This window comes from Electrona antarctica, assembly GCF_951216825.1.
Source record: "Electrona antarctica genome assembly, chromosome: 8".
Taxonomy (NCBI): Eukaryota; Metazoa; Chordata; class Actinopteri; order Myctophiformes; family Myctophidae; genus Electrona; species Electrona antarctica.
In genome coordinates, this window is record NC_136789.1 from 47,835,903 (window position 1) to 47,907,991 (window position 72,089).

The 72,089-nt window shown below is 42.9% G+C and overlaps 3 protein-coding genes across 5 annotated transcripts; 1 reads left to right on the top strand and 2 right to left on the bottom strand.

The window, feature by feature from the left end:
* Positions 1 to 2,432: 2,432 nt before the first annotated feature.
* nop16 (NOP16 nucleolar protein homolog (yeast)) lies at positions 2,433 to 26,220 on the bottom strand. Its single transcript, XM_079507752.1, has 5 exons — positions 25,956 to 26,220; positions 22,600 to 22,711; positions 13,999 to 14,041; positions 13,301 to 13,407; positions 2,433 to 3,364 (listed from the first exon to the last, which is right to left on the bottom strand). Exons 1-5 carry the CDS (start codon positions 26,060 to 26,062, stop codon positions 3,236 to 3,238), a joined length of 498 nt encoding a protein of 165 aa, XP_079363878.1. The 5' UTR covers positions 26,063 to 26,220; the 3' UTR covers positions 2,433 to 3,235.
* LOC306928043 (non-lysosomal glucosylceramidase-like) lies at positions 16,790 to 19,372 on the bottom strand (the record flags this gene model as incomplete). The annotated part of the gene is made up of 1 exon (XM_079507963.1): positions 16,790 to 19,372. The coding sequence occupies one exon, from the start codon at positions 19,370 to 19,372 to the stop codon at positions 16,790 to 16,792; it is 2,583 nt and encodes an 860-aa protein (XP_079364089.1).
* Positions 26,221 to 30,038: 3,818 nt separating the features above from the next.
* LOC306928146 (microfibrillar-associated protein 3-like) lies at positions 30,039 to 55,109 on the top strand. Of its 3 annotated transcripts, none has more exons than XM_079508072.1 (7): positions 30,039 to 30,176; positions 33,225 to 33,369; positions 36,201 to 36,385; positions 37,680 to 37,833; positions 41,572 to 41,836; positions 47,299 to 47,603; positions 54,562 to 55,109. In XM_079508072.1, exons 2-7 carry the CDS (start codon positions 33,269 to 33,271, stop codon positions 54,566 to 54,568), a joined length of 1,017 nt encoding a protein of 338 aa, XP_079364198.1. In that variant the 5' UTR covers positions 30,039 to 30,176; positions 33,225 to 33,268; the 3' UTR covers positions 54,569 to 55,109. The 3 variants fall into 3 exon arrangements, with proteins under 3 accessions (XP_079364198.1, XP_079364200.1, XP_079364199.1); XM_079508074.1 differs by lacking the exon at positions 54,562 to 55,109 and adding an exon at positions 51,714 to 52,471; XM_079508073.1 differs by lacking the exon at positions 54,562 to 55,109 and having other exon boundaries at positions 47,299 to 49,439.
* The last annotated feature ends 16,980 nt before the right edge of the window (positions 55,110 to 72,089 follow it).

The following is a 72,089-nucleotide window of genomic DNA, read 5'->3' on the forward strand; positions in this document are numbered from 1 at the left end:
GAGTGCTCCGTTTCAAACAAAATGCTGCAAATCATGAACACATCGTGTGATTTCCGTGAAATTTTGCACGCACATTCCCAGTAGGCCGAGGAAGAAATGCCACTTGAATATTTTCAACTCAGCCTCATGGTGGCGCTATAACTGGCCGATTTGTGTTTTTACCTATAACTGCACCGATCTGTGTAAAACCATGTATGCACACTCCCTAGAGGTCAAGGAAAAACCTTTGCCTGGAATTTTTCACATCTGCTCTTTATAGCGCCACCAGGAGGCCGACATATGTAAAACACATTTTCTAATATTACTCCTTCAGATTTTATCCAAATTTCACGCAAATCGGTACACATGCTGATTGGCTACGATTGGCTTCCAAAGTTTTCAGGAGTAGCCCGTTTTGTACAAATCGCCACAACTCCTCAACGCAGCATCCGATTGCGGTGAAACTGTGCATGCCTATTCCCACTACTAGGCTGAGGAAGAAATGCCACTTGATAGTTTTCAAATCAGCCTCATGGTGGCGCTACAACAGGCCAAGTCGCGACACACACACACACACACACTCCTATCCTCCTGGTGGAGACCTGTGCCCAGAAGGGCACTTTTTCTAGTTTTATATATTTCTCATATTTTATTTTAGTTCTACAGTTCAAAAGTTCCAGCCCGTCATGCCTACGATCTACCCTGTCATTTCGTTGTCATTTGTGTGTTTTCTAACTTTTCTTGCAAATAAGTTAGCTCTGCTTTTTGTATAATTCCTTTATAAACCAATGAGGGCTAAATAGTATTGATTGAAAGTTTGACAAAATATTAGTTTTTCTAGATTTTATTTAGAAAACAAAGTGCCACTCTCGCATATTTTATATAGAAACAAATTGTTTAACATCATTTCATTATTATCTAAATGCTTTTCCTATTAACTCAAATATATTATTGAGAACGGGACACAATAGCTTTCTGAAAATGTACATTTTATAATCACGATGTAATTACAATGTACTTAGTCTACTTTGAATTTGTCCCTGACAGGGTGGACATATTTTCCTGTTTGCACATGTCTGCTTGCAGTAAATTCATAAAAAGTATGGGAGCTCGTCTTTGCCCAGAGCATGGCAGATGGTGTTTATATGAACATTGGTGTAGTTTTTGCCAGTGCCAAAAGCGACCCAGATGTCTGCAGCTGGATACTTGGTGAACAGGGCATGGAACTTACCGATGAGGATAACAAAAACATCCGTATCCACAGTGCGTATCAAGCAGGTAGAACAGCCATGTACCAGGGCATCAAGCAGGTGAATCACTATCCTGGTGTCTGCCTCTTCATGGTTACATGGCAGCATGTAGTGGCTAATGTCTGTGCCAACCACTGTGATGCCAGATGTAATGAAGACCAAAAACTACACCAAAGACAAGTCCACAGCACTTCCGGTCTTCCACTGTTACACAGGCTGTGACACAACATCAGCATTCTGTGGGAAAGGGAAGAAGTCAGCATGGGTGGCTTGGAATTCCTACCCTGAGGTCACCCAGGCCTTCACCTACATGACAGAAAATCCATACACTAATGTGACCATAGATGCCCAACACTTTCAGCTTCTTGAGCGCTTTACAGTCATCATGTATGACAAAACAAGTGATTTGGAATCTGTCAATGAAGCACGGCGAGAATGGTTCTGCCAGAAGAACAAAACGATGGAACACATTCCACCAACGCAAGATTCACTGCTGCAGCACGTGAAGCTAGTTGTATACCAGTCTGGGATCTGGGCCACGTATGAACTGTCCCAGCAGCCAAAACCCAGTCCAGAAGGATGGGGATGGACATTGGATGTCGACAACCAGGTCTGGCTTCCTGTGTGGAGCACTCTACCTATGGCGTCAAAAGCCTGCAATGAACTGGTAAAGTGCGGTTGTAAAAAGGGTTGTGGTGCAAGATGCTCATGTCAGAAGGCACACTGGAATTGCACAGCTCTTTGCAGTTGTAACTGTGACAGATAATTTGAAGTTGAAGATTATGTAGATTATTTGATATTGGCACAAATAAACATCTAGTGATATTCTCAATGAACTTATTGCATTCCTTGACCCAGATAATGTATATTTTGACACCAAGATTGACCTTCTAAGTGGCTTAGAAGCCGAGATAGCGGCACTTATAGATATTACATGGCGGCCATCTTTGAACGCCAAGATGGCCGCCTTCTGACATCTTGATGACGTGGCCCCCCTTCCAAAATGAAACGTATGGTTATGGAGAGCATGTGGAAAAAATTTGGCGCTTTTGTCCGCCGCGTCCACATAATTTCGCTAAGCTACCGGACTATAACTGTATCCCCTATTCTGGGTTCAACATTCGCTGAAAATAGAAGATCTACAAGCTCGAAACACGTCGTGGGCTTGTAGATCGGAGGGAGGGGAAAAAAGAACAAACCAAGTACCGGACCAAACATCAAGTTTAATATGTACTGCAGGTTTAAGAGATTAAATGTCTGAAAATACACATGAACATGTTAATGAGAAAAGATTATGGGTAAACAAACAAACGTGAATTTACACAACAGGGTGTACCTGCTTCATCTCTCTCTCAGCTAAGAGGTCCTTGGCCTGAAAAACATTGAAGACCCCTGTTGTACAGGGCAAAATAAACAGAGAGGATCTAGTATAGATACCTGGGGGAACTCCGGGTCGAGAGCAAACTCTCCGCCGGGGGGAGGGGGCCCACGTTTCCACTCCAAGCTGAAAGGACATTGGTTCTTATCTGTGTTTCATTGAGCAGCCAGAGACTGCATGAAGGCTTCTTATCAGGGCTCACCGCCATGTTGGCTTGTGGTTGACATTTTTGGTCAACATTCCATTTTTGCCACGGACATACAAAATGAGAGGACAACGATATTACCAGAGAATGTGAATGGTTGAATGACCATAACAGCTCTGTAACTCTGAGAGTTTTCGAATGGAACCATTTGGTTCCATTCAAACACTCTCAGAGTTAAGGGGGTCTTTGCAAATAAAACATTTGAGAACCACTAGTACTAGACTCCTAATGTGCCAATAGTGTCATAGTAAATACAACCTGGAGACTTGACATTCTGTATTAAAGTGGGTGTTATGATCAAAATAAGATTATAATGGTTTGTAAAACAAAATAATACAAAAGAAATGCCACGGGCATGACCAAGTGTTTGCCATTTGTCCGTGTACGGACATGTTGGCTACCCCTGGTTCTTATATCGGTGTTTCATTGAGCAGCCAGAGACTTCTTGAAGGCAGCGTAGTGCTCCGGGTGGAAGCGCATGTACTTGTCGACCTTCTTCTTGATCTGCTTGGGCGTGTCCTGGTAGTAGTTCTTCTCGTCTCGGGCCATGGCCTGTGGGAACACAGACGGGACGCGTTTCGTTACACAAAACAACAACCTAACGCACCACTATATGGCAAGGGTTCTTAACGGATGTTAATAGTTAATCGCCGTTAAGACATTCTTCAACAATTAATCGAAAATGCTGCAGTTCCATCATTGGGGCGGTTTTCTGTGAATGTAACGCTGTCTGTGCGCACACGTGGCCGAGGAACACCACAAGTGGGTCGGTTACAAAAAGCCCCCCCCCCCCCCCCCACACACACACACACGTGACACACCCCTTGGTAGCCACAGAAATGTCTCTGCTTTTGCATGGGATGTGACAAGACAAGACTGCACTTTCCATTGCCTGGATCTCAAATGGTCAAATAAATATTTGATTAAGGAAAATAATATGCCTTTTATATCCTTTCTGTATACAAGCAATAAGCAAGTGTATATTTTTATGCTAGACATTTAGGGAAAGTACGATTCTCAGATAAATAAATAAAAACGCTGCTTATCAACTAAGAGGTTAATAGATCAATAAGGTTAACTCGTATACAAAGTGGAAAATAGCATATCTACAAGCTCACAACGCCTCACACTGCAAGGCGTTGTGAGCTTGCAGATCGGCTATTTTCACAATGTTTTCCTCCATCTTACGTACTATTTGGCCAATTTGGTATAAACAGTTTAGAATAGACTTGACTTTTCAGATATCTTCTGGTGCGGCATTATATCAATCAACAATGTAAATTTAACCTATTCAGCGCGGGGACCCCTTTTGGTGTTTTAGACATTATGTTATACTTTAGCTATTGAAAAATAGAAGATCTACAAGCTCATAGCGAGACATTATGTTATACTTTAGCTATTGAAAAATAGAAGATCTACAAGCTCATAGCGCGGCACCGAGTGCTGCGCTACGAGCTTGTAGATCTATTTTTTAAAAATCGTGAAAATGTGGAGCAAATCTTTCAATATATATTCTTTCAGAGCGAAAGTTTTTAACTCAAATCTTTGCTTCTGGGGGGTCCCTGGAACAACATTTTCAGATGGGGGTTGGCGGCCATATAATTTCTGGGGTCCTTGACATGAAAGGTTTTTCAGAAAACGGTCATGATTTAGAAGACATTTGTAGAATCGTCCTCAGGTCTAAATGGCTTAAAACTAAAAATACCTCTGAATTTCACAACCTTGTACCTGGGCCATGTTGAATGTCTGAACCAGACGAGAGACACAAAGCTACTGCAGGTGCATACTAGAAGATGGCTAAACCCAATCCCACCCACAATGGACGATTGGCACGGTATAGTCCTGGATATTCTCAAAATGGAAAATATTAACATTCATCCTAAGAACTAGAATAGAAAAGTTCTACCAAATTTGGATCAACTGGATAGTACATGTTGCCGCACTGAGAGTAGACTTTGTGTTATCTCGCTGGTCCTAATGCCTGCTTTATGATCTTAGTAATAATTGTTTAAGACACCCTTACAGTGTTGTTGTTCTCCTCAGCAATATTGTAAATACTTTATTGTTTTGCCTTTTTTCTTTTTCTCCTTTGAAGTGTTCCTTCTGAAGTAATGATATCAGTCGAGCATGCCCCTGTTATGTGTAACAGCGTAATGCATCTGAAGAAAGTGAGAGCTATACAGAGACTTAGGAGATGGAGTCACTTGGAGAAAGGATGACATGGGGAGGAGGGGGGAGGGAGGGAAAAGGGGGGGACATGGGAAAGACACTAAAGACTTTTCTGTTTAAGAAATGTGCAATTTAAAATAGTCTACTGCTCTTTCCAAATAAAATGAACAATACAAAAAGTGGTCTTAAAGGTCAATAAACTGTAACTTTAGAAATGTGAAAGATACCCTGCCTGTATACACTTTGTTTACTGTTGAGTGAGGAAAATAAACCTGTTTTTAGTGGCAGGGTAAAGAAAACACATTCCTCAAAAACAGTCTACTCTTGCAGATAACTGGCCTGTTGAAACAGCCTGGATGATACTGCCATCTACAGGCTGCAGCAGGGATTTCACAGTCCCATCCAAACATCACATGGAATCCAAACTTCACATTAGCCTAAAACAAACCATCAATCACACATGAAAGAAAAAAGGGTGTCAAGAAATGAAAACCGGTTTCCCTTAATTATTTACAGAACAGTTACAATTTACGCTCGCAGAAATGGTTGCACTGCAAAGTCTAATTTATGCTGTGTCTCGTGCCTGACAATAGCAAACCATGTAAGCTTGTAGGATCGGCATAACTTAGACTTAAGATACCTACGACTCTACGTGTCAAGTGCCACGCTACAAGCTCGTAGTGCGGCACTCGGTGCTGCGCTATGAGCTTGTAGATCTGCTATTTTTCAATAGCTAAAGTATAACATAATGCTTAAAACACCAAAAGGGGTTCCTGTACATAATGGGTTCAAGCATTGTATTTGTCTTAAACTGTACTTTTTATTACAAACTGTTATAAAGTATTCAATTAAAAAAAAAACTTCTCAAACTTCTCAGTGAGTGCAAATGGACACACTGTCATTTACATATGCAACAGATACTAGCCATGTGGATACTAGCAACCAAGCATATAAGTGGCAAATAAACCACACGCATCAATGTGACCGGCATGACGACACGCATCGCAGACTAAATGGTAAAAAAGAAAAAAAGATAAATGGTGCATTTATATAGCACCTTTATCCAAGGCGCTTTACATAGATTGTGCATTACATTCACCCATTCATGGGAAGCCATGCAAGGTACCAACCAGCACATCGGGAGCAATTTGGGGTTCAGTGTCTTGCCCAAGGACACTTCGACATGTAGACAGGAGGAGCCGGAGACCGCGGGGACCCCCCTTATCCGCGGACAGTGTCCCGCGCCCCCCCGCGGAGGACGCTGCGGGGGGCCACGACAGTCTGCGTGGGTCCGTTTTTTACACGGACTGAGACAACAAGTGCCCACACTGGTTACATTGCTTATCTGTCATGCAAACTCTATCTGTACAGCCTACAATGTTCAACGTCAGATTATTAACTCCCCCTTGTGCCATTATCATCTGCCAGTAAACACAACAGAGATAGCACATGGCTAACTTGTTAGCCGTGTCAGCCAGGGAGGAGGAGAGGCATGACAACTGTTTGAAAGTATTGTACAGTCACTACAGTGACAACTATTGAAACTTTATTGGAAACAACACTGCGTGGTCCACCCAGCTCAAGCCCTCTGCCCCCATTCACTTGACATCTCGGCCCCTTTCCCACAGGTTGGGTCCCAATGGGAACCGGTTCAGTTCTTGGTTCTTACTCCATGAGCCAGAGCTCCAAAATTGGAACGTTAATTAGGAAATGAGTGGGCAAAACCATACCTATTAGATCGGTAACACCATGACACTTCCCCAATTGAGTACTTACACGGAGACAATGATTTATTGGATTACATTTTCAAATATGCAAATTAAGCATTATGTAGGAACATATGCAAAATAATCACAAATATGAAAAAGCTACTACTGTGGAAGGGTTATCATGTATTAATTTACCTGTATTGATCCTATAAACAATGTAATATAGGTCTAGTTTTAACACAATAGTTCCGCCTTAGAGAACTTTGGTTCCTACCTAAACTACTGCGCTGAAACTGACAGAGGCAGTTATAGCGGACCCCCGCAGATAATAATAATCAGCGGGTAATTAATTGATTTAATCAATTCTTGTTTATAATGTGGTTATTGTTGGATTTGCATATATGTTAGTATTCAGTTGAGATAAAGACCAACACAGTCGGAGGCCTGCTCAAGAGACTGAAGGAGAGTCTGAGCGTATTCCAATGATTGAATGATAAGCGTAATGTCATCAGCGAAGTCAGTGTCGGTTAAGTGTTTAGCCGGATGACGAGAGCTTCTCCTAGGGTTTAGTTGGTAGCCCTTATACGAAGAACATAATCAACAACAATAATAACTAGAACTGCACTCTGTCCAGTGCCTACTTGTTGCACAATGCGCAAGCAGAGCGCGCAAGTACTGTCGACCGCTACAAACTGTCAAATCTCAGCTTCTCTGTGAAAGAACGTTTGAAATATTGAATTATTAGGTTTAGCTATTTGCTACGTACCTAGTTTTTGGAGGTAAAAAAGTAGTATTGTTAAGTATGGTAAGTGTGAAGTCAACTTGGAGAAAAGGAGAGCAAAGGGTTAAAGTCTGGACTGACACTCATTGCCACTGACACTCAGCTGATTGTCACTCAATCACTCCCCAATTGCCTGACTAATCAGCGTCAGTGCATTCACTGCACCTGAGAGTAGGGCGTTGGCCAAACACAGGAAGAGAGGAAGAAAGTGGAATCCTACACAAACCTCCATGAGGAACAACAGTGTGCATCCAAACAGGAGCAACACACACTGAAACATCAGAGCAGAACGGTGCAGCCATATAAAAGTTGGAGAGACAGCCGGTGAGACAGAACTGTTTATTTGTTTACAGATCATGCCGGTTGCATGCCGCATGACACTTGTTATCATTTGTTGTTGTCTGTGATGACTTGAAGTTAAAGGAAACATGGCCAATTGGACATGAACAATGAACATGATTATTTGATTTAAAATACATTTGAATTGATTATTGATTGATAAAAACGGTTCAATTATACTAATTAATTCAGTTTATTTAATTTACATTTCATGAGGTTATGTTTAAAAACAGTTTAAAAATGAATTGAGTAAAAATGAATTGATTTAAAATGAATTGATAAAGAGACACTATTAAGTAAGAGATATTTACAGGTGTTTAAAACATGCAAAGTATGTGTATTGATTGAATGTGCATTATACTTACATTAGTTATTTTTTATTTTCCCTTTAAGGTTTTTCACCTGACTTACACCTGACTAGTACAACTGTACTCAACTACAAAAACTAAGTAAAGAAGAGTAAAAAGAAGGAAACCGTGTGGTCATTGTATGAGTGAAACCCAGTTAAAATCTCCTTATGGTCTACTCTGTACCATCCCTTTCAAGCAGGGGAACTGCAAAATATACTAAATAGCTTGACAGTAAGTAGAGATGTTCCGATACCGATACTGGTATCGGGTACTGGGCTGATACTAGCCTAAAGTACTCGTACTCGGTATGGGAACTGGGGCCCGATACTTTGAGACGAGTACTACAACATTCAATTGACACTAGGCTGAACGCTCAATGCAACGGGAGCAAGTCTGACCCAACACGGCAGCAAAATGAGCAAAGCGCCCAAAACGGCTGATCTACAAGAATAAATTAGTTGTAGAACGGAGATCCATCGGCATCTATGTTTATATTCGGCGGGCGACACGATCAGATGAATAAATTATCATTTTGATAGTTATAGTTGTCCTTTCTACACATTAAAAGTATTTATTTCATATCAGACCACCAGGTCAAAAAAAAAGTCCATGAAGTGTAGATTTGTGTCTGTGTATATTCAGCGGGCAGCATTATTAGATTAATAAATGAGCATTAATTAACCTACGTTGTGACTCTCCATTCGTCTTGACGCAGCCCCCGGTCATTAAAAGTTATTTCCAGACGACGAGTTCCAACAAAGTAATCCATGACTGTATCTAGGCTACAGAGAGGGAATCTTATTGTAGTTATAAGCACAACGTCCTTAAAATCCTTATAAAAGCCTAAGTTTATTTCTCCATCAAAACAACTTGCATGTGTTTTTTTCTTCGCGACAATACCCCCACCCCTCCCCCCGCACAACTGCAGGGACCGTGTGATTTTTGCCTCGAGCATAATGAAAGAAAGGCATGGTCAACGATGATAATACTAGGGTGTGTTTGAATAGAACAACATTTTGTATTGCTAATAAGAAAAATAAATAACATTTTGGAATTTTATATTTTTTCTAAATCATTTCAGGCTAGTATTATACAGAAGCCGTGTGTGTGTCACACCAAAAGTGGTGACCTATAGAATCCTGTACACGCAATCCTCACCCCTACACAGCAGTCATTAATTAATGGTCTTGATTTGCCTGTGTGTTCATCTCTCTCTCTCTCTCTCTCTCTCTCTCTCTGATTAGCGGTATACTGTGGTTACTTTGCATATGCATATGTTTGAAAAATTCCAAGTAGGTCTCTCCATTCATTGCTACGGTCGACACGTTGTGTTAATCTCGTTTCGCTGTCACTCGCTTTAAGTTTTGACTAACGCAAAGCAAAGCACACCGTTGTGCAGAGCCGTTGGAAGTATGACAGATTTGCGACATTGAGGGGACAGTTCATGCAGCCTGGAGTGTGACAAGCTGGAGTTTGAAATATATGGTTTTCAACGAGGGTGGCGCAACACGACCACTGCGATGATTATTATGATTGCATAATCGTCATAATAATGTATGCGTTGAAAAATTTGTGCATTAACAATTATAAAAAAGAAAGCTGAAATGACATCTGCAAGCTTACGACGCCTCATGAAGTGACACGTAAGTATTGTAAGACTTCGATTTCGTCGACTAATACCATTACAAAAAATGTTCGTTGACTACCTTTTTTCCACTGACAAAAACGACATAAAAACGAAATAAAAACTAAGCCATGATGACTAAAACTAAATATACTGTCAATTTTGTCAACAATTAAAAACTAGACTAAAATGTTAGGGAGGGACTAGTGGACAAGAGATCCAGTATAAGTCATTTTACACTTGGTTGCATACATCTACAAGTACACAATGTGTCGCGACAAGTTGTGAGCTTGTAGATTTGTCATTACAACAGCGTCAAGGCCCGCCAAAATACATTTTAGTCGACTAAATCACCAGTAGATTTAGTTGACTAAAATCTTATGATATTTAGTAACTAGACTGACACTAATACATTCCGGGTGACTAAAATATGACAAACTAACTGAAGTTTAATTCCAAAGCTTATGACTAAAATAGAATTTTGCTGCCAAAAAAACCCACTGGTGTTATTTTTACACATATAATTATATCAAGTTTGTATATTCAAGTTTTGTCATATCTGACAAAGCCAAACAATAATAATAACAAAAGGCAAACAATTTACATTTTAATTCATGTTCCAATGTTCAATGCCAAACAAATTGTTAACACTTTGATTGCTGGAAGATCTCAACAGGCCTATTTGGATGTTGCTGCCATTTAACATTGCACAAAGGCCTTGTTCGGGGGCCCACAGTAAAATGTTCTCTTATAGCGAGAATCACACGCCTACATCAAAAGAAAGCTGAACTTGTCCACTTCAATTAAAAAAATACATTTTGATTTTACCATGTTCCATTCTGGAGATATTGACCTTTTTGCAACACCTGCATTTGCCTGGAAGTGGTTATCTTGAACAGCGAGCAGAGTTATGGATGGTTTAAAGTCAGAGACATTGACAGGCAGATATAAAATTGAACCCAATAAATATCCTATACATCCTATACACCGAATGAAAGCCCTGAATGTGTACTTTTACGAGGAAAACAGTAAACATTGATCCCATCTACAGTTAGACAGTAATTGGTTATTGAATGCAGCTTGTGCCCACCAGATAACTTCAGAGAAGACATGGACGTGAACTCCTCAATATTCACAAAATAAGGCCTATAGCGACATATAAATACTATATACCGTATGAAACAGAAGACTCTCTGCTTTCATAAGAAAAAAACTTCTACTGTAGTAATAATAAAAATCACACCCCTGTGAAGTGAGCGGTGCAACTCTGTCCCATATTGCACCACTCACTTCACATGGGTGTGATTTTTATTATTACTACAGTAGAAGTTTTTTTCTTATGAAAGCAGAGAGTCTTCTGTTTCATACGGTATATAGTATTTATATGTCGCTATAGGCCTTATTTTGTGAATATTGAGTTCAGGTCCATGTCTTCTCTGCAGTTATATCTGGTGGGCGCAATGTGCATCCACCCAGTATCCAATTTATGACAAACTGTACATGGGATCAATGTTTTCTCTTTTCCTCGTAAAAGTACACATTCAGGGCTTTCATTCGATGTATAGGATGTATAGCATATTTATTGTGTTTATTGTTATATCTGCCTGTCAATGTCTGACTATAAACCTTCATAACTATGCTTTCTTTTTGATGATGATTGTCGCCTCGCCTAATCTATCTCACTGCTTTCATTGTTTTGATCGCAGTAACATTGGGGGGGGGGGGTCATGGGCACATTGGGCAGCAAAAGTCTTGATCCGTACGGCTATAAAAAGTCCCATTTCACCGTTCGGTTCAGAACTATAGTATAACGGTGAGACGCTTTGTCATCATCAGCTGATTTTGTTTTTCAAGCTAGTGAAGTATATTTACTAACAAGAGAACATGCCTGGGCATGCAGGTTGGAGGCGATGGAGGAAAAAAAAAGATTCCCCCGGCTGTGATGTCAACGACAACGGATCACAACACCACGGTTTAGGACGCGGAAAAGTTCGTTATACATTACACCCGGGTCGATTACGTCCCCGATGCGTTCATTGCGGTCTTATCACTACAATTATAATGAATAAAAAAGCGTTACAATCACACGTCCGAGCGATCTCCGATTATGACGGTTCTGCATGGCGATACGTGATCCACCAACGGCACACTGTCTTTTTTCCGAGAGACAGAGCCAGCCAGGACAGAGCCCCCATCTCGCAGGCTCCTCCTGCAGGAGAAACAGGAGGGGAGGGGGGAATCGAGTAGTATAGTGTTGTGTGAAAGCCAATAGCTGGAGGAAAGCCTGGTGAGGCGAGGTTAGGTTAAATTTGATTCTTTTCATACACCGACTGGATCATTCCATGGGCGCGTCCATTTTAGACTGGCTTAGTGGCTTCTACACGTAAAGCGGCCCGCCCTCCTGTTTTCAGGATGGGAGGGGGGTTTTTTTTTTTTGGTTTTTTTTCTGATCACGTGAGCGGGACTAAGCAACAATGATAGGGCGATGGTTCTTCATTGTCCGGGTGGGTAAAAAGATGAATGAAAGTATGCTATAAAAAAGTGATTGAAACGTATTGATACGTGATCCGCACCCGACGTTTGATTAATTGATAACGTATTGATACGCGATCCGCGTTGGGAGTGTTAATTGCAATTATTTGACAGCAAATTTTGATTTCAGTGAAATGTCTTAGTCATAGTGAAATGATTGATCGTTAGTCTAATTTTACTCGACAAAATATCCTAAGATTTTAGTTGACTAAATCTACAGATTTAGTCGACTATAATGCATTTTGGAGGGCCTTGATGGCGTCGTAATGCCTGATTTCACACTTGGTTGCATGCTGGAAATAGCCGATCTACAAGCTCACAGGCTTGTGAGCTTGTAGATTTGCTATTTTCAGCATGCAACCAATCATAAAATGACTTGTCTTTTAGTTCTACCGGATCTCTTCCCCACTTCCCTAACATTGTAGTCTAGTTTTAATTTGTTGATGAAATTGTCCGTTTTAGTCATAGCTTGGTTTTTATTTAGTTTTCCCTCAGTGAAAAAAGGTAGTCGACGAACATTGTGCGTCATAGTTTTAGTCGACAAACTAGAAATGCCCACTGTCGAGATGCCAACTTCTATTAACTAATGTCTATTACAACTGCTGTTCTAAATCCTTTAGACCCTTTATTGACCTTGAAACGTACCTTAGGTACAGTACGTCACCATCAAAAGCCAATAAGGGACCACCATTCTTACCCCGACATACCCAGCCGATCACCAAACGTACCTTAGTTAAGTCATCAAGAATGGTGGTCCCCGATTAGTTAAGTCATCAAGAATGGTGGTCCCCGATTGGCCGATGGACAACACCGGCATACGGTGGACAACACCGACATACGCAGCCGATTACGGTAATCGGATGCGTATGTCGGTGTGCTCTGCTTGTGCAAGTAATTCATCGTCAATTTGAACTTGTAATGGTGACAGCACTACTTTTGGGCTTGGAGCCGATATGAGTTTTCAGAGGCCTGGGAAGTGGTTACCTTGTAGTTGTCCTTGTGTTCTCGGACCATGTGCTGGACGTACTCAATGAGGTCAGACGACAGGGACCGGGTGTCTTTACCACGTCGGCCGGCCTCTTCCTCCAACTCTGCACACGCACACAGACAGACACACACACACCTCAAAGTCACTGTCACCATGCGGCACAAGTGCCTAACACCATTAGTTTATGTAGCAAACTTAACTTATTTCAATCTTGAAAGATTGAATAGAAAAACATTGAATAATTAATTTTTTTACACAAATGCCCTGGCACAAAACATGTTCAAATGGGGGTCTGCAGACCGACAGACCGATTGAATTTGGGGATCCTTGACACGAAAAGATTTGAGAACTACTGATTTAGAGGTCAGGTCGTAACCCATTCAGCACGGGAACCCTTTTTGGTGTTTTAAGCATTACATTATACTTTAGCTATTGAAAAATAGCAGATCTACAAACCCATTGCGCGGCAGCCGAGTGCCATGCTACGAGCTTGTAGATCTGCTACTTTTGAAAAATTGTGAAAATGTGGCGCAAATCTTTTAATATATAACCTTATTCAAATTGAAAACAAAGTCAGAATGAAAAATAATAATACAATGATAAATGCTAAAAGCTGGATACACAGCCTCAAACGGATGTGCATTGGTTGAAGGAAAATGTAAATAAATGTGTTTGTATTATAAGTGTGCCTTACGGTTGATAAGGTATGGCTTCCTCACGGTGATGGGGGTTCCAAACTGCGCAAAATAAACAAAAAGAAAAAAACATTGAATACACATTTAAATCTTTTCTCATTTCTCTCATCTCTTCCAGTAGGTAGAGATCAATGTAAGAAAGAGCAAACACCAGAAATGAAAGAGGGTGGAACATTGTATACGTGAAACGGTACTTAGTTGGTCCGCCAGTGTTTCCCTCGACACCAAATCGCTTCACCGAAAATAGCAGATCTACAAGCTCACAATGCATCGCGCTGCGATGGACTGCGAGCTTGTGGATTTCTTATTGAGCTCACTATTTCTCACCTGGAAATAACCCCTGGAACGCTTAACCTTAGCTTTTAACCACTTTTAACCGTTATTTTAAACTTAAAATAGCAGATATTGTAGATCTGCTTTTTATTTATTTTTTCAATCGTGAATGGGTGCAAATCTTGAAAGTTTTTAACTCAAGACTTTGCCTCTGGAGGGTCCTTGGAACAACACATTTTCAGATGGGGGTCCGTGGTCAAATGCACAACATTCTGGGGGTTGTTGACATGAGAGAGTTAGGTTTTTCGGAGAAAAAAAAAGAATCACGATTTTAGAAGACATTCGCAGAATCCGGTGTCAGGTTTTAACCCATTCTGGGCGGGAACCCTTTGTGTTTCAAGCAATATGTTATACTTTAGCTATTGAAAAATAGCAGATCTACAAGCTATTTTTGAAAAATCATGAAAGTGTGGCGACAATCTTTGAATAATATGTGTTCTTTCATAGTAGGGGTGTACGATATGGTGATAAATATCGTCGGGACGATACAATGTCTCCACGATACGGCTTTTTAGAGTTATCGTTTCCATCACGATGAATGCACGTTCTATGATGTGTAATTTATACTTCTGCAGTACGACGGTTTCGTTCACCAAAAATAACAAATCTACAAGCTAACAATGCTTCGCTACTGCACCGCAATGCAAGGCATTGTTTGCTTATAGATCGGCTGGGTTCTGAGCACTCCCAAAGTCCCCGCCCCCTTTCTGCTGGGCAGAGAGGGAAGCAGGAGTTTGTCTACACTCACTGCGCTCCGCACAGAATATGTAAAGAAAGACGAAAGAGGCCCAGGCGGTGGCGTAACCGTCTGGGCACCCGACTGGTAATCCAGTCGCAGTGTGCCGCGGGTTCGACTCCCAAGCCCGACACGGCCTTTACTGCATGTCTTCCCCCATCTCTCTCCCGTTTCCTGTCAGCCTACTGTCTGTCCCTTCAAAAACTAATAAAAAAGGCGTAAGCCGCAAAAAATATCTTAAAAAAAAAAAAAAGAAAGACGAAAGAAATGGACGGGCACTTATACTCAGATGTCGAGCGAGTGGAGGTTGAGGAAGGGCTAGTTACCAAAAAGAACTGTACGTCAGTGATATGGAACTATTTTGGATTCTCGGTAAGGGACAAGGACCAAACAAACATTATTTTCAAACTCCTACCGTTTCGCAGACGGCCACTTCATAGTTTGCAAAAACACACGCTGTGTGTGTGTGTACGTCAGGGTCAGTCTTCTCCTCCCTTGTTCTATAATGTAGCCTACATTAATCTGCTCCGCCAAAATTCAAGAAACTTTCATGACAATTTAAAGTGAATCCTACTTGAAGCACCGTGTGTCCATTGATGATAGCCTACTCCTTGTAAACTGAGTTTGAAACATCGCCACGTTCAAAAACGTATCCAGCAAGCCAACCAGCAAAACGTTATAGTATTCCATGGAAGCAGATGGGATCAACACTTGCAAGCATAACATTTTAAATCCCTTTAGAGAGGGTAAAACCACAACATAAACCGGAGTTTCACTTATCTAAGAAATTACATGAGGTATTCTTTTTGCCTTTAAGTGCAGTAAATTAAGGCAGTGTTGACAAAGCTTTGCTTTTTTTGCCTTGAAAATCATGAAAGGCAGACGTTTTGCATGGCTCTGCTGAGTCTGCTCACCCAAGGACCCCTAAATTAATATGTATTTGACTGTGGACCCCAATCTGAAAAAATAGTTTGTGTGTGAGGTTGTAGATCGGCTATTTTCAAATAGCCAATGTGTATGATTAAAGTGGTTAAATAGATATTTATGATATTCATACATTTAGCTGGGGACCCCCTGGACGCAACTTTGAGAACCAATACCATAGGGTGTAGGTTAATCACTTTTTTAAAAGTGATTATATTATATATCATATTTAGCTGCATAAATTCACATAAAACCCTGCATATTCCATCGCATAATCAATATTAAATAATAATATTTTTGCCCGCAAGGGTCTACTAAATGGTATTTATTTTAGTTTTATTACGTTGTACTTTTAAGTAACTTGAAAATAACCATAAAGAAAATCACACCTGTGTGAAGTGAGGGGTGCTCTGATTGCTATGATGTGATGTAATGATGATGTAAAACAAACGGTGTCAAAACAAACATTAAATTCTCTTCATTGTCAATGACATTTTTAAAACAAAGATTGAATTAAAAACAAACATTAAACCCGTATATAGGAGGGGCTAGCGCCCCTCAAAAATGCCCGAAAAAATATTGTGATAATATTGTTTATCGTGATACGGCTTGAAAAATATCGTGATAATACTTGTCCATATCACCCACTCCTATTTCAGCAGATGGGGGTCAGCGGACAATTACATATATTTTTGGGGGTCCTTGACATGAAAATGTCACAGAACACAGGGTTTTTCAGAAAACTGTCCGGATTTTGAAGGCATTTGTAGAATCGTCCTCAGGTCTAAATGGGTCAATCACGGCCCACATTCCCCATCAGCTCTCCCCCCGTCGTCCGCCCGGTCCCGTTTGTTCTGCTCCAGGGCATGCTGGATGGCCCAGATGCTCAGAGGCCTCATGTACGCCAGCGAGCGGTAGACGCCCTTCTCGCAGTACGCCTCCGGCGTCTGGAAGGCCATGCCCAGCCTCTCCCACACGGTCCGGTAGCACCCCTCAGCCGTGCGGAGGCCCTCCTCCCGCATGCCCTCGTGCACCATGGTGGCCGCCAGGCCGTACGACACGCCCACCCACACCTCGCCCGACTGGAGGCTGGAGTGGTCGGGGGCGCCGCTGTCGGGGCGCACGCCGTTGACGGCGCCCATCCGCCCTCCGGCGAAGCCCATCACGTTCAGCTCGAAGATGGACCGGAGCGCGCTGCGGACCTTCTCACGCGGGAACGCCTGGAACTCTCCGCGGCCCAGTCCCGAGGCCCTCAGGAACCAGTGTCCGGCACACTGGTCCGCCATGACGCTGGTGGCCAGCTCCCGCCCGCTGCTGTCGTAGTTGTAGTACCTGCCGTTCCACAGCAGCCGGTCGAAGGCGGTGCCGCCGCGCTCCAGGAGGTCGCCGAAGCGGCGGCCGACCGCCGCCGCGCTCTCCGTCAGCTCGGCCATCTTGCGCATGACGCAGAGCGCCGCCAGCCACAGCCCGCCGCAGTACGCGCTGGGCCCCGTGGCCGGCCAGCAGTCGTAGGTCTGGTCGGCGTAGCCCGAGTTCTCGACGAGCCCGTCGCCGTCCACGTCGAAGCGCATCTGGGACTCCATGACGGTGAGGCAGACGGGCCACATGTCCCGGAGGTACTGGCCGTCTCCCGTCACGTGGAAGTCCCGGTACACCTGCAGGACAAACTTGGGGTTGAGGTCCTTCCAGTCGGCCGTGTCGTGGATGAGGTACGCGTTGAGCCTCCGCCATGGCTCGTCGTCGGGGTCGCCGACGTCGTGCGGGACCATGCCCGCGGCCTTGACGGCGCCACGGCGGCCGCTCATCAGGTGGAGCCTCTCGGCGGGGTCGTGGCGGAGCGCGCCGCCCGCGACCTCGTACTGCAGGCTCAGCGCCAGCTTGGGCCAGAGCGCGATGAGCGCAAAGGACGCGTAGAAGTGCACGTCGTACGTGTTGTACATGCGGTACTCCTGGCCCTCGAGGTAGGCGAAGCGGCCGTACTCCCTGACGACGTCGGGCCGTGCGGGCAGCCCGCCGTGCTCGCTGCGCACGCCGCCGCTCACGTCCGCGTCCTCCGGCAGCTCCGTCCAAACCGTCCCGCCATCCGCCACAAAGTACAGCTCGTTGAACAGGGCCGACTTGTACCAGGAGGGCAGCGAGACGTCTTGCAGGACGGGCGCCTGCCACTCCTTGATGCTCCTCTCCCACTGTCCGTAGTGCGTCAGGGCGTAGTGGCAGAGCGAGGCGGACGCGTCGCCCCGCGTCCCGAAGTAGCGCGTGTACCGCCTGACGTGCACGCGCTCTCCCGAGCCGAAGGTGATCTTGGGCATGTCCCAGGCCAGGCTGAACTCCAGGGCGTTGTGGCCCCGGGCCGGCACCGAGCATCCGGCGGCCAGGGCCGCCGCCACGCTCTGTCCCCGGGGGGAGAGCAGGCTGGGACCCGCGGGCGAGTCCAGCCGCCCGTCCGCGATGAGGTCCCGCCACAGTTCGCCTCCGCCGGTTCCCTTTGGATGGAACGCCGTCTGGTGGCTGATCACGCGCTCGGGCTGTTCTCGGGCCGCCACGCACAGAGTGTAAGGGTTCACGGCGGTGCAGTGATGGAGCAGGATCCCTGCCACGGCCTCGCCCTCCTTCGCCAGGCGGAGCGGCTCGTTCCAGTGTCCCCCGCTCTTGTCGTCCTTGTGGCCCGACCCGTTCACCACAGTAAACATGACGGAAACGTCCGTCGCGTAGTCGTTCCTGTTCTCTATGTCCCACACAAACACGGCCACCGGCAGGCTGGAGTCCCGGTAGTCGTGCGGGATGACGGGGGACACCTGGCGGCAGGTCAGGGTGACGTTCTGTCCGGGCAGGTCGTACACGGTCCAGGCGCGGGGGTAAAGGGCGTGGTAGAAGGCGTGCTCGCCGCGGTAGCCCCATTTCCAGTCCTGCAGCGTCGCGGGGTTCTCCACTGACAGCACCTGCTGATAGAGCGTCCGGCCGCCTCGGCGCACACACACCGTGAACTGATTGGCCGTGACGGTTTTGTAGTGGTACATGCCGGGCGTCATTTGCCACCGGCAGAACTCGCCCCTCCAGCCCCTCGTGATGGTGCCTCCGCCGATGCCTCCGAGGGGAGCGCCGTAGATCTGGCGCAGGGGCAGCGTGCCGAACATGTCGATGAACGGCACCTTTTTGTCCACGCGCGTCTTCTTGTACCACCACAGCAGATAGCGGACGCCGAAGCAAAGGTGCTCCAGGATGTTGGCGAGGGAGACGTGTCGCGCTCCCAGAGGCTGCCTCTTTTCTTTGAACTTGTGCGCCAGGCAGATTCTCCAGCCCTCCTTCGGCACGCGATAGCCGGGCTCGTCGGACGTGTATTCTCTCATGAGGTCTGCGGTCGACTTTTCACCCCAGTCCATAGTGTCCTACTTACCTCCCACCCTGGGGGGAGGGGGGGGGGGGGTTTGGATCGTGTAGACTTAACACTGTGGGGACCTGGATTTGAACATGGAAGCTGAGTACTGAGTATGATCATTGGACCACACGGATCTGTGTTCAGAACCAAAACCACTTCTATGAACTCACTGTCATCACAGGCAGAACTGGGAACGGCACAATGTCGGCATTAAAACCGTCAGCGCGGCCCACGCCTTTATATCGCCAAACTCTCCCAAGTTGGTGCGCTGATTGGACAGTTTGTCAAAATAATGGTTGCTATGGTTGCACATTGTTGTCGTCAGGCAGAAACATCATATCTCCATATATATTCTCATATAGTAGGGATGCCGCCGATTAATCGATTGGAGTCTCCGAAATCGTTTCATAATCGAAGTTTTCTTTTTTTTTTTGCCAAAATATAGGCTAATAAGTAAGGCTGCATGATATATCGAACATGTACCTTCATCAGAGTATAGAATATAAGTATAAATTAAGTTGAGCAAAGACACTTTTTTGTGTGGGGGGGGGTTCAATGAATCGATTATTAAATCGGCAGAGCTGTCGATTATTCAATTTGGCTGATGGTCACTTTCTGGCATCCCTAATATATAGTATTTCCCATAAATGAATTGCCGAAGCAAAGGTGATCCAATCAATCAATATACTCTTTTCCAAGTGTCTGTTTTCACAACTGAATGACTACTGAATGAGATGAGTACACAAATTAAATGTAGATTTTTGTATTTCTTTTAATACAGATTAAATAATCTGTATTACTTTGAGACCATTCCGATACCGATATGGCCAATTCTGATTATGCTACCGATTAATCGTGCATCCCTAAATATGAGCGTTTTAAATACAGGTTGGAGAGTGGAGATGACGTCACTTATTTTGTTACGCTGATTGGCTGTTCACGCTGTACTCCCGCAGCCCAACCATGCATTATTTTCAGCAAGCGTAAAATCAGTCTTTACGACGGCATCAAGGACCACCAAAATACATTTTAGTCGACTAAATGAACAGCAGATTTAGTCGACTAAAATGTTATGACATTTAGTCGACTAAAGCTAGACTAAACACTAAAACATTCCATGTGACATACTCCTATTTTAGAGCCGAATAAAAGTCGGTTCGGCTCTGTAGAGCCTACACAATGTGATGTCATTTGAGGTTCGGGGGGGCGGGTACCGTCCTAAAGTTGGCTCTTCGGTGCTACTGAAAATTTCTGACGAGCAGGGCTCCAGACTAACTTTTTCACAGGTAGTACTGGTGCCACCTACGTTTTCATTTGGTAGCGCCACCACAAATTAGGTAGCACGGTACCATTTTTTTCTTTGTATAGCGTGGTATTAATACATGATCTTATCATGCCCCCACATCGGGCGCCATTTATTTATGTAGTGGTTTCCACCATAAGGTTTGAATCATAAAACCCCCTACAAAGGTCACTGTGTAAAAAAACAGCAACCTACCTGGTTATACTTCAAAACACTGTACAAAGTCACCCAGTCAATAAAGGCAATATTTATATTCCACACACAGAAAGTCAGTTTAAGGTTTTGTGTTGAAAATTAAATGCAGTCCAAACCTTTTGGATTAATAAAGTGACAATTTGTACAATATCTCCATTACCATTATCCAAATGAATTCCTTATTATAATATTTTTACATTTTGGAAAAAATCTTGTGCAATGTGAAATGCCACCAAATTCTTAATCCTTTTCCTTGTCTTTATGGGCCAACTTGTGAAAGCTGCATGCTTTTATTGTGAAGGCAAAAGTTTCTGAATGCTCTCAGAGCCTGCATATCTCCGCGTGCTGAAAATAGCTGATCTACAAGCTCACAACGCGCCGCGATCAGCTATTTTCAGCACGGAACACGAAGAATAAATCAGGCATCAGTGCTCTTCACTCACTGTGAGGGAGATTAATGTATTTTGTTGGCCGATCATCATGTATGGACGTATGGTACGGACACATAGGCTACCTCCTCGATGCAAACATAACAAGCTTTGGAAGCTATTTTTCGTGGCACATGTTTAATCAAACAACACGTTTACTAAGTTTCACTCAGTGTTTGGGTCGGGAGTCGGCTGTCTGTGTAGATCATGACTGATCATCATGCAGTTAGATATGCGCGCTGCGCGCTCCAGTGAAATTGTACAGCTGAGAAAGATTAGTTAATTTGTGTCGGATAAGCTGCGTTCAGACCTGAATATATATTCGCCTCGGTTCGTCCAGTTTGTACCGCGGCAGGTCGCGCCGTGCCCGTTTGCGCAATTCTCGTCTTTGAATTGACTTTGTATGTAATCGCGCCGCTCTGACCATCCAAGTCTGAAGGGCTTATTTGTGGGTTTTCGTGAACGATCGTTCTTTGAACACTGGGCGTCAGGCGAACGTCCAATGTTTTCAATCAATGGAACGGGCAAGCACTGCGGGATGTTTTTTTTTCCCTCCACTCATCCTTCCAGCAAGTCGCACCTGTGCGACCTCATTCAATTTTAAGTATCACCCTTAATAAATTAAGTCGCATATGCGACCTAATAGGTCGCACGCTGGAGCCCTGCTGACGAGCCGAAATCATTCCGGCACTACAGCGGTAAAATAGGAGTATAAATCGGCCCTGAAAACTTTTGAAGAGACTATGACTAAAACGTGGCCCTCTGGAGTCGAGTGAGGAACTACAGTGGGCCCTCTCTTTCTCTCTCTCCATCGTCAAAGGTGCCCACACCTGTAATGTGTAGACCAGGGGTGGGCAACTGGCGGCCCGCGGGCCCCCAGCTTCACTTAATGCGGCCTGCATGTTAATATCAGAATACTGATATTGTATTGATTTCAGCTGTTACAATTTCAAACCCGCTTTAATTACTTCATGACTAGTATTAAATGACTTAATGTTAGTCTTTTTGTCGTTCATAAAGTTAACATAACTAACTAAATGCATTTGAAATTCAATAAAAAGGTTACTTTTCAGGATTCCAATTCAAAAATAGCAAAAGAATATTCAGGGTTTCAATTCAAATATAGCAAAAAATAGCTGATCTACAAGCTCAAAACGTGTTGCATTACGACGCGTTTTGAGCTTGTAGATCGACTATTTTTGCTACGACAGTAATATGCACTGTGGCCCTCTGGAGTGAGTGTGGAAATATCTTGGCCCTCGCCATCGTCAAAGTTGCCCACTCCTGGTGTAGACCATTGCTTACCTTGGTTGTGTGTTTAACGGGCATAGTTCGGTTGGGGTCGAAGGACAGGCCCATCTCAGACAGGTTGGTGGCCATGGACTTCTCGTCGTCCCACGCATTTCGGATGTGCACACTACGGACACAGAGGGCGGTGTTAACCTTCATTTAGACCTGAGGATGATTCTACAAATGCCTTTTAAGACAGTTTTCAGAAAAAAAAAATATGTTTCTATGTCAGTCGTTCTCAAACATTTTCATGTCAAGGACGCCCAAACATTATATGTAATTGGCCGCCGACCCCACCAGAAGCAAAGATTTGCGTTAAAATGTTCGCTCTGAACAATTTGCGCCACATTTTCACGATAAAAAAGCAGATCTACAAGCTCATGTGCCGCGCTATGAGCTTGTAGATCTGCTATTTTTCAATAGCTAAAGTATAACATAATGCTTAAAACACAAAAAGGTATTCTGTATAGAACAGTGGTCCCGGGGACCAGAGGTGGTCCTTGAGGGAGTTCCAGGGGGTCCCCAGCTAAATGATAGTTAGGACACCTAACAATTTTCCTCATTATGGATATGAAGCGGTGGAAAACGTACAGATGTATTCAAAGAGTAAGAAAATAAATGCATTTTCTCCGAACAGACGTTATCAAATGGTATGACAATGCTAAAATGATTTTTTTCCCCCCTCCAATAGAACAATTACTTCTGTGACCAAGGGGATAACGGAGCAGCACTTTGGCACTATTTAATGCTGAGAGCTTACAAATGGAACAACATGGACCCATGGGTTACATTTGTACACTCTCAGAGTTACAGACCTGTGGAAGACGGGACTGTTTTGGTGATCACTGTACATATAAGTTAGCAGAGCCTTTGACACCTTTTAGACATTGAAGTTATGGAACACAAATTTAATACTAATTAAATATGGATCCATTACCATAGGAAAATGGCAAAAGAAAAGTACACAAATTACAAGTCATAATTTACCTGAACCCCAATTCTACAAATGCCTTCGAAATCAGTAGTTCTCACACTTTTTTGGAACGTTTTATCAAAAATGTCCAAAAATAGCAATGTGTAAACTCACAGCACGCCACTTTGTGCCGTGCTGTGAGCGTGTAGATCTGCTATTTTTTGAATTGAGTGTCTTGATCTATACCAACCCAACCCCTTTTGGTGTTAAGCATTATGTTATATATGTTATATTTTTGAAAAATCGTGAAAATGTTCTTTGAATCTTTGAATATAGATATTCCCTGGAACAACATATTTTCAGATACGGGTCAGAGGCCAATTACATATATTTTTGGGGGTCCTTGACAGGAAAATGTTTGAGAGTGACTGACATACAGGGTAATAGGTCTGGGATACCGCTGGTCAGGGCACTAAACCATAGGATATCCAGGTGTAGGAATGAGACGACCTCAGGTAACGGGGATATTGCCTACCCCACATAGTGCAGGCTTTCCTTCACAACAACAACACCAAAGCGCCCCCCCTCCCAAATCCTTTAAATATTGCCTTATATGGTGTTTGTGTTAACCATATTGTGGTTTTGTAATTTGTTTTGTTCTATGCGCCTTAATTGGAACGGGACCCAGCCGGGTCCATAACCTTTGTGGGTGCCAGCCGGGTACTCTCCCCTCCTCCTAGGGGGACATGTTTGCACTAAGGTATTTATGCCAGTGTTAAAGCAACCATTCGTGCTTGCTTGCCATAATGGGAATTCGATGGGCCTTGTGGTTCACACTGGCCGTTTTCTCTATTTTACGTTTATCTCAATGTGCCTTGAATATGGACATAATGTTAAGCACTGTATTGGTTACCTGTGTCACTTGAGTTAGCCCTGCTCCCCTCATTTGCGCAAATGTCTGCTTTGTTTGTGCTTTTTGGATTGCCTGCTAAATCTGTCAACATTGCATTGATTATTTTTCTACTTCAAATGCCTGCTTAAGTTTTAATGGTTTGATGTTTGTTTATATTGCATTGTTTGCTCTCTCTTTTCTTTTAACCTGTACAGTACTTTGGTTGACCTGGTCATGATAAATAAATATGCTATATAAATAAAGTTGAGTTGAGTTGAGATTGATCGAATTTTGAGACACTGCCTTTTAATGGCAATGATTGTACCGAAATATACGGGGATGTTGTTCAAAAGAGTTTCATTTTTCTATTTTGCCATCTTATCATTTTATGTGTAATTCCCCAGGCATGGCCGGGTGAGTCTTTCTCCACTTTTGGAGTATGTTTGCGTTTGTATGTTGGTTGTCTAATGGGAATAAGAGTCATAGCAGGGTACGACAGCCTTGGATCTGACCTTTTACTATAGACATTGAAATGTCAAAATCAATAAAAAAATATATATATATACATATCTACGATCGTCTTGATCCAAGGCTAGCTCAGCTACAATACTAGCCGCAAGCAACGTTAGATGTGGCCACCGCCACTTAGCCAGCCGACTATCAGTGGTTCCCAAAGTGGGGTCCGGGGACCCCCAGGGGTCCTGGAGGGAGTTCCAGGGGGTCCCCAGCTAAATGATGGCTTGGAACCAAATGGGTCTGTAACTCAGAGTGTAGCCGCAATTTGCAACTCTAGATTTTTTAAATAATGGGATGAATCTAGAGTTGCAATACCCTCCATTGACTCCCCATTCATCCAATTCGCTTTTGCGATCTGCTTGTATTAAACAACGTTAAACTCACCAACATTGCAGTCCCTGGACCATCCAGAAACCCAGGAGCCAGGAACGTGCCCAGGAGGCCGGGCCCGGGCCGTTGAGAAATGGTGAAAACCAACCAAGCTATTTTCATGCTCGGACAGACAGACCCAGGGACACACATAGCTGTGGCACCACTCATGCAGACTTTCTTGACAGACAGTAGCGCCTCATAACATGTCTACGGTGGATTTTTATGAAACAAAAGCTCGGCAGATTGAAAGAGGATAATTCAAGCTTGGCCTAGAGCTGCAATGCTGGTGAGTTTAACGTCGTTTAATACAAGCAGATCGCAAACGGAAATTGGATGAGTGGGGAGTCAATGGAGGGTATTTTCAACTCTTTTTGATTGATTGAAATATTTATTAACAGTTTGCAGAATTACAGTACATTTCAAGCACAAACTCAATACAAAGGCTGTTAACTGTGAGTGGACGACCCAATTAAGCATTACACTTGTTTACAAGAGGGACCACCATGTTCAATTCATCAAATGTGAACTCTAGAGTCATACCATTATTTAAAAAAATCTAGAGTTGCAAATTGCGGCTACATCTTGTTACTAAGCAGTAAGCGACACTGTCGTACAGAGGAGTGTAAATGCACCGCAATACATGATAATAAACAACACCAAATACAAATAGTGACATACCTTTCTATGGTGGGAGCTAGTTTCTTCATCATCTTCCTCTTGGCTTTCTTTCTGTCTTTACTGTAGTCGAATGTCTTCCTCGCCATGGCCCTCCTGGTTTTCGGCATGATGTCTGTTTAACAGGTCTGTTGTTATTATTAGTGATAGTTAACGTTGGATTGATTTATAGCTGAAAAGTTAATATTGTTGAAATGTTGTTTATCCGATACGCTGCTGCTGTGTTTTCTTCCTTCACGTGTGGTGTGTGATGAACCCGGATGAACAAGGAAGTGAACTATACAAGTGGTTCCGGGTCAGTGTTGCCAGAGTTTGTCAGAGAAATAAGCGACCAGGTCCAGGAAAACAAGCCCCAAAATCAGCAACACACGGTATGCAATTTAACCTCCTATAGACTAGTATACTATTTTCAAGTGCCTAGGTCAAATTCAACTAGATTTTCTAATTTCAAAACATCTTGAGGGGGAAAAATAAAATAAAAATAATAATAATAGGCCTAATAATGGAATATTTGGGTGGGAATCGAGGTTTGGCTTGCCGCCCTGTGGTAAGGAAAATAATAATTTGGGTATCCTTGATACGGAAGTATTTGAGAACCACTGATTTAAATAATTATTAAAACATGTGGAAACAAGCCCAAATAAACGACACTTTAGAAACAAGACTGAAAAACCAACTACCAAATGTACAAGCAACTTTACAGGACAAACAAGCCAAAGGTCGCTTATAATAAGCGGACATGGCAACCCTGGTTCCGTTCTTTTTTTGTTTTGTTTTTGTTATTTTTCTTCTATTTTTTTCCCTTTAAACTAGTCTCTATATTTTTACATATATTTATAAAAATACACTGTGTCAATTAATTAAAATAACCGAACTTATATGAAAGTACAAAATTAATTAAAAATACATGAGCGTAAATGGTTTCTGAGGCAACCATCTTACCAGCCAATCCCGAGCGAGCGTTCGCTCCTCCGGGCCATGGGATCCAGTTGACCGCTGCAGCAGGAAAGCTGCTGCTGCTGCCATCTGTCGACGGGGAGTAAAATCACATTTTCACTAAACGTTTATATTAACATATGTCTGTAAACATGTAGTCTTTTAAACATATTTACAAAACAAACATATTGTTTATGAACATGTTCTCACATAGCCTAATATTTTAACTCTCGCTAGATAGAGAATCTAACGAGTGTGTTTGTTTGTTTGTGTGTTTATTCGATTGATTGATTTAAAATTGTATTTCACAGTATGTAGAATGGGTAAATCTTAGAGTATAGGCCTACTCTAAGGTAGGCATACATTTCAAACGAAGGCACATGTCAATACAAAAACTGCTACTTTGTGCCGTGGACGAAACCATGACAAGCACCAAGACTTGTTTACAACAGGGTCCCCATTTTCAAGAGAATTTAAATCTTAGTCTAGTTCTCACACACATGTTTAAGCATACAGGGAATGCGTAGGCCTTATAGGCTATAAACATGTTTATAAGCAAAGTAGGTGGGTTTTCATGAGCATTAAAATAAACTTGAAGTAGCAACAACAAAAAAACAGCCAAAGAATACGATATGTTCGGAAATAGCCAATCTAATTCGTTGTAGTTCTGTTATTTTTGTTATTGTTATTTAATAGTTATGTATTGATCAATATCATTTTGGAAAATGTTACCACCCCACATTAATATAATACAAAATAAATTATCTTTAAAATATGCTTTAAAGGAACACTTGTTATGTTGTTTAATTTTATAGAATAGGATTGTAATTATGTATTTTCATGTATTTAATCTTGTAGAATGTATTGTAATTATGTATTTATGTGCTTTTTTTGTATTTTATATGGACCCCAAGAAGATTAGCTCTGTCGCCCCGGCGTCAGCTAATGGGGATCCATTCAATAAACAATAAACAATAGGATAATTTTGCTTAATTATATAATTAGGTCTCTGGGCTACGCTATTTGATGCTGCCTATGTAAGATGTTTCTTTCCTTTGTGTTCGTTTTTCTTTTAGAAAAGTGATAATGATAACAACAACAACAACAACAATAACAACCTCACATTTGGCACAAACAAGGGACTAAATTCATTTTGCTCCTATGCCACCAAAATGTGGAACACCCTACCAACGGTCATTAAGACATGCAAATCCCTTGACTCCTTCAAAACCGCTCTCAAAGGGCACCTACGGATGGCTTCAATTCGAAACTGGCCCCTGTAAAATCTGAATACCCCATTCACCCCTTTTCCCCCTCGTTTTATTTTCCCTTTTTACCCCCTTTATGATGATGATTGTCTCCACCAGGCCGAAGGCATGGGGAGAGAGTATGTTTTGCACTCCGTCCGTGTGTCCGTCCTTCCGTCCGTCTGTTACCAGCTAATCTCCGGCACCGTTAACCCGGTCGATGCCAAACTTTGCACACACACTCCCTGGATGCCAACGATGAACCTCTGCTCCACATTTTCCAGAACGGCCTGTTATAGTGCCACCATGAGGCAGCTTTTCACATTTTTTACCTAAAACTGCACCGATCTGCGTGAAACGTTGCATGCACACTCCCTAGAGGACAAACCTTTGACCTGCATTTTCCGCATCTGCCTTTTATAGCGCCACCAGGAGGCCGACTTTTGTAAAACACATTTTTGGATATTACTCCTCCAGAAATCGTTACACAGTATCTCTATGGTCATGTGCTCAAGTCGGATCTGTCCGATATTTCATATTCCATCCTAATTGGCTATAATTGGCTTTCACAGTTTGCAAGATTGCCCCGTTTTGAACAAAAGCCTCAAATCATGAACGCAGCATGCAATTTACGTGAAATCTTTCACACATTTTCTTACTAGGCTGAGGAATATATCCCACCCTTTTCACATTGGCCTGTTATAGCGCCACCAACAGGTTGATTTTTGCAAAACACATTTTTGGAACAAAATGCCTCAAATCATCCAATTGCCATCATGGCGTATGAAGAAATGGCACCCTTTTCACATTGGCCTATTATAGCGCCACCAGGAGGCCACAACCTGACCTGCCCTGGTGGAGACCTGTGCCCCGAGGGGCACTTTTTCTAGTTTCCTGTGTTTTGGCTAGAAGTGTATATTTGTATGTCTCTAAATGTTAATGAATTGAACAAGGAACCCTCTTGTAAACAAGTCTAGTGCTTTATTGTTCGTCCACTCACAGTTAACAGTTTTAACAGAGTTGTGCTTGAAATGTACTGTAATTCTGCAAACTGTTAATAAATACTTCAATCAAACAAACAACAACAACAGCGACACATTTTATCACAAAAGGCTTGGCATAGGATAATCAAGTGGTTTTCAACCAGTTCAACTTCCAGGTGGTCCCCAGCTAAATGATGGAGAGCTGGTAACCAAATGAAATAAAAACGTCTGAGGCTAGTAACCAAATGGACCATTCAAGATTTGTAACTCTCGAGAGCGTAACATGAAATCATTGTACACTCTCAAGAGTTAAATTATTGTTAAACATCTGCATTACTTACAAAAAAAATTGTTATTTTGATCAACGTTCCAATACAGAATGGAATTGTGGACAAATTATTAACCGACAGCAAAATATTATTTAGTCTCTGTCCTTAAGAGAGGCTAAATGTCATCAAATGGTGGTCCGTGGCTCAAATATGCCAAATAAATAATGATGAAAACGTTTGAAACCCACTGGGATAATGTATGGGCTGTCAATACAGTAACATGCTGCCACCTGTCGACGTCGGAGGGAATTGCCGTTTTAATTCACACTAAACTTCATCTCATTCTCCATCAAACCAAACATCCGGTCGATTGTATGAACACACTTGGTGGAAATAAAACCAGCTTTTCAGAAGAATATAAGGTCAAAGGAACAAAACCAAACGACGGGCCTGCTGTGTTTTTAAACATGTATTATTTATTACTAGACAATAGCATTCCACCACCACGCCCATTGATAAGAAACAAGGAAGTGCCGATCAACTCCACTTTGGCTCTTTGCACATCCTGTCCAGAAAGGATACGGAAACGGTCTCCGTACGCGCTTTATTTAAGTAAGTTGAAATGACCGGATATGGGGGGCGGGCTTTAGACCGGATGTGAGCTCTGAGCACTGAATAGAAACCAAGTCTTTAAAAACTTTGTGACGTTTGTTAAGGAAGTAGTGCTGCAGCTGCAGTCACATTCAACCAACCTGAATCACAACCACTCCGAGTCACAGAAAGCCTAAGGTAAATATATACGACCCTTCTATTGCTTTATGTTAAGACATTAATTTAATGTTAAGTAGGCCTATATTCTTCTATTATCTTCAATTCGTTTTATATCATCACATTTAGTGTAGGCCTATATTACAATATAATTCCACAGTAGCCTATTTACCAACATTGCAAGTAACAGGTGCACTTCTATATGGGCATACATTACAAATGTAACCAAATCCTCTCAGAGTTACACATTAAGCATTGAGGATTTCAGGAAAAAAAGGGTAAAAAAAAAAATATTGTTTTATATTGTGATAGTAATCACTGCTATAGAGTGTGTGTTCAGTAACAGTGTTAAATATCTCTTATATTGTGACAGTAGCCTAATCATTGCTATAGAGTAGCTCTTTATTGTGATAGTAATCACTGCCATAGTGTTTGTCCAGTAGCATTGTTAAATAGCTCTATGTATTCTGATAGTATCATTGCTATAGAGCGGTGGTTCCCAAAGTCGGGTCCGGGGACCCCCAGGGGTCCTTGAGGGAGTTCCCAGGGGGTCCCCAGCTAAATGATAGTTTGGAACAAAATTGACCCTTATGGGTCTGTAACTCTGAGAGTGTACAAATTTGTACACTCTCAGAGTTAAATTAACTTTGATTTTCCAATATACATTGGGGTCCCAGAGATAGAAATGCCATTAAATGGGGGTCCGTAGCCTAATTCAGGTCAAACCTGGAGCCCCTGGAAATTAAAATGGTTGAAAATCACTGCTAGAGCCGTAAAAATCTTCTTTTATGGGGGTCTTGGCATATATTTTCAAATGGGGGCTAATTAGTGTAAATTTGTGGGTCCTTGACATGAAAATGTTGAGTGTTTTCTCAGTAGCCATGTTAATATATTCTGATAGTAATCATTGCTATAGAGTTTGTTCAGTAGGGTTTTGTAGTAAACATACATTTTGGGATACCAATGTCATCCAATCGGACAGAGAGAACTTGTGTAGAACACAGGATAAACAAGTTTGATGAACACACTAACATTGAAGGTGATAAATGTTCTCTCTCCTGATTGGACACATATGGGCTCCATCTTGCGCCACCCCTTACCCCTTATCCCTAAACTTATTTGCCATTTTTTACTATTTTAAAACATTTGAAAATAGTTAAACTAGCCAATCTACATCGACACGTTGTTAGCTTGTAGATCGGCTATTTGAAAATGTTTTAAAATAGTAAAAAATGGCAAATAAGTTTAGGGAGAAGGGGTAAGGGGTGGCGCAAGATATAGGGCATATTGTGCCGCCTGAGTATTATATTTGGTTACAGAGTTATGAATGGATAGGTATAGGCCTATGGAATGGATACATTAACACTGAGTCTTTTGACTGTTTTATGTGTTAATGTAATTCATTATTATTTTATATTTCATACCGTTTCTGTCATTGTAAATGTTATTTTCTTTTTGTCTTTTTTTTTTTTTTTTTACATATATAGCCTACACAATGTAATGCAAGGTAATAGATATATGTTAATGCTTTTTATTCACTGTTGACTGAATTACATTATACTTTTATTGTGTATCATTTGACATCTTTAACCATTGCAGATTCCTAGTGTCAAACTCTTTGTCTATTTGACTTTATTTCCATTTTCTTCTTACTGTACTGGTTGCTGCTGCTACGCCACCTTAATGTACCCACGGTGACCAGTAGGCCTACAGTTTGACCATTTTTTTCAAAGTATATCTGAAGAAAAAATGAATAAAAAAATGAATCAACGCAGCACACTGATTTGATGCAACACCATAACTCGCACGTGTGCACGCACGGGATGACCTTTTACGCAGAGCATGGTAGTCGATGGTCACTGAGGGGGCGCTTGTTTTACAGGCGACCGGATTAAGGTTGGTGAGGGATCCGTTAAAACGACCGGATTAAAGTTGGTGAGGGGTCCGTTAAAACGACCGGATTAAGGTTGCTGAGGGGTCCGTTGAAACGACCGGATAAAGGTTGGTGAGGGATGCGCTGCTCCGTGCTTGCGGTTATGGTTAGGGTTAGGGTTTGAGGTAGGTATAGTAGCCGGCGCTGTAAAACAAGCGTCCCATCAGCGCCCATCGAAACCGAGGCTCTGCGTAAAAGGTAGTGCCGTGCACGCATGCCTAAATTGTGGCCTGCATACAAAGTAGGAACCATACACACAGTTGGGGTGACCAAACTGTTCCTTTGAGGGACAGAATTATCGTTTGTGTGGGACGGCACTCGTATATTATTCGACCCTAATATTGTCTATCATTGGTTATTTAACCCCTCTGGCATCTCACTTTTTTTTTTTAAATGCTAATTTTGGTCATGGATGGTATGGCCGATTTGGTACTGTAGCCCTAGGGGATATATTTAACAGGAAAAGGAGGAAAAGAGAGAGCTTTACAACTATTAGGGGACTGACTGTTTATTAGGGCATTTGAACACTGATTCCTGTCAGTCACAATGTGGGACCATATTGATTTTGTCGACTAAAACTAAGACGAAAAATATTCGTTGGCTGATTTTACATTTGCTGAAAATAGCCGATCTACAAGCTCACAGCGAGTTGCGCTGCGAGCTTGTAGATCGGCTATTTTCAGCAAGTGTAAAATCAGCCATTGCGACGGCATCAAGGCCCACCAAAATACATTTTAGTCGACTAAATCAACTGTAGATTTAGTCGGTTAAAATCTCAGGATATATAGTTGCTGTCATATTGACCAATCATGACAAACACTATTTTGGGCCAAACAAATAATTACAACAAATAAAAACAACACAAAAAGTGTTGTACCCTGCCTTTTTGTTCTTCTTTCCAATTATTTGTGTTACAATTATTTGTGTCCCCAAATAATTGTGTTTGTTGTCATGATTTGTCACGATCCCAGTTGGCTTTGTCTGAGGCTTACGGGTCTTTTAAATAAATACTTTTGGAAACGTCTATGGAAAAAAATGCATGGGAAATTCTCTTCTGGGTCCCTCGGGGCGTGGGACTGCGAGCGACGCTCTTATAGAATGTTGATGGTGACAACCTGTTGTTTCCTGTCGGGCAGGTTTTTCCAGCATTAGACATGAACCTCAGCTGAGACTCTCCAACATGCTGCTAAGCACACAGCTGCTGCTGAGAAGCATCGTTGTACTTTATCTATCTGTCCTGCTGTGTGGACCAACGGTGGCGGTCGGGACCACTCCGAACAGGTACTGTATACAGCAGCAGTGTTGATTTTGTCGACTAAGATGAAAAATGTCCGTCAACTACCTTTTTTCACTAAATGAAAATAAACAAAACGAAACTAAATGAAAACTAAGCTGTGATGACTAAAACTAAGACTAAATATACTGACAATTTCGTCAACAAATACAAACTAGACTAAAATGTTAGGTATAGTGGACAAGATATCCAGTATAAGTCATTTTACACTTGTTTGCATGCTGAAAATAGCAGATCTACAAGCTCACAACACTGCGACGCGTTGTCAGCTTGAAGATCGGCTATTTTCAGCAAGCGTAATTACGACGGCATCAAGGCCCGCCAAAATACATTTTAGTCGACTAAGTCGACTGTAGATTTAGTCGACTAAAATCTTATATTTAGTCGACTAAAAACACTACAACATTCCAGGTTACTAAAAGCACATTGTGACGCATTGTGAGCTTGTAGATCGGCTATTTTCAAATGGACGAAATATAGGGCTGAAGTGGTTAATGTTTTTTTGTTGTAATAATAATCAAAATCAAGTTTTCACATAAATGTGGTGTAAAAGTGCAATGTTTGACTCTGAGATGTTAGAGTAAAAGTATTGGACATTGGAATTACTCAAGTAAAGTACACATACCTCAAAATTGTACATGGTACAGTACTTAAGTAAATGTACTTAGTTACTTTCCACCACTGATCTTCAGTCATTTCTTCATTATGTTTAACCAATTTAGACTTCTAATTCAGACAGTTTTCTGAACAAACCTATGTTTCTATGTCAGTCGTTTTCAAACTATTTCATGTCAAGGACCCCAAAAATTATATGTAATTGGCCACCGACCCCCATCTGAAAATATATTGTTCCAGGGACCCGATTTGAAACGATTTGAGTTAAAAACGTTTGGTCTGAAAGAATTATGTTCAAAGATTTGCCACATTTTCAAGATGTTTCAAAAATAGCAGATCTACAAGCTCGTAGTGCGCCACTCGGTGCCGCGCTATGAGCTTGTAGATCTGCTATTTTTCAATAGCTAAAGTATAACACAATGCTTACAACACCAAAAGGGGTTCCCGTACAGAATGGGTTAAGGTATCTGTCATATCTGCCCTGTGCAAGTTTACTTTACAAAGCTTAAAAGGCTAAGATAAATCACTACACCAGCTCCTATATACAGGTTTAATGTTTGTCTTTAGTTCAAAGTTTGTTTTGTAAACGCCATTGATAATGAAGGGAAAATGTACGTCATAATGTGCCTCATTACGTCATATTGTCTCTTTATTGTTAATGGCGTTTAATGTTTGTGTTGACACCATTTGTTTTAAATCACCATTACATCACCTAATCAACATGAGTTAGACTTTAATATATTAGCGCCCCTCACTTCACACAGGTGTGATTCTTTCAAAATGACGTTTGTTGGATAACCTTTTTTTTTGTTTTCATAAATAAAAAAATCACACTCGTGTGAAGTGAGGGGGCGCTATTATCATCATGCATCATCTCATTCCGGTCAATGAGAATTTGCGTCCTCACCTTTGTCTTCAATGTTTGTGTTTACGCAATGTTTACAAACACTCAAAACTGGCCATACATTGTCAATGGCATTCAATGTTTGTGTTAGGACAATGTTTGTCACCACCAAATGGGGGTCTGTGGCCTAATGCATAAAACTGGGGGTCCTTTAATTTAGGACAACCCACTGGCCTATATGTCTATTTGTACGTCTCTAAATGTTAAAGTTTTGATGAATTGAACAAGGTGGACCCTCTTGTAAACAAGTGTAATGCTTAATTGGGTCGTCCACTCACAGTTAACAGTCTTTGTATTGAGTTTGCAATTATTTGTATGACAATTTAAGGTCACCTAAAAAGTCATGATCATGACATTTACCGTAGCGGGGCGATAGAGCTTTTGCTTTTGTTGCTCCAGCCCTGTGGCCCTCTGTCTCAGACAGAGCCATCTAGTAGAAGAGTTGCGATATTGAGGGGGCAAAAAACAGCCCGGTCACATGGTTCATGTACTCGAGCGAGCCCATAGACTCCAATGCATTCCTTAAACTTCTTTTTTTGTATTATAATCCCCATAGGGGGATCTTAGATTGCCTCATATAAGAACTGTGTTTGAAAAATAAGCAAATCATCCAGGCCGTTTCACTCATGGTTATAAAGTATCAACTGACTGAGAGAAAACGCTAATGTTACTGCTGCTGAATTAGTTACATTTTCGCTAGAAACAGACCGTATCAAATATGATTAACTGACTGTCGTAAACGATACGACTATATCGCAGAGACAGTTTGTTTATTTTTGGACCACAATTCTTATATGAGACGATTTGAAGATGACCCAATGTTACTCTCTCCATAGAGAACAACTTCCACGAACCATGGGGATGAGCGAGTGACGTCAGGACTTCGGCGCTCTATTATTATTATTTAGCCATTTAGATTTAAAAAAAGGCTTCTAAATTCTAACAGTTTTCTGAAAAACTATGTCAGTGGTCAGTGGTTCTCAACCTTTCCATGTCAAGGACCCACGGAATTATCTATATTTGGCTGCGGACCCCCATCTGAAAATATGTAGTTTCAGGTACCCCCCAGAAGCAAAGATTTGAGTTAAAAACTCTCTGAAAGATTATATTCAAAGATTTGCGCCACATTTTCACGCTTTAAATTTTTTTAGCAGATCTACAAGCTCGTAGCGCAGCGCTATGAGCTTGTAGATATGCTATTATTTCAATAGCTAAATTATAACACAATGCTTAAAACACCAAAAGGGGTTCTCGCCCAGAATGTGTTAATATTATTATTATTATTATTATTATGTGTAGGAATGGCTCGGTGTTATTGGAGCGAGTGTCCGCTCTCCCCAGTGGACCCAGCCTGCCGGTTGTGAGGAAGATGGTGGTGAAGGAGGGAGCCGACGCCCTCATCCAGTGCAACGTGAGCGGAGAGCACAACCACTTCCGCTGGTTTGACCCCAAGGGTCACGACCTGGGAGAGAAGAAGAGTGGAGGTAAGCTATCTCAAACCTAAGAATCGGTAGTTCCCAAACGTTTTCATGTCACTTATTACCTCCCCATTTGAAAATATATGCCAAGATTTTACGGCTCTAGCAGTGATTCTCAACCATTTTCATTTCAAGGGCCCCCACGGTTTGATCTGAATTAGACTACGGTCCCGTATTTAAAGGCATTCTCCGAGTTACAGACCCACAAGGCTCCATTTGGTTCCTAACTATCATTTAGCTGGAGACCCCCTAGAACTCCCTCAAGGACCCCTGGGGGTCCATTTGGTTCCATTTGTACACTCTCAGAGTTACAGACCCATAAGGCTCCATTTGGTTCCTAACTATCATTTAGCATGGGGACCCCCTGGAACTCCCTCAAGGACCCCTGGGGGTCCATTTGGTTCCATTTGTACACTCTCAGAGTTACAGACCCACAAGGCTCCATTTGGTTCCTAACTATCATTTAGCATGGGGACCCCCTAGAACTCCCTCAAGGACCCCTGGGGGTCCATTTGGTTCCATTTGTACACTCTCAGAGTTACAGACCCATAAGGCTCCATTTGGTTCCTAACTATCATTTAGCATGGGGACCCCCTGGAACTCCCTCAAGGACCCCTGGGGGTTCCCCGGACCCCACATTGGGAACCACTGCCCTATCTGTTTGTAAAACATCATGCCGTTTTTTTCCCCAGTAGCCACGGCGTGTAGCCACGGCGTAAAGCCACGGCGTGTAGCCACGGCGTAAAGCCGAGGCATTACCTGAACACGACAGACACTCAATCATCCAACACAATGCTGCCTGCCAATCAGTGTTGTTTTTGGCTGCAGATTTTAGTTTTAGTCATAGTCTCTTCAATAGTTTTAATTTAGTTTCAGTCACATTTTAGTCACCTGGAATGTTTTAGTGTTAGTCATCATTTTGGTGGGCCTTGATGGTGTCGTAATGACTGTTCTTACACTTGCTGAAAATAGCCGATCTACAAGCTCACAACGCATCGCAGCGCGACGCGTTGCGACATGTGTAAAGTGGAAAATTACTTATAGTGTAAAATTACATTTTAGTCTAGTTTTTACTTGTTGACGAAATTGTCAGTATATCTAGTCTTAGTTTTAGTCATCATAGCTTAGTTTTCATTTAGTGTCCATTTAGTTTTCGTCAGTGAAAAAAGGTAGTCTTAGTCGACAAAGTCAATAAAGCAGTAAAAGCGGACCATGGTCCCATTTTTTTTTTACACGAACAAAACTGTCCTGGCGTGAATAAGTCCTTTTCATCTGTCCCGTTTTCATCTTCCCGTTCCAGATGGGAGGAGGTGGCAGATCCAGGATCAGGGTGTCCTCAACATCACCGCCGTGTCCTTCGAGGACCGAGGACGTTACACCTGCGTGGCCTCGCTGCGCTGGCCTTCTTCCTCCTCCTCCTCTGTCGCTGGGGAGCAGCAGGGCTCCAACCACAGGTGCTGCATTCTGTCCCTAATAATTTACAATGTAGGCATTTAGCAGACGCGGGAGCCCAGTGAGCCCAGTGTCTCTGATGTCATCGACACTGGGCTCACTTCCTTCCTGGACTACAATTCCCATAATGCTTTCTTACTGCCACATCTTCATTCAAAGTCAAAGTCGTACGATTGTCACACACGTTACTGCAGTGAAATTTGTTCTCCGCATTTGACCAGACCTGAGAAAAAGGACTATTAAGCGTGTGCGGGGCCGCGTTGCGCATCGTATCAGGGCTGTAGGTGTTTCTACCATGTGTAAAAATAGAAAAGAAAAGAAGAAAAATCGATAAATATGTATTTTTAAATGTTTTTTAATCATGGATGGCTCAGGTGACCTTATTACCTTTTAGGGCTGACAATGAGGTTATATCTTCCCTTCTCTGGAGTCCTGCCTCAAAGCAGAACAGAGGTAGAAAACTGTCGTTCGCTGATGTCATCGCTAGGGACACATGCATCAGTAAGCAGGAACTGGGGATGGCAATGAAGGACCGGGAAGTCTGGCGTAATATTGTGAAATCCACGATCTCGACCGCAGTTGAAAAATGATGATGATGACCTTTTAACGAGATATACAACGTTTGGCACAGATATGGTTAATCCAGAGCGATTTGCAGTACAGTAAGCACGAACAATACAATGTAATACTGCATCAAATAGTAATAGTCATCATGAACCTTAAACAACATAATAACCTAATATACTGTATGTCTAACAGTAGATTATCTGTGCCGTGAAGCTATGAGTATACATTATAGAGTGCATGCTCTGTGCTACGTCTACATCAAATGTTATACATCTAATAAAATGCTAAATTATAAATCTAAATTACATAAGTTTAGCCTTTGCATATACCTGTAAAGTCACCGCGGCTAGTACAAGTGCTGCCTATAAGCCTATATCTAAATCCGGGAGCGGTTGCGCAAAGACCCGTCCGGCAGCACTAGTCTGTTTAATGCAATTTATTTGTGATTGTTATAAGTATTTTTTGTTGAATTGCTCATGACAAAGTTGTAAAAGTCAACAGTATATATATCCATAAAATAAGCAAGCAGCACGCCAGCAGACAATACACTAGTTCTTTCTTTCAATAATTGTATTAATATTATGTATTTATTATTATTATTATTATTATATTTTCACAATCTGATACACAGATATGCCGGATACTTTCTAATGTTTTGATAATTTGCGCAACAGATGTATGCCCGGTATAGAGTTTAATGTGACGAGCTAGTGTATTTAAGAAGAAGATGATCAGGTAAAAAGGATGGAATACGGATTGATTGATTGATTGATTGATTGAAATATTTATTAACAGTTTGCAGAATTAAAGTACATTTCAAGCACAAACTCAATACAAAGACTGTTAACTGTGAGTGGACGACCCAATTAAGCATTACACTTGTTTACAAGAGGATGTGTATATTATTGATTGATTGATTGAAGAATTTATTAACAGTTTGCAGAATTACAGTACATTTCAAGCACAAACTCAATACAAAGGCTGTTAACTGTGAGTGGACGACCCAATTAAGCATTACACTTGTTTCCAATAGGGTCCACCATGTTCAAATCATCAAAACATTTAGAGACGTACAAATAGACACTTCTATAGACAGAACAGGAATTCATCATAAAGGAGGTAAAAAGGGAAAAGAAATATATACAGTGAGGGGAAAAAAGGGGGGGGGGCGGGGGGGGAAGAAACTCCCGAATTGTACCTGTATATTAACTGTATATGCACGATAAACTTGAGGTTTACGGGCAAAATACAGTGCCCATAATTGCCCGTTTTTCACGCAGTGTAATATAATTGTGAAAATAATAATAATAAAATGATTGAAAATGACTTTTACAACTTTGGCATGAGTAATTCAACACAAACACGCACAAATAAATGGCATTAAACAGTGCTGCCGGGCGGGTCTTTGCGCAACCGCTCCGGCATTGGAATATAAGCACAAGTGCTACGGCACGTGCTACGGGCCAAGATGGAGTCTGAAGAGGTGAGCTTTCAGACTAAGGTGGAATCTGGTATCTAGAATCTGTGTCATTTGGATTCATGTTAATGAGTTAATGTTCATGTGTTAGATAGATAGATACTTTATTTGTCAAACCGATCACACAGTACATTGACAATAAAGACACAATGCCAACAGAAGGCCACCAGTCATAGTTCCAAGAGGCATCACATCACACTTTATGTACGGAACTGAGATGGGGCCTGCTTGTTCATAAGTCCTATACTTATCGGTGTTAATGTTTAAACCATGTTTAACTCATTGTGTTTTTCACTAACCTTTGAAGAAGCACCCGTCCATTATCACCGTTCCGTGGCATGAAAATCCACCTTAAAATGGTGCGATGGAAACATGTTTTTTATTTTTCAGAAAACTGTTATGGGTTAAAGGAGCATTCAATGATTTGGGTGATTTGGAAAACTCCCCCGGTAACAAGATGTGCACTACAGTGGGGAGACGCGCAACAGGCCAACAAGCATGCACAACAAGGCCCGCCCCCGCTCGATCATAATTGGCGGAAGGCCCCTCTCTATCCTGATTGGATGAAGGCTGGGCCACCTAGCCAAAAACGAAACCTAATGTTTATTGACCCCAGGGGTGAACTGGGGACAGGGAGGAACTCCTTATATGGTCAGCACACTCTATAGTAGGGAGGATTATCACAACAAAAGAAAAAGATAAGTGATATTTGAATTAAGTGAAATCACTGAATATAACTTTTAATGTAAACTCCAATCACACCCACTAGGTGTCCCCGTCCCCCTGTTGAAGACCCCTGATCTAAACTAAACGTGGAGAAGCAGCATGTGGTCGTTGTAGGGGGAACACCTCATATGTCCAAAAGCGTTCCTTTGTTTTGCTACATAAGACAAGGTTTCTGCCCGACAGCAACGTTATAGATTCTATTCAGCACCTATCCAGAACAGACTCCCCGAAAACTGCAGGTCTGCTGTCACTCTTAGTTATTTTGACCCATTTAGGACTGACACCAGATTCTACAAATGTCTTCTAAATCATGACAGTTTTCTGAAGAGCCTATGGGCCCTATTATGCGTGTCTTAAGTACCAGGTCTTATGACTTAACTTAAGACCTGGAGGCGTGGTCAATGCTGTTTGGCCACTCAGAATAGCCAAATGGCATTGATCACGCCTCCAGGTCTTAAGTTAGGTAATAAGACCTGGTACTTAAGACATGCATAATAGGGCCCTATGTTTCTATGTCAGTGGTTTTCAAACTACTTCATGTCAAGGACCCCCAAAAATTACATGTATTTGGCCACGGACCCCCATCTGAAAATATGTTGTTCCAGGGACACCTCCCAGAAGAACATATTTGAATTAAAAACGTTCGCTCTGAAAGAAAATATATTCAAATATGTGCACCACATTTTCAGGATTTTTCAAAAATAGCAGATCTACAAGCTCATAGCGTGGCACTCAGTGCCGCGCTATGAGCTTGTAGATCTGCTATTTTCCAATAGCTAAAGTATAACATAATGCTTAAAACACCAAAAGGGGTTCCCCGTCCTAAATGGGTTAAATCCTTTTTGTTTGTCCCTTTGATTGAGTTCTTTCTTTCTTTCTTTCTTTCTTTCTTTCTTCCACTGCGGTAACGTGTGTGTGACAAATCGTACGACTTTGACTTTGACTTTGAACCCCACACACACACACACAGCTACTACGCGGTGGAGGTGCGCGTGGCGTACACGGACGGCGGCGGCCTGGGCCTCTACTACGTGACGGTGTGCCTGGTGACGTTCACCGTCACCATGGCGCTCAACGCGGCGCGCCTCTGCAGGTTGGGCGGCCACCTCAAGGAGACGGAGCGCGCCGTCAACGACTTCTTCCGCACGGAGGGCGTGGAGAAGCTGCAGAAGGCCTTCGAGGTGGCCAAGAGGATCCCCATCCTCACCTCGGCCAAGACGCTGGAGCTCGCCAAGGTATATATATCCCATTTAGACCAGTGACGTAGACTCTGTGGGGGCGGCGTGGCTCGAGCCCCCATGAGGAATTAGACCTGAATTATCACAAGTAAGACGCGCGAACGCGGGAAGCGAACGCAGCTCGTAAATTGCAAAAACAACAATTAGAATAAATTACGTAATTTTGTAAGGTTTTTTTTAAGTTCTCTTTTTTGTGTTTAAGTTTTTTTTTTAAGTTAAGTTTTTTTTAAGTTTTTCTTTCCTTTTAAAGTTTTTCCTTTTTAAGTTTTTATGGAATATATATATTCGCCTCGGTCCGTCCCGTTTGTACCGAGCCAGGTCGCGCCGCGACTGTTCGCGCAATTTGGCTATTCTGAGTGGCCAAACAGCATTGACCACGCCTCCAGGTTTTAAGTTAAGTAATAAGACCTGGTACTTAAGACACGCATAATACTGCCCTAAGATAGGAGGTGCTCAAAATGAAAGGTTGGAATTTAAACTAAGTTGTGATTAAAAGCTAGGTCGAAAAAATGGGTTTTAAGCAGATACTTAAAAGTCTAAATGGTCTCAATGCCTTCTAAATTCTGACAGTTTTCTGAAAAACCTATGTTTCTGTGTCAGTCGTTCTCAAACATTTTCATGTCAAGGACCCCCAACAATATATGTAATTGGCCGCAGACCCCCATCTGGAAATATGTGGTTCCAGGGACCCTCCCCAGAAGCAAAGGTTTGAGTTAGAAACGTTTGCTTTGAAAGAATATGATTTGTGCCACATTTTCGCGATTTTTGAAAAATAGCAGACCTACAAGCTCGTAGATCTGCTATTTTGCAATAGCTAAAGTATAACATAATGCTTAAAACAACCAAAAGGGGTTTCCCGCACTGAATGGGATATACATAATGGCCAGAGTTGATTTTGTTCTTAGAAGGAAAGAAACTAGGCTCCAGACTTCCCAAAACAAACTGGTCAGGCTCCTACTTGGCCTCACCCCCCGAACCCACCTCACCCCTGCCCACTTTGACAGGCTGGAATGGCTTAGGGTCGACGACAGAGTACAACATCTTGCAATGGGTCTGGTCCACAAGATTCGATACACCACCAAGATACCCATGTACCTGTCTAGATACTTCCTTAATGTTAACAAAGTCCACACCCACAACACCAGAGGAATTGCAACGAACCATGTACAACCCAGATTCGGCACAAACAAGGGACTAAATTATTTTCGCTCCTATGCCACCAAAATGTGGAACGCCCAACAGTCATTAAGACATGCAAATCCCTTGACTCCTTCAAAACCGCTCTCAAAGGGCACCTACGGACGGCTGCAATTCGAAACTGGCCCCCGTAAAATCTGAATCCCCCCCCCACCGTCCACCCCCTTTTCTCCTCACTGTATATTTTTCTTTTCCCTTTTTACCTCCCTTATGATGAATTCCTGTTCTGTTCTTTGACTATATAGAAGTGTCTATTTGTACGTCTCTAAATGTTTTGATGAATTGAACAAGGTGGACCCTCTTGTAAACAAGTGTAATGCTTAATTGGGTCGTCCACTCACAGTTAACAGTCTTTGTATTGAGTTTGTGCTTGAAATGTACTGCAATTCTGCAAACTGTTAATACATATTTCAATCAATCAATCAAAAAGGAACATTCAGTGATTTGGCTGATTTGGGGGGGAAAAAAAACGCTCCGCCCCGGTAACAAAGATGTGCACATGCACAAGCTCTACAGCGAGCTCTACATGCGCAACAGGCCAACAGCACGCACGATGCTCGAACATGATTGGAGGAAGGCCCCACTCTCTATCCGAAATGAAACCTAAGCTTTTTTTGACCCCAGGGGTGAACTGGGGACAGGGAGGAACTCCTTATATGGTCAACACACTCTATAGTAGGGAGTGAAATCACTGAAGATACCTTTTATATATATATAAGTAAGTATAATAAGTTTTTGCAAAAAAAGGACAAAGGAATTAAAAAGAAAAGGAGAAACAAAAAAAGCATAACAACAACAAAAGAAACGGAGAGGAAAACAAATAAAAAGAACAGGCATGATATTAACAAACAATGAGTCATTGCAGTACGTTACACTAGTAACTCTCAAAGGGCACCTCAAAGGCTGCAATTCGAAGAAAAAAATCGAAAAAATCAGAATCCCCCACCACCCCTTTTTCCTCTCACTGTATATGTTTTTTTCCCCCCTTTTTACCTCCTCTATGATGATTTCCTGTTTTTGGCTATATAGAAGTGTATATTTGTACGTCTCTAAATGTTATGATGAATTGAACATGGTGGACCCTCTTGTAAACAACTGTAATGGTTTATGGTATATGGTAGAGTTGTACTTGAAATGTACTGTAATTCTCCAAACTTTTAATAAATAGTTCCATCGATCAAAGTAAGTCAGAAAGTATAAGTAAATCAGATGGAAAGTGGAGGACGTACAAGATACAAACGCTACATGCGGACTAAATGCTAAGTGGGTTCATTTGAGCAATGTGTTCTAGGAATGGCTGCAATAGCATGCCAGTGTTGATTTTGACGGCACATTTATATTTTAGTATCTTAGTCGTAGTAGCCTTGATGGCGTCGTCGTAATGGCAAATTTTTCTTGCTGAAAATAGCCGATCTATACAAGCGACGCGTTGTGAGCTTGTAGATCGGCTATTTTCAGCAAGCAACCAAAGCCAAATTCCTACCGAAAATCTCACTCACACTCGGTCACATGGTGAAATTGGTGACCTGCTGAAATATGTTACCATCTTGTGGACTTCACACAACTTACATGGAAGTCTTTAAATACGTGGCCTAAATACCGTTAGGTTGAACTCAGCTAATAACAAACTGCAACGATTTACATTCAGACACTGACGTTATGTGATTGTCTACACGATTGTCACATATTTCAGCAGGTCACCAATTTCACCGTAACACGACCGAGTGTGAGTGAGCAAGTGGCCAAGATTTTGGGTATTGGAATTTGGCTCAAGGGTTAAATTGACTTGTGCTTTTACTTATACTGGATCTCTTGCCCACTAGTCCTTTCCTAACATTTTAGTCTAGTTTTTAATTTGTTGACAAAATTGTCAATGTGTTTAGTCTTAGTTTTAGTCGATCATCATTGCTTAATTTTCCATGTAGTTTTCATCAGTGAAAAAAGGTAGTCGACGAACATTTGTTAGTCATAGTATTAGTCGATGAAATCAACACTGATGATGGCTATATCCGCAACGACGGCCCCCTTATACTGCATGTCGTGTTAGTTTACTCACTTGTTGAGTAGTTTCTTATTTCAGTCAGGAGACTCAGGACAACTCATGAATGGAAGGGATATATATTGAATATACAATGAGCAATATATTTGTTATGGTTTGGCGATGAATTGGATCTGCTTTTATAGTGTGGTGACTGGCACACAAAACCCAGGAGTCAGAGGAACAATTGCCTATTCCAAGGCGTTTTTATTTAGAAAAGTAGAGGGACACTGATAGGGTTTCTCCACTGATGATGATCTTAGTCTCTACCCCTAGGTGGGGCGGTTGGCCAGGTAGTCGCGGGACCTAGTCTCTGGACTGTACTGGGGAGAGGGGACGTTCAGTACCGATAGCTGAACCGGTCAGTAAATATCAGATCGAACAAGGTCTCTCTCAAGGCTGGGGTACTCGGGTAGCGATCCCGTCACTCCTTTCCCCGCTCCGTATCAGTTCAGGTTCTACTCCTCGTATTCCTTCGGGGTTTTATGGTTGCGCTACAAGTGACAGGCGCACTCCCCATGCGCGTGTAGCGTGCGCTCCGTATTAGCCTGGGGGGAATAAGACAGAGGTGTCAGCATGACAGTTCACATAGTGGCATAGAATGACAGGTGAATTAGTGGTTCTCGACTCACCGCCCTAGCAGTCTCGTACGTGCTTCCTCACCCCCCGGAGTGTGATCTGTTCTGAGGCAGAGAGGACTCAGTTTTGTACGTCTCCCCTAATGGGCGAACACTGGTGACGCGCATCTCAGTTGGTCCAACAGGTGACGGGGAATGTACCTGGCTTCCAAAACCACTCCCAGTGGTTGGTATGTCCCTCTCCTGTCTCTCTGCCTCTGCTGGCCTCCGGGGGTATTCTTACCTGGGCGGTGATTTACCATCGAGACACCACAATAGGTACTCTGACCAAGCACATCAGTCCCAACCATAGGGACTCCGAATCCCCCGTACCTAAATAGCAGATCCAAAACGACAGGTGGTAGCTGGGGTGAAGGAGGGTGAGCAACAGACGTTTAAGCAAACAGCAGCGCAGCGTGCAGCAGCAAGCAATCAAGCAGTATGAGCAGTGCAAAATTCCAGTTTAAATAGCCGGTATGAAGCTGGAATGAGAGTGAATCATGTGAATGAGAACGTGATACTGAGGTGGTCCAATGAACGGCCGCCGACAACTGAGTTTCCTGACTGAACTTGCTTTGTGCATGTCTGTGACAGGCGCGACGCTCATGAACTTATTTATTTTGAATAAACACACACACAGCAGCGGCCTATCTAGCATACATGGGCAACTGGTGGCCCCCACCATCACTTAATGCGGCCCCCAGGTTAATATCAGAATACTGATATATTATTGATTTCAGCTGTTACAATTCCAAACCTGCAAACATAACCCGCTTTAATTACTTCTATTATATATTAGTAGCTTATTGACTAGTAATCTTTTTTATTGTCCAATGTATTTGTATTTAGTTCATAAGGTTAACATAACTATAAGTTAATTTTTGCAAAGACTAGTGATGGGAGATTAATCGGCAAACACATCGGTATCGGACGATTTTAGTTGTTTTTGAGTGGTGCAACCACCCCAAGGAACAGCAATGTGTGAGAGAGAGAGAGAGAGAGAGAGAGAGAGAGAGAGAGAGAGAGAGAGAGAGAGAGAGAGAGAGAGAGAGAGAGAGAGAGAGAGAGAGAGAGAGAGAGAGAGAGAGAGAGAGAGAGAGAGAGAGAGAGAGAGAGAGAGAGAGAGAGAGAGAGAGAGAGAGAGAGTTCACTCAGTTCACACGGGTGTGATTTTTAGATTAATCTGCATCGGTTCGATTAATCAATCAGACTGATTAATTAATCTGTCTGATTAATCGGTCTGTCGTTTACAGATAAACAAGCCCAAAGTAACAGCTTGAACAGATCTACAAGCTCACAATATTAAATATATAGGTATTAAAGTTAAATCTGACTTGCCTAAGCCTGCAGTGCAGACACCCTTACATGTATTTTTCAGAATGGACAAATGATTATAATTTTTCAATACAGAATTAACCCCAAATTGCTCCCGATGTGCTGGTTGGTACCTTGCATGGCTTCTGCCGCAATCTGAAAATTGAAAAAAATGGAATGTTGACAAAAATGTCCACCGCACAAGCCAACATGGCGATGACGTCTGGCGCAGATCGAGGGAGCTTCCGAACGGGCATCTTCATTTCTCAAATGTGGTTTCTGTGCTCCTCCAGGTGACCCAGTTCAAGACCCTGGAGGTGGCACGCTACATCGAGGAGCTGGCCAGGAGCGTGCCCCTCCCCCCGATGCCTCCCCTGAACATCCTGACGTGTGGCGCCGTGGCCTCCCCGTCCTCTGCTGCTGCTGGGGAGGCCACGCGGCGGGCGGAGGAGCAGGACGAGCAGGAGACGAAGAAGAAGGCCATCGGTCCACCTGACCCTGAGAGCAGCGTGGACGTGGAGGTCTCTGTGCACGTCACGATCCCCGACACCTCCTCCTCTGCTACTGGGCCAGGAGGCGAAGAGGACGGGAAGGAGGAGTGAGCTGGGATGGATGGATGATTGATTGATTGATTGATTGATTGATTGATTGATTTATTAACCAGTGGTGGAAAAAGTACTTTGATTCTTTACTTAAGTATGTAGAACTATGTTAACCCATTTAGGACTGAGACCAGATTCTACAAAAATGTCTTCCAAACCATGACGGGTTTTATTTAAAAACCCATGTTTCTATGTCAGTGGTTGTCAAACTATTTCATGTCAAGGACCCCAAAAATTATATGTAATTGGCCGCCGACCCCCATCTGAAAATATGTTGTTTCAGGGACCACCCCAGAAGCAAATATTTGAGATACAAACGTTCACTGTGACAGAATATATTCAAAGATTTGCGCCACATTTTGACGATTTTTCAAAATGGCAGATCTACAAGCTTGTAATTCTGCTATTTTTAAATAGCTAAAGTATAACTTTATAATATATAATAATATAATGCTTAACCCATTCTGGGTGGGAACCCCTTTTGGTGTTTTAAGCATTGTTATACTTTAGCTATTGAAAAATAGCAGATCTACAAGCTCATAGTGCGGCACTGAGTGTTGCGCTACGAGCTTGTAGATCTGCTATTTTTGAAAAATCGTGAAAATGTGGTGCAAATCTTTGAATATATATTCTTTCAGAGCAAACGTTTTTAACTCAAATCTTTGCTTGGGTGGTCCCTGGAACAACATGTTTTGAGATTGGGGTCAGCGGCCAAATACATACTGTATAAGTGTGGGGCTCCTTGACATGAACAAGTTTGAGCATCACTGACATAGAAACTTGACTCTAAATGGGTCAAAACACCAAACGGGGTTCCCGTCCTGAATGGGTTAAGTAAAAGTCCCGAATTTAAAAATGTACTCGATTAAAAATACAAAGGTATCGGCATCGAAATGTACATAAAGTACCAAAACTCCAAAAGTAAAAGTACTACTCATTATGCAGAATGTCCCATTTCAAGTTTTCAAATGTCTAAAGATCCTTTGAAAAAAGAAGATCTACAAGCTCACAGTGTGTGGCATTGCAATGCATTGTAGCTTGTAGATTGGCTATTTCCAAATGGCTGAAATGTGTATATATAGGGCTGTATGTTTTCCCAAATCTAAAAAAAAGTTAGTGGTAACTAAAGTTTTCAAATAATTGTAGTGTACTAAATTAAGTAAGTAATTGTAGTAAAGTACTATATTGTCCTCTGAGATGTACTGCAGTAGAAGTAAAAGTTGAAATGACTCAAGAAAAGTTAAAAAGAAAATGCCTCAAAATTGTACTTAAGTAAATGTACTACTTTCCACCACTGTTTAACAGTACAGGTAGAAGGATAACACAAAAAGCCACATGGGCGCCTGTTTCCATTGTGGTCCATTGTACTCAATTCATCAGTTATGCATAATATCGTCGCTGTGCGGTGGTACCGTTGCACGTTGTGAGCGTGTAGATCTGCTATTTTCACTAAGTGTGTGCCAGAGCCATAGAGTATAGACAGAGTTACGACATTGAGGGGGCAGAAAACAGACCGGTCACGTGGTTCATGTAACTCGTGCGAGCCCATAGACTCCAATTTGGGGTGTAATGATATAGTAACTGCATCGGAAAATCGTTTTTAAGTTGAAGAATTGAAGTATATCGAAATGAACAACATTGACTATGTATCGTATCCTTTTGCAATGGAAATAATCGGTATTGAATCGTTTTGCTATGCAATTAATCGATTGTATCAATATTACATTTTAGTGCATGGTTATTTAGCAATTTTTAGAAGAAAAATTAAAAAGAGGGGTTTAATTACTTAATTTAAAATAATAATTGTATTTTTTAATAAATAGTTACTGTATCGATTTCAAATCATTGAATCGTATCGTATCGCCCATTTGAACCATATCGACCATGTATCGTATCGTCGACCATGTATCGTGATATGTATCGTATCGCTGTTAAAATGTATCGTTATACCCCTAACTCCGATGCATTCTGTAAACTTCCCGTGTCCCAATTCGCCAATAGAAGTCTATATAGAAGAGTTGGACTGCCCCCATGAAGTGAACAGAGTTGTCGCAACCCTGTCTCACTCTAATGGCTCTGGTTTTGTGCAACACCCAAGGGTAACGAAGTATAGGGCATTGATTTATGGAAAAAACCCACTGAAATATGGAGCTTTCTGCCCAACATTGACGATATAATACGGTACATACAATACAATGCAATACACAACTATTCAATATGATACACTTCAATACGATACGTATTGGAAATTTGGAATACAACTCAGTTGCATCAAAAGGTATATTCTTCTATAATTTTTATTCCACGATTTTGCAACATATTTTTTTCACCCAGTGTCAATTAGCTCTTCGCTAAGTCCCACCCAAGCCCGTTCTTGGCCAATACCACGTTAGCGACAGTTACTAGGTTAGGATCCTGGTCACGCTTTCAATGCTGGTCAAAATGTTTAAGCAGTGTCAATAAATATATTTGCTGTACAGCATGTGTGGACCTCAGAAAGAGGGTTTGTTTTCTTACCTTGTTATGAGCAAACTAGTCCGTTCCATGAATTATTTTGCTCCGTTGTGCAATTCAATAAAATAGTACATAATACATATTAGAAATAAAAATAGGCTCTCATTGACTTCCATTGTAACGGGGAAACAGCTCTCAAAGTCACTCTTTTAGAACACTAAGCTGATTCTGACCGTTTATGACATCAGGAAAACTCATGAGGTTTTATTTTTAATAAAAAATGTCAACGTTGTCTTGTTTTTGTTTTGACTTCAGTGTTGCCACATTGTGTGAGAGAAATAAGCCAACCCACCTCCAAAAACAAGCCAACTCTTAAAGCCAAATCAAGAAAAACAAGCCAAAACAAACACAATAATATGACCATATATAATCATAATAAAAAGATTTTATGCATTTATCATTATAAATACTATGTAGACCTATGACTATGATAATTAATGTTTTGGTAATGTATTACATACACTAATTATTAGCCTTAAGCCAAAAGTAGCGGGAAATAAGCAGACCTGGCAACCCTGACAAGTTTGTGTGGAAAGAAGTTCCGGTTTGCCTACAAAACGATCTGATTGGTCCAAATCTGTACACCCACTTCTGAAGTAGCCTCTCTGTACACCCACTTCTGAAGTAGCCTTGGATGTAAACAAATGTATTTGATCTCGTCCACTTGTCGCAAACACCATACACAATTTTGGACGTGTTTGAGGGAGACACTTTAGGAGAAATGTCTGGGACTGCAGCTGGGTGCATCTCAAACAGCATGGCGACTTGTTTACAAACGAGAGTTGGGAACACCAGAACCGCTTCACTGTATATCTCCAACCAAAATAGTTACTTTATAAATCTATCAAAAGACGAAAATAAAACGGGATAAGTTTTCCTGATGTCATAAACTGTCAGAATCAGCTTTTGTTGTGTTCGCTTATGTGCTAACTGACTGACTTTGAGAGCTGTTTCCCCGTTACAATGGAAGTCTATGAGAGCCTATTTTTATAGATAGGGCCTACTATTAAACTGCACAGCGGAGCGAAATAATTCATGGAATGGACTAGTTTGCTCATAACAAGGTAAGAAAACAAACCCTCTTTCTGAGGTCCACACATGCTATACAGCAAATATATTTATTGACACTGCTTAAACATTTTGACCAGCATTGAAAGCGTGACCAGGATCCTAACCTAGTAACCGTTGCTAACGTGGTATTGGCCAAGAACGGGCTTGGGTGGGACTTAGCGAAGAGTGAATTATCTAATGTAATCCTGGCCGCTACACTTCCTCTGCCAACCTGGGGGGGGGGGGGGGGGGGGGGGGGGGGGGGGCAGCGGACTGACCTCATGCTTCCTTCTATGCATGAAGAGTCCAAGCTGCTTCTTTTCACCTGTCAGGGGGGAGTTTCCCCGGCCGGACGTAGCGTGTGGAAGGAACACGTTATTCCGACCAGTTCCTTTCCCCTACCTCCCCTTGGCTGGCCGACCAGTTCCTTTCCCCTACCTCCCCTTGGCTGGCCAGGGGGAGGTAGTTTAGCCGATGGGAAGAGGAGTATGTCTTTACTAGGGATGGGGGAATCATTATTTTATTTTTTTTATCTATTTCAGTGGTTCTCAACCAGTAGTCCTTGAGGGGGTTCCTGGTGGTCCCCAGCTAAATGAAGATAAGTTGGTAACCAAATGGACCCCTTATAGAGCTTTAACTCTTGAGAGTGTAAAATTAAACCCAGGGCTCGAAATTAACTTTTTTACTTTGCTACCAAATTCAGAATGAAGGAGCACCAGAAAATAATTAGGAGCGCTTACCAAAATTTAAAGAGCACCAATATGTAATCGATTTTTTATTTTTTAAGTATTACACTTGTAGCCTACAACAGTGGTTCCCAAACTTTTTCATGTCAAGGACCCCCAAATTATCACTCAATAGCGTGCAGACCCCCATTCATAAGAGAAGATTTGTACAGCTCTAGCAATGATTTTCGGCCATTTTCATTTCAAGGACCCCCAGTTTGACCTGAATTAGGCTACCGTCCCCATTTCTATCTCTGGGACCCCACTGTATATTGCAAAATCAAAGTTAATTTAACTCTGAGAGTGTACAAATGTACAGGGAAATTGGTATACCCATAGTATGTACACTCTCAGAGTTACAGACCCATAAGGGTCCATTTGGTTCCTAACTATCATTTAGCTGAGGACCCCCTGGAACTCCCTCAAGGACCCCTAGGGGTCCCTGGACCCCACTTTGGGAACCACTGACCTACAAGCCAGTTGGTATGAGATGCTATTTTTGTTTAAGAAGCACCAATAAACCATTTGAAAATAGAATTCAATTCTAAATACTGTCTCTGCTATAATTTCTGGATTTGTAAATGGCTACAAACCCGTTGCCTGCCAGGCCTGCTTTTTTACTGAAGTAAAACATAAATAATAATAATATAATAATAATTATATATATATATATATATATATAGGTAGCCATGGCCAGCATGGAATTTCATCTTCACTTGCTGCTTCCAGATGCAAGGACCACTTTCTGAGAAGTTATTTTCATAACATGTCTAGGAAAAAGGTGTGTGTGTGTAACAAGATACCCAGTAGTCATTTTACACTTGGTTGTATGTTCACAATAGCTAATCTACAAGCTCACAACATGTCGCAATGCGTTGTGAGCTTGTAAATCAGCTATTTTCAGCAAGTGTAAAATCTGCCAAATCTTATGATATTTAGTCGACTAAAACTAGACTAACACTAAAACATTCCAGGTGATTAAAATGTGACTAACACTGAATTAAAACTATTCAAGAGACTATGACTAAAACTAAAATTGCTGCCAAAATCGGCACTGGCACCAATGTGACATGTCTGGCCATTACCAGTAACCGGAATGGCGGTGTCAACATTGCTGTTGGTCAATAACCAACCAATATGTAATATCTTTGTCGAATGTGGAATATGTCGATTATCTGTGTAAACAAACACAAGTTCAAATGTTGTCCATTCTGAAAAAGGCATATTGAACACTTTGACTTTGAAAAATAAATGTCTTTATTCCAAAACGAGGGATGAACAATATTGAAAGTTTTAAGCTTCCCCAGGAGATCCCAAAAGTTTTTCTTTTAGCTTTATTTTCAAACATAATTATTATAAAATAAAATATCAGCTAAAAGAGATACCAAATACCCATATTGCATTTTAATGCCAACAGCGGCCGAGACCAATATGCTGACCGACTAATCGTGCATCCCTATAAAAACCAACAAAGTCTCGGTCAACTGAGACCAAAATCTGCCGATTAGTTTGGACTAAGATGGGGACAGCTATCTCTATTTCTCTCTCTCTCTCTCTCTCTCTCTCACATCGGTATCGGACGATTTCATTTTTAATTTTTTTATGAATCGGCACCGGTCCGACAGTTCTACTGCCGCTAATTGTTTGATCCAGTGTTGCGCCGCTGCATAATACGACATTCCCGCTATTTGTTTAATGCGTTTAATTCTCTGTTTTAAAATAATTAAAAATAAACAGCGCATTTATCCGTGACCTGATGACGAGGTCGTCGCGTTATGATGACGAAACCGGAAATCAAGTCATCATCTGGGCTGCTAGGGCTTCTGGGAAATTGAGCCCAATGCAAGTGGACTACAACTTGCTCTGCACTTTGGTTTCGTTTCGCATTGTCATGGCCGCTGGTGCATCTGATCATAACAACACGAACGACCATTTCTTACCCGATTTTCACGGAACAAACGCCCATATACTTCAGCGTATGCTCCAAAGGTAATAAAACAATCCAGGCAGCGTAGGATATTTGATTAAAAGGCGGGTTCCGCGGGGTATGGCGTCAAACTGTTAATACAGAATGAGATCATATCGACAGCGGTAATATCGGCCATAACAACAATTAATTATATCGGATATCGATATCGGCCAAAATGTCTCATCGGCACATCCCAAATATGCCATATTATGTGATACATCATGTAGTACTCTGAATCCGCTGAATTGAATCTGTTGTGAGATTAGACGTGTTAATGTTTACTGTAACCAACCATCATTTCTGTCAAAGGAGTTTTTATTTAATTATTTTTGCCACATTGATATGCTCTTGCTCTTTTTACTGTAAGGTGTGTGTATAAATGCCTCGACCCCTAGGGGGTCCTCACAGTGTGTGTGTGTGCGTGTGCGTGTGCGTGCGTGCGCGCGCGCGCGTGCGCGCGTGCAACCACATGAACGCTAGCATCACCATTCGGAGCAGAATTTGTCAAATAAATAGCAGATCTACAAGCTGTAGATCGGCTATTTATGGCCAACAGGTTTTGTGTAGAGGGAAAATGTTTTACTTAATAAAAAGTATCAATACTGCAATGTAGATGATATACTCTATTACCAGTAGAAGTACCATATTCAAGTACCATCCTCACACACTCCATCATCACCTGGTTCCCTGCTGCAGCTGCTAAAGATCTCACCAAGCTGCAGCGGGTGATTCGCTCTGCGGAGAGGGTGATTGGCCGTCCTCTGCCCTCCCTCAAGTCCCTGCACGACTCCAGGGCGCTGAAGAGAGCAAGGAAAATGATGGCCGACCCCTCCCACCCTGGCCACGGCCTCCTCACCCTGCTCCCTTCCGGGAGAAGGTTGCGGCTGTCGAAGGCTACGAAAGCCTGCCACAGACAAAGTTTTTTTTCCCCTCAGCTGCCAGGCTGCTCAATGACTTCCCTTCCACCCCTGCCCCCTATACTAGTGTCACCAGCACTTTAGACACCGGCAACATTGATGCACTACTATGAACTATAACTATGCACTTTATATTTATTTTCCCTGCACGGTGTTGTCTTGTGTCTGATTGGTATTTGTGAAAAAAATAATTGAATGCACTCATGTTAATGTCAAAACTAAAAACGCATTCCTATGTGTGTATATACTAGGAGTGTAACGATATAGTAACTGCAAATAATCGATTGTATCAATAACTACATTGTTGTGTGTGGTATTAGCTTTTTTAGAAGAAACATTTAAAAGAGGGGTTTAATTATGTACTTAGTTTAAAATAATGTATTTTAAAATAGTTACTGTATCGATTTCAAATCATTGAATCGTATCGTATATCGCCATAATGAACAAATATCGATATGTATCGTATCGTCAACCATGTATTGTGATACTTATCGTATTGCTCTTAAAATGTATCGTTACACCCCTAGTGCATACACAATGGCAAATAAAGGTATCTGAATCTGACCTTCCTATACAGGAGTTCCTACCCCGGAACACCTGAGAACTCTCTTCTTGGCGGCTATTTCAGTATGGGTGGCGGTGGCTCAGAGGTAGAGTGGTTCGATGGTAACCACAAGGTTGCCAGTTCGAACCTGGGCTCCCCCAGAGTTGGTGTCGAAGTGTCCTTGAGCAAGACTCTGAACCCCTAATTGCTCCTGATGTTGGTTTCCGCTGCCATCGGTGTGTGAATGGGTGAATGTTTTTTTTTTATGAATGTTAGACCACTAAGTGAACACTTACTGATCCGCCAGTGCAAGAAAGACGTTAGCCTGGAACTCACCTATGCTTTTTATGGCATAGGCAGCTCCCGGCAGGATCCGCCGGGAGAAACTATGCGCAGCTGCGCGACTAATTACTTAGAGCGACAGAGAGAGAGAGGAGTGTGTGTGTGTGTGTGTGTGTGTACATGTGTGCGTGTGTGTCAATTTAACAAAGGTGCAGACGATCAGTAATCAGCAGAGAGTGAGCGATGTTTGCGCTACTCTATGCCGAATTGAAGTGGACTCGGACCCATACTTTTTTTTCCTCCCTGGAAATAAAAACGTCTGCGTTTCGGAGGCTAGAAAGACGTTAACAACCTTCTGGCTGTGAGGTTCCACTAACTCACTCCCTGCTGTCTCTCCCTGCATCACTACAGCAGTGATCCAAGGTTGACGGTGTCCATAATCAGGCACCAGTCAAAAAGAAAGGAGAGGTACATTAGCCGAAAATAGCAGATCACGTCAAGCAAAAAAGGCCACATTTTACTATTGGGATTTAAGTGGTTGAATGTCTGACTCTGAAAACAAAACAAAAAAACAACTTTAATTTACACTGATGTGTGCTATAAAAGTATTTGTTTTTTTAATCTGCAGCACAATATGTAGTGGGTTGTCGCTGTTTCATCCCTCAATGGTCCTTGGCCAAAACAAAAAAAATGTTGACGATCCCTTATCTGGACCAAAATGTACCTTTTTATATCTGTATGTGCTGCATCTGCCTGAGTGTACAAACAGCTGCAAATGGGTCCATTTGTACACCGTCAGAGCTAACATGATCGATCTTGCCTGTGGCCTGGTGCATCAATGGTTATTGTTATTTAAATTTTGGCTAATAACCACATAATTTTGCCATCCAAGCATGGTCTTCATGTGGCAAACCCTCCGACCACAGCCGCAACATTTTAGGTCTTCCAGTGCCTGCAATCTAACGACAACAATGTATAAACATACTATAAAATTGTAAAAACACTGTTGGTGCTTTACACAGAAGGAAATGTAATATTAAAATGAATTACCGACACAGTAGCAGTTTCTACAGGACTGGGTACAGGCACTGAAGATTGGGCAACTGTCTGGGAGTCTGGAGTTGCTACAGGGCTGGGCACTGGAGCTGGAGCCTGTAAAATCATGGCAAAGAAGATATTCACATTTGTTAATAGATTAGCATTTACTACACAACCTTAATGTAGAAAGAATGTTTAGATATATAAATGGGAATGAGAGATGTCATATTGTCATTACTCACTGACACAGAAGTGCTGGCTGCAGAACAGACACCAGTGGCAGTAGGACTGACTTCACCGACTGTAGGACTGCTGGTGACAGTCCTGGGTGTAAGACTGGTGCAGTCTTGGGTCTGTAATGTAAAGCATTCCGTTAACGAGAAGTGCAGATAAAATGAACAGTCATGACAGGTGTGTGGGATTCATGTGGAGATGGAAGTGAAAACAGTTGCCATTTGATCTCAATTTACCTTGGTAAATCTTCTGGCTGTACTGAGATTTGGCTGTACTGTAGAGGTACCAAATCTTCTCTTTTCAAACTGAAAGGAAAGAATGCAAAGGGCATGAGGGACTATAATAAACTATCATTCAGTGTGAACAAATGTCAAACAGTGTGCCAACTACCATTTCCAAAGTCATATGCCGTTGCAGCCGCCAGCTCCCCTCTCCCTGTGCTGTAGGCTGATGTGCTCTAGTGCCTGCTGCGGCAGTCTGTGGCCCTGGGGCGGCCGTCTGTGGCCCTGGGGCGGCCGTCTGTGGCCCTGGGGCGGCCGTCTGTGGCCCTGGGGCAGCCGTCTGTGGCCCTGGGGCGGCCGTCTGTGGCCCTGGGGCGGCCGTCTGTGGCCCTGGGGCAGCCGTCTGTGGCCCTGGGGCGGCCGTCTGTGGCCCTGGGGCGGCCGTCTGTGGCCCTGGGGCGGCCGTCTGTGGCCCTGGGGCAGCCGTCTGTGGCCCTGTGGCGGCCGTCTGTGGCCCTGGGGCAGCCGTCTGTGGCCCTGGGGCAGCCGTCTGTGGCCCTGGGGCAGCCGTCTGTGGCCCTGGGGCAGCCGTCTGTGGCCCTGGGGCAGCCGCCTGTGGCCCTGGGGCAGCCGTCTGTGGCCCTGGGGCAGCCGCCTGTGGCCCTGGGGCGGCCATCTGTGGCCCCACCGGCACAACACTTCCTCCTGCCAGCTGTTCCATGACAGTAGAAACATCACTCATTAGTTTGTACACCGACACACACAAACACACACACCTTGTCTTATTAACCGGTTACCTTGTGGAATCCACACATGCAGTTCCTCACTTGGCCAAAGAGTGACATCTGTCCACGTGCCTGCAGTGGACATTTCTCAATCTAGAAAAATAGTTAATTTGAGCTTACATTTAATTATTATGAACCTGGACTTTTTATTGTATTTGATAAAAGGAGTAAACTGTATTGTAAGAATAGAGGGTATGCGTGTGACATCATCAAACCTGGAAGTTATGCAGGAACGCCTACTTAGTGGCAAAAAACGACTTTCTGGCCTTGATAGCCCACAAATCCAAACAGAAAAGTCCTGATTGCATTAAACAACATTAAACTCACTTTGCCTGTCTCTTTGCCACTCGATGTGCCATTCACTTTAAGCATGCACATACCCTCTATACTGTGCCGTACCTTTTTAAAGAGCTCAAACCACCTCTTCTGATGGGCACTTGGCCTGTTACCCTCCGGCCATGCCCCAGTGCTGGCAAAGGTGTTCAGGCGCTTCAGCCACACCGCCTCCGATATTGGCTTGTGAGACTTGGGAGCCTTTAGAATAAAATGCATGAAAATGTTTTAATGCATGAACACAACAGAGTGCATTTGCTATGATGCATTCCTCATCCTGTGTGGCATGTTTGAAAAGCAAAAAAGGAGCCAATGAATTAAATGCCCATTAATATATATATATATATATATATATAAGCATCTGTCTCTCTCAGTATTATTGTAGGCTAGTGTTTTGGAGTGAGAGAATAAAGTCATAGATAAGTTCCCCCACCCAAGCTAAAACAAGGCATAGTGAGAATAGCTAAACCAATTGATATGACACATGTAAAATTATATACTTCAGTGCATTATTGTATAGTTTGATGGAATGGAAAATAAAACTCTGTAGTCAGAAAACTGATTACAAACTAAATAGTTAAATCTACCAATACAAAGCATGACATGTGAAATGTATTCTATGCTTAGTTATCTTAGAGACAATTCACTATGGTCAAGTCACCATTCAACAACAATACATCCAAATGCAGCACCGTAGTTACTATAGTTCATTTAACTCAAGAAAACCCATGTTCCCATCCCATCCCACCCCCCATGTTGCTGCTGCTGCGATGCATCAAAACAGCGAGGTACGGTAAATAAATCGACATGACAACGCAATACAACGGGTACAATTACTTCCTATACTTTAAAATAACTTACCATGTCATCCGAGTGTAAAAACGAACGTGTTGTGACAAGTCTCGTAGCATCACTGAATCAATGGAATTATCGGCGTTCTCCAAACTTTACCTTTTTCAATCATTGAGAGTGGGAATCCCGAACATGATTGGACGGGGACGGGGGTGGGCGGGTATTTCTAAAACATTTCCCCGTCGAAAAGTTGTGACGAAATCCTCCCCCGTTGGTTGAATTTTGTAATGTTCTAGGGGGGGAGAATGATTGGCAGCACATTTTTGACGGGGCGAATATTACAGGCTGGAATGTTTTAGGAGGGAGATCCTATTGGCCAGGGCCGTCCCAATGTTTTAATGTTGTAGATTTTTGGAGCGGACAAACAGCCTGCAGTTAAGGCTCCAGTCTCTCTGGAGGCGTGGGTTCAAATCCCACCACTGCCACAAATGTGCAAACCTTGGTTTCACATGTCTGTGTCTTCTGCAGATGCCCAAGAGCTAGTCAGAAAGGAACTAGTCTGAGTTCCCAGACATTTTGGCCACTAGGGGGGGCGAGAAAGAAAGTCACTAATCTCTGGAGGGGAATTCACTGTAACATCAGTTTGCTCGTAATGGATGTCTACGCTCAGGTTTTACTTGACTATACATTCTGTACATTTGGCTAACTATTTGCACTGCATACATACCTAATCTATAGAGATTGTAGGTCCAATGTCCATCTCACATAACAACTCAGAGCAGAGTGGCTCAGTGGAAGCGTGCTGGTCCCATAACCCAGAGGTTGATGGATCGAAACCATCCTCTGCTATCTCTATTGGCAAATCATGTATTCTAGTTTGCAGCACTTACTAACCACAACATCAGTCTGCTATCGTGCCGATTTCATGATGTGGCCCGATTGATGGCAGATACATGTAGTTTATGGAGTTGTGGCCTCAAATGCCACCGCTGCCAACACTTCTTTATGAATATGCCTTATACACATGTACTAGACCATGAACAAGCTATTTAAGTCATGATTTACGATTCACTTCACAAACGATAGAAAAGTAGGATGAGTTGGAAACATGGCTTGTATTGAATGTCATCAACAAGCTATTAACTATGAAGTACTTTATCACAGATTGTGGTAGCGTGGCCGAGCGGTCTAAGGCGCTGCGTTCAGGTCGCAGTCTCCCCTGGAGGCGTGGGTTCGAATCCCACCGCTGCCAGTTGAGATTTTAGATGCCAAATTCCAGTACCGAAACTTCAACACTAGCTCACTCCACTGCCGAGTTGCCACTAGAGGCATATTCTGTGCCTGTGGACATAATCCATCCTCTGCCAAGGCTGTAGACGACCTACATACCATTCCTTCTGAAGAGTTTAACTCTGGGAACACCAATCACTTTTCCTGACATCTTCCTCACTTGTGGCCTTGTCTGCTTTGCCTGCTTTGAGTTAAGAGCAAAGAGTAGGCATCAGCTAAGCACAGTACAACCAGGTAGTGTGGCCGAGTGGTGTAAGGCGCTGGATTAAGGCTCCAGTCTCTCTGGAGGTGTGGGTTCAAATCCCACCACTGCCACAAATGTGCAAACCTTGGTTTCACATGTCTGTGTCTTCTGCAGAGGCCCAAGAGCTAGTCAGAAAGGAACTAGTCTGAGTTCCCAGACATTTTGTCCACTGGGGGGGCGAGAAAGAAAGTCACTAATCTCTGGAGATGAATTCACTGTAACATCAGTTTGCTCGTAATGGATGTCTACGCTCAGGTTTTACTTGACTATACATTCTGTACATTTGGCTAACTATTTGCACTGCATAGATACCTAATCTATAGAGATTGTAGGTCCAATTTCCATCTCACATAACAACTCAGAGCAGAGTGGCGCAGCGGAAGCGTGCTGGGCCCATAACCCAGAGGTCGATGGATCGAAACCATCCTCTGCATATCGGCAAATCATGTATTCTAGTTTTCAGCACTTACTAACCACAACATCAGTCTGCTATCGTGCCGATTTCATGATGTGGCCCGATTGATGACAAATACATGTAGTTTATGTCTTTATGGAGTTGCCACCGCTGCCAACACTGCTTTATGAATATGCCTTATACACATGTACTAGACCATGAACAAGCTATTTAAGTCATGATTTACGATTCACTTCACAAACGATAGAAAAGTAGGATGAGTTGGAAACATGGCTTGTATTGAATGTCATCAACAAGCTATTAACTATTAAGTACTTTATTTCAGATTGTGGTAGCGTGGCCGAGCGGTCTAAGGTGCTGCGTTCAGGTCGCAGTCTCCCCTGGACGCGTGGGTTCGAATCCCACCGCTGCCAGTTGAGATTTTAGGTGCCAAATTCCAGTACCGAAACTTCAACACTAGCTCACTCCACTGCCGAGTTGCCACTAGAGGCATATTCTGTGCCTGTGGACATAATCCATCCTCTGCCAAGGCTGTAGACGACCTACATACCATTCCTTCTGAAGAGTTTAACTCTGGGAACACCAATCACTTTTCCTGACATCTTCCTCACTTGTGGCCTTGTCTGCTTTGCCTGCTTTGAGTTAAGAGCAAAGAGTAGGCATCAGCTAAGCACAGTACAACCAGGTAGTGTGGCCGAGTGGTCTAAGGCGCTGGATTAAGGCTCCAGTCTCTCTGGAGGCGTGGGTTCAAATCCCACCACTGCCACAAATGTGCAAACCTTGGTTTCACATGTCTGTGTCTTCTGCAGAGGCCCAAGAGCTAGTCAGAAAGGAACTAGTCTGAGTTCCCAGACATTTTGTCCACTGGGGGGGGGGGGGTGAGAAAGAAAGTCACTAATCTCTGGAGATGAATTCACTGTAACATCAGTTTGCTCGTAATGGATGTCTACGCTCAGGTTTTACTTGACTATACATTCTGTACATTTGGCTAACTATTTGCACTGCATAGATACCTAATCTATAGAGATTGTAGGTCCAATTTCCATCTCACATAACAACTCAGAGCAGAGTGGCGCAGCGGAAGCGTGCTGGGCCCATAACCCAGAGGTCGATGGATCGAAACCATCCTCTGCTATCTCTATCGGCAAATCATGTATTCTAGTTTTCAGCACTTACTAACCACAACATCAGTCTGCTATCGTGCCGATTTCATGATGTGGCCCGATTGATGGCAAATACATGTAGTTTATGTCTTTATGGAGTTGCCACCGCTGCCAACACTGCTTTATGAATATGCCTTATACACATGTACTAGACCATGAACAAGCTATTTAAGTCATGATTTACGATTCACTTCACAAACGATAGAAAAGTAGGATGAGTTGGAAACATGGCTTGTATTGAATGTCATCAACAAGCTATTAACTATTAAGTACTTTATCACAGATTGTGGTAGCGTGGCCGAGCGGTCTAAGGCGCTGCGTTCAGGTCACAGTCTCCCCTGGAGGCGTGGGTTCGAATCCCACCGCTGCCAGTTGAGTTTTTAGGTGCCAAATTCCAGTACCGAAACTTCAACACTAGCTCACTCCACTGCCGAGTTGCCACTAGAGGCATATTCTGTGCCTGTGGACATAATCCATCCTCTGCCAAGGCTGTAGACGACCTACATACCATTCCTTCTGAAGAGTTTAACTCTGGGAACACCAATCACTTTTCCTGACATCTTCCTCACTTGTGGCCTTGTCTGCTTTGCCTGCTTTGAGTTAAGAGCAAAGAGTAGGCATCAGCTAAGCACAGTACAACCGGGTAGTGTGGCCGAGTGGTCTAAGGCGCTGGATTAAGGCTCCAGTCTCTCTGGAGGCGTGGGTTCAAATCCCACCACTGCCACAAATGTGCAAACCTTGGTTTCACATGTCTGTGTCTTCTGCAGAGGCCCAAGAGCTAGTCAGAAAGGAACTAGTCTGAGTTCCCAGACATTTTGTCCACTGGGGGGGGGGGGGCGAGAAAGAAAGTCACTAATCTCTGGAGATGAATTCACTGTAACATCAGTTTGCTCGTAATGGATGTCTACGCTCAGGTTTTACTTGACTATACATTCTGTACATTTGGCTAACTATTTGCACTGCATAGATACCTAATCTATAGAGATTGTAGGTCCAATTTCCATCTCACATAACAACTCAGAGCAGAGTGGCGCAGCGGAAGCGTGCTGGGCCCATAACCCAGAGGTTGATGGATCGAAACCATCCTCTGCTATCTCTATCGGCAAATCATGTATTCTAGTTTTCAGCACTTACTAACCACAACATCAGTCTGCTATCGTGCCGATTTCATGATGTGGCCCGATTGATGGCAAATACATGTAGTTTATGTCTTTATGGAGTTGCCACCGCTGCCAACACTGCTTTATGAATATGCCTTATACACATGTACTAGACCATGAACAAGCTATTTAAGTCATGATTTACGATTCACTTCACAAACGATAGAAAAGTAGGATGACTTGGAAACATGGCTTGTATTGAATGTCATCAACAAGCTATTAACTATTAAGAACTTTATCACAGATTGTGGTAGCGTGGCCGAGCAGTCTAAGGCGCTGCGTTCAGGTCACAGTCTCCCCTGGAGGCGTGGGTTTGAATCCCACCGCTGCCAGTTGAGTTTTTAGGTGCCAAATTCCAGTACCGAAACTTCAACACTAGCTCACTCCACTGCCGAGTTGCCACTAGAGGCATATTCTGTGCCTGTGGACATAATCCATCCTCTGCCAAGGCTGTAGACGACCTACATACCATTCCTTCTGAAGAGTTTAACTCTGGGAACAACAATCACTTTTCCTGACATCTTCCTCACTTGTGGCCTTGTCTGCTTTGCCTGCTTTGAGTTAAGAGCAACGAGTAGGCATCAGCTAAGCACAGTACAACCAGGTAGTGTGGCCGAGTGGTCTAAGGCGCTGGATTAAGGCTCCAGTCTCTCTGGAGGCGTGGGTTCAAATCCCACCACTGCCACAAATGTGCAAACCTTGGTTTCACATGTCTGTGTCTTCTGCAGAGGCCCAAGAGCTAGTCAGAAAGGAACTAGTCTGAGTTCCCAGACATTTTGTCCACTGGGGGGGCGAGAAAGAAAGTCACTAATCTCTGGAGATGAATTCACTGTAACATCAGTTTGCTCGTAATGGATGTCTACGCTCAGGTTTTACTTGACTATACATTCTGTACATTTGGCTAACTATTTGCACTGCATAGATACCTAATCTATAGAGATTGTAGGTCCAATTTCCATCTCACATAACAACTCAGAGCAGAGTGGCGCAGCGGAAGCGTGCTGGGCCCATAACCCAGAGGTCGATGGATCGAAACCATCCTCTGCTATCTCTATTGGCAAATCATGTATTCTAGTTTTCAGCACTTACTAACCACAACATCAGTCTGCTATCGTGCCGATTTCATGATGTGGCCCGATTGATGAAAAATACATGTAGTTTATGTCTTTATGGAGTTGCCACCGCTGCCAACACTGCTTTATGAATATGCCTTATACACATGTACTAGACCATGAACAAGCTATTTAAGTCATGATTTACGATTCACTTCACAAACGATAGAAAAGTAGGATGAGTTGGAAACATGGCTTGTATTGAATGTCATCAACAAGCTATTAACTATTAAGTACTTTATCACAGATTGTGGTAGCGTGGCCGAGAGGTCTAAGGCGCTGCGTTCCGGTCGCCGTCTCCCCTGGAGGCGTGCGTTGCGAATCCCACCGCTGCCAGTTGAGATTTTAGGTGCCAAATTCCAGTACCGAAACTTCAACACTAGTTCACTCCACTGCGGAGTTGCCACTCGAGGCATATTCTGTGCCTGTGGACATAATCCATCCTCTGCCAAGGCTGTAGACGACCTACATACCATTCCTTCTGAAGAGTTTAACTCTGGGAACACCAATCACTTTTCCTGACATCTTCCTCACTTGTGGCCTTGTCTGCTTTGCCTGCTTTGAGTTAAGAGCAAAGAGTAGGCATCAGCTAAGCATATTACAACCAGGTAGTGTGGCCGAGTGGTCTAAGGTGCTGGATTAAGGCTCCAGTCTCTCTGGAGGCGTGGGTTCAAATCCCACCACTGCCACAAATGTGCAAACCTTGGTTTCACAAGTCTGTGTCTTCTGCCGATGCCCAAGAGCTAGTCAGAAAGGAACTAGTCTGAGTTCCCAGACATTTTGGCCACTGGGGGGGGCGAGAAAGAAAGTCACTAATCTCTGGAGATTAATTCACTGTAACATCAGTTTGCTTGTAATGGATGTCTACGCTCAGGTTTTACTTGACTATACATTCTGTACATTTGGCTAACTATTTGCACTGCATAGATACCTAATCTATAGAGATTGTAGGTCCAATTTCCATCTCACATAACAACTCAGAGCAGAGTGGCGCAGCAGAAGCGTGCTGGGCCCATAACTCAGAGGTCGATGGATCGAAACCATCCTCTGCTATCTCTATTGGCAAATCATGTATTCTAGTTTTCAGCACTTACTAACCACAACATCAGTCTGCTATCGTGCCGATTTCATGATGTGGCCCAATTGATGGCAAATACATGTAGTTCATGTCTTTATGGAGTTGCCACCGCTGCCAACACTGCTTTATGAATATGCCTTATACACATGTACTAGACCAGGGGTGCCCACACTTTTTTGACTTGAGGTCTACTTTTAAAATTGCTAGCTCAAGGTGATCTACCAACCAAAAGATAATTATCCCTTTGCTTAAAATACTCAAAATATGTACCTATATGGCGAATAAATAAATAACATTAAGGCATTAGGACTTTCAAAATCTAGGTTTCAAAATCAATTCTATTTATTTATCTTTTCAGTTTCCCGCATTGCAAAGAAGAGACTTAATTTCTGACTTTTTCGGATTTTCTGACTTGATCTGGCCTGTTAACATTTTCATAGACCTGGTTGCTTGTTTCTCTCTCAGTCACGAAATGTGGCAACCGTCAAAGCTAGTCCTAGTTTGTTTTGGTTGTGATGCATGAATGATGGCATCATGATGCTACCGCACAGACCACACAGAGACTACCGTGGAGGCGCGGACCCCCACGCAGACTATCGCGGACCCCCACGGAGGTCGGCGCGGACCCCCGCGGAGGTCCGCGATAGTCTGCGTGGGGGTCCGCGTCGACCTCCGCGGGGGTCCGCGCCTCCGCGGTAGTCTGTGTGGGGGTCCGCGGATAATGGGGGTCCCCGCGGAGGAGTTTGTTTAACAACAGAACAGACCCGACGTTCTCCTTCAAAGCCACCGGCGCGCCGCCGCCTGCCCGAGGCGAGGATTGTTTTTCTTTTTTTCTTTTTTCATGGCAAGGCCAAGCGGTCTACCTGCGCAGCGCTTGCGATCGACTGGTCGACCGCGATCGACGTAATGGGCACCCCTGTGTTCTACAGGCTCATGGTCCATGGTGTGGCAACTAACATCATGTTACTGTTCTACAGGCTCATGGTCCATGGTGTGGCAACTAACATCATGTTACTGTTCTACAGGCTCAGGGTCCATGGTGTGGCAACTAACATCATGTTACTGTTCTACAGGCTCAGGGTCCATGGTGTGACAACTAACATCATGTTACTGTTCTACAGGCTCATGGTCCATGGTGTGGCAACTAACATCATGTTACTGTTCTACAGGCTCATGGTCCATGGTGTGGCAACTAACATCATGTTACTGTTCTACAGGCTCATGGTCCATGGTGTGGCAACTAACATCATGTTACTGTTCTACAGGCTCATGGTCCATGGTGTGGCAACTAACATCATGTTACTGTTCTACAGGCTCAGGGTCCATGGTGTGACAACTAACATCATGTTACTGTTCTACAGGCTCATGGTCCATGGTGTGGCAACTAACATCATGTTACTGTTCTACAGGCTCATGGTCCATGGTGTGGCAACTAACATCATGTTACTGTTCTACAGGCTCATGGTCCATGGTGTGGCAACTAACATCATGTTACTGTTCTACAGGCTCAGGGTCCATGGTGTGGCAACTAACATCATGTTACTGTTCTACAGGCTCAGGGTCCATGGTGTGGCAACTAACATCATGTTACTGTTCTACAGGCTCATGGTCCATGGTGTGGCAACTAACATCATGTTACTGTTCTACAGGCTCATGGTCCATGGTGTGGCAACTAACATCATGTTACTGTTCTACAGGCTCATGGTCCATGGTGTGGCAACTAACATCATGTTACTGTTCTACAGGCTCAGAGTCCATGTCGTGGCAACTAACATAATGTTACTGTTCTACAGGGCAAACATAGAATCCGTTATCCGTTATGGCATCACCACATGGTTTGGTAACCTGTCCGTCAAACTCAAATCCCAACTTCAAAATCTAGTCAAGAGGGCTGGGAAAATCATAGGCATGCAGCCCCCATGTTCTCTTCAAGAGATATTTGAGAGTACAGTGAAGAAGCAGGGCCTCAAAATCACCCGAGACCCGAACCACATCCTCCATAAGGAATATGAGTTGATGCCGTCTGGCAGACGGTACAGATCACCATGCTGCAAGCTAAACAGATATAAATTCTCTTTTGTTCCACTGTCAATCAAAGCACTTAATAACACATAACTAACTACTGGGAGAGTGCAATACTGCAATACTTCAACCTTGATATATTTGCACAGTGGGGGTAGGATAACTATTTGTTGTACTATGGACTGTGTGTGTGTGTGTGTGTGTGTGTGTGTATGCATGTATGTATGTATGTATGTATGTATGTATGTATGTATGTATGTATGTATGTATGTATGTATTTAATGTTTAACGCTGTCTCTTGGTGCCCAAGACAAATTTCTCCTCTGAGACAATAAAGGCTATTGAATTGAATTGAATTGAAGCAGTCGGCTGGAGTGAGAGGACAGGGGGAGCGATTCCCTGCTGCCCTGAAGCTGACAGTCCTCTCAACAGAGTTGTTTGTGACTGAGCTTTATAGTAGATCGGGTGTGGCCACCACCCAATCCACTGCTGGTGTCATAGGGCTCATCAGCGCCGGCCAATCCGTGGAGAGGACTAATTCCCCACAGCAGCAAGCACTCTCCAGTAATCAGTCTCATGATGACACAGGTCTCCTCCACTTCTCATCAACTCTCCACCTCAGAACAAAGGAAACAACAGATAATACCAAATACAAAAATATAGCTGCAAGCAGCGATAAAGCGGGACCAAGATAGAAGAAGAACAATGCGCAATAAGAACAACACGCACAAATGAGACCGACGAGCTGAGTTGTCAGTACCGGGATTTGAACTCACAACCTTGTGGACCGAAGGCAGGAGCTCTACTGACTGACCTACACAGAGACAATCAGTCACTATATTGTAAACAGTAAAACCATTCAGTGATTTGGTAACAAGAAGGTGTGTCCTCATTTTGGGCATGTCTTTATCCATTACTACAGTGTGTTTTCACGCACAGTTAAGTCCAAATGTCTGAACCCTTTAAGAAAGCAAACTTTGTACAAAACAAGCATGCAAGATACACATTAGATACACATTAGATACACATTAGATCCACATTAGATACACATTGGATCCACGTTAGAACCACATTAGAACCACATTAGAACCACATTAGAACCACATTAGTAAACGTACCTGTCAGCATAAAGAGTAGTAGAAGAGTGTGAGTCTTCATCGTGGCTTCACTGAGTGACTGACGACTGCAGCTCTAATATTTAAACCCTGTACTATCTCCTTCCCTGAGTGACTGACGACTGCAGCTCTAATATTTAAACCCTGTACTATCTCCTTCCCTGAGTGACTGACGACTGCAGCTCTAATATTTAAACCCTGTACTATCTCCTTCCCTGAGTGACTGACGACTGCAGCTCTAATATTTAAACCCTGTACTATCTCCACATTTAACTCTGATGCAAATACTAGCAGTAGTCCACCAATCACATAGAAGAGAATCATCAAATACTAGCAGTAGTCGACCAATCACATAGAAGAGAATCATCAAAATATTGCACATGACGAAGGAGGGATCAAGACAGTGACGTTATGTGTGCTAATCTAACTTCATTCATTCAAATGCGTTTCCAGGTAGAACATGTTTCCAGGTAGAACATCCTTCAGTAGAACATACATCAGTAGAACAGGCACAGGAAGATAGTGAAATATTCAGTTACTGTTTCTTTATTTCTGTTAAGTGTCTATGTTACCTGTTCAGTAGATAGATAGATCTTTATTTTATGTTATTTGAGCCTGTTAACGAGAAACAATAAATGGCTACTAAACACTGCATTTATATAGCGATTTCATCATCATCATCATCACCTTTATTTATACTCGGAAATACAGTTGAGGGCAAGCCCTTATTTTCAATGTAGCCGAGGTCATACATTCACGGTGGAGGAAACCATGCAAGGCACCAACCTGCACATAGGGAGCATTTAGGGGTTCAGAGTCTTGCTCAAGGACACTTGGACACTAACTCTGGGGGAGCCCACAGGGTTCTAACCGGGAACCTTGCGGCCAGGGAGTACTAGAGAGATAGAACTGAGGTCGACTAAAGGCCTGTTCATAGTCCAGTCTTCGGTGAAGAGGTGACCACCAAAACGGTGTTTAGTAAAAACAGAGAGATGTGTTGTGTGAGCGCTGACCACCGTAGCTCAGTGATGTCATGTTGTAGTTTTAGTACAAACAGAGATATGTGTTTGGGTGAGCGGTGAGTCTCTGACCACCGTGGCTCAGTGATGTCATGTTGTAGTTTTAGTACAAACAGACATATGTGTTTGGGTGAGCGGTGAGTCTCTGACCACCGTAGCTCAGTGATGTCATGTTGTAGTTTTAGTACAAACAGAGATATGTGTTTGGGTGAGCGGTGAGTCTCTGACCACCGTGGCTCAGTGACGTCATGTTGTAGTTTTAGTACAAACAGACATATGTGTTTGGGTGAGTGGTGAGTCTCTGACCACCGTGGCTCAGTGATGTCATGTTGTAGTTTTAGTAAAACAGAGAGATGTGTTTGGGTGAGCGGTGAGTCTCTGACCACCGTGGCTCAGTGACATCATGTTGTAGTTTTCGGTGGTCACCTCTTCAACGGAAACTGGACTATAAATATACCTTTAAGGTCTGATCTATAGCCTTCTAGCATCACTAGCACTGAGCCTTCTAGCATCACTAGCACTGAGCCTTCTAGCATCACTAGCACTGAGATCTATAGCCTTCTAGCATCACTAGCACTGAGATCTATAGCCTTCTAGCATCACTAGCACTGAGCCTTCTAGCATCACTAGCACTGAGCCTTCTAGCATCACTAGCACTGAGATCTATAGCCTTCTAGCATCACTAGCACTGAGCCCAGACTCTGAGTCTTCTAGCATCACTAGCACTGAGATCTATAGCCTTCTAGCATCACTAGCACTGAGCCCAGACTCTGAGTCTTCTAGCATCACTAGCACTGAGATCTATAGCCTTCTAGCATCACTAGCACTGAGCCCAGACTCTGAGTCTTCTAGCATCACTAGCACTGAGATCTATAGCCTTCTATCATCACTAGCACTGAGCCCAGACTCTGAGTCTTCTAGCATCACTAGCACTGAGATCTATAGCCTTCTAGCATCACTAGCACTGAGCCCAGACTCTGAGCCTTCTAGCATCACTAGCACTGAGATCTATAGCCTTCTAGCATCACTAGCACTGAGCCTTCTAGCATCACTAGCACTGAGCCCAGTCTCTGAGTCTTCTAGCATCACTAGCACTGAGCCCAGTCTCTGAGTCTTCTAGCATCACTAGCACTGAGATCTATAGTCTTCTAGCATCACTAGCACTGAGCCCAGACTCTGAGTCTTCTAGCATCACTAGCACTGAGCCCAGTCTCTGAGTCTTCTAGCATCACTAGCACTGAGCCCAGTCTCTGAGTCTTCTAGCATCACTAGCACTGAGCCCAGTCTCTGAGTCTTCTAGCATCACTAGCACTGAGCCCAGTCTCTGAGTCTTCTAGCATCACTAGCACTGAGCCCAGTCTCTGAGTCTTCTAGCATCACTAGCACTGAGCCCAGTCTCTGAGTCTTCTAGCATCACTAGCACTGAGCCCAGTCTCTGAGTCTTCTAGCATCACTAGCATTGAGCCCAGACTCTGAGTCTCTTGCTCTGTTGTTTACTTAATAAACCTCTTATTTTGGACCTGCTCTGTGTCTTGTTTTGGTGAATATGAAGTGGTTATGGTCATTGTGTGGATGTGTTTGTGTGTTTGGTGGATGTCCAGGGGCCTCGTCCTCCGCCTCTGTTCTGCATTGACACCTCTGACTCAGTGTGTCTCACACTGTATTATATTATTATTTCACTATATTTTTTTGCTTTAATGTCATTACAATAGAATGCTAAAACAATTCCCCAACATCATTTCACTATTAATTTTTACTCCTGCACTTCCATTGTAAGTGAATTTCTCTCGTATATGTCATAAATATTCAAATGTTCTTCCTTCTGTGGAAGTGAACAAAGAGCCTCTGAAAATGTTTCAGTTACATTTCTGTATTATCTCCTTCTTGGTGATAATACAGTGTGTCAAAGCACGCCAACATGGCAATGCACTGCAGATGATGAGGTCACTTCTATTGGCTGCTGTGCAGTTTTTATTATTCTTATTTCATTTTTACTATCTAGAATTTGTAGAGAAAAAACAGCTGTTTTCTGTAGAGTATCAATACTAGAGTATCTAGAGTATCAATACTACAGTATATAAATACTCGAGTAAAAGTGCAAAAGTATTCAAAATGTACTTAAAGTACTTTCAAAACAGAAATCCACCTTTCGGCCCAAGGGAGAGGAAATGATCACCCCGCCCCCTTCCTTTCCCCCTCACTGTATTTACAATGTTGTAGTTTTTACCTGTGATGACATTGAATCTTGTTGTTATTCTGGGTGCCTGCCATGCAATGGCAGAAACACAGGTTGAAATCTAAAACGCATACTTAATCGTAATTATTATAATCAATACGCGAAACTTCGACGTCTATGGCCGGCCGCACGGTTTGCCAAAGCCCCGCAATATATACATCAAAACGTGCGGCTCGGCCGGGAATGGTGTGCTTGTGCTTTTCTTTCCGATTCGTGTTACCGTG

Bases quoted from the DNA above. Each gene is read 5' to 3' on its own strand.
- LOC306928146 (XM_079508074.1), top strand. From the start codon at position 33,269: ATGCTGCTAAGCACACAGCTGCTGCTGAGAAGCATCGTTGTACTTTAT. The intron at 36,386-37,679 runs GTAAGCTATCTC...TTCCCGTTCCAG, and splicing joins GGGAGAGAAGAAGAGTGGAG to ATGGGAGGAGGTGGCAGATC. The intron at 41,837-47,298 runs GTATATATATCC...GTGCTCCTCCAG, and splicing joins AGACGCTGGAGCTCGCCAAG to GTGACCCAGTTCAAGACCCT.
- nop16 (XM_079507752.1), bottom strand. From the start codon at position 26,062: ATGCCGAAAACCAGGAGGGCCATGGCGAGGAAGACATTCGACTACAGT. The intron at 14,042-22,599 runs GTAAGCAATGGT...TATTTTGCGCAG, and splicing joins CCGTTAAACACACAACCAAG to TTTGGAACCCCCATCACCGT. The intron at 3,365-13,300 runs GTAACCACTTCC...GTGTTCCCACAG, and splicing joins AACACAAGGACAACTACAAG to GCCATGGCCCGAGACGAGAA.